The 55,161-nt window shown below is 31.1% G+C and overlaps 4 protein-coding genes across 6 annotated transcripts in view; 2 read left to right on the top strand and 2 right to left on the bottom strand.

Moving 5' to 3' along the window:
* Positions 1-7,767: 7,767 nt before the first annotated feature.
* Positions 7,768-15,469, bottom strand: LOC130821540 (patatin-like protein 2). Its single transcript, XM_057687330.1, has 7 exons — positions 15,262-15,469; positions 13,954-14,141; positions 12,617-12,803; positions 11,955-12,116; positions 10,451-10,753; positions 9,165-9,337; positions 7,768-8,183 (listed from the first exon to the last, which is right to left on the bottom strand). Exons 1-7 carry the CDS (start codon positions 15,391-15,393, stop codon positions 8,054-8,056), a joined length of 1,275 nt encoding a protein of 424 aa, XP_057543313.1. The 5' UTR covers positions 15,394-15,469; the 3' UTR covers positions 7,768-8,053.
* A 3,819-nt stretch (positions 15,470-19,288) lies between these two features.
* Positions 19,289-28,841, bottom strand: LOC130820757 (succinate dehydrogenase subunit 5, mitochondrial). Its single transcript, XM_057686264.1, has 5 exons — positions 28,684-28,841; positions 25,201-25,362; positions 20,441-20,748; positions 20,176-20,361; positions 19,289-19,670 (listed from the first exon to the last, which is right to left on the bottom strand). Exons 2-5 carry the CDS (start codon positions 25,328-25,330, stop codon positions 19,611-19,613), a joined length of 684 nt encoding a protein of 227 aa, XP_057542247.1. The 5' UTR covers positions 25,331-25,362; positions 28,684-28,841; the 3' UTR covers positions 19,289-19,610.
* Positions 28,842-35,047: 6,206 nt separating this feature from the next.
* On the top strand, positions 35,048-38,606 carry LOC130823582 (40S ribosomal protein S25). Its single transcript, XM_057688241.1, has 4 exons — positions 35,048-35,219; positions 35,302-35,373; positions 35,468-35,602; positions 38,260-38,606. The coding sequence occupies exons 1-4, from the start codon at positions 35,217-35,219 to the stop codon at positions 38,392-38,394; spliced, it is 345 nt and encodes a 114-aa protein (XP_057544224.1). The 5' UTR covers positions 35,048-35,216; the 3' UTR covers positions 38,395-38,606.
* A 9,833-nt stretch (positions 38,607-48,439) lies between these two features.
* LOC130800760 (glucose-1-phosphate adenylyltransferase large subunit 1-like) overlaps positions 48,440-55,161 on the top strand; it is a 7,586-nt gene continuing 864 nt past the window's right edge. The window contains exons 1-12 of one of the 3 annotated variants that reach the window (XM_057664400.1): positions 48,440-48,797; positions 49,429-49,726; positions 51,120-51,242; positions 51,459-51,629; positions 51,755-51,847; positions 51,931-52,070; positions 52,157-52,250; positions 53,479-53,664; positions 53,932-54,012; positions 54,096-54,182; positions 54,374-54,478; positions 54,576-54,682. In XM_057664400.1, the coding sequence (XP_057520383.1) occupies positions 49,502-49,726; positions 51,120-51,242; positions 51,459-51,629; positions 51,755-51,847; positions 51,931-52,070; positions 52,157-52,250; positions 53,479-53,664; positions 53,932-54,012; positions 54,096-54,182; positions 54,374-54,478; positions 54,576-54,682 (1,412 nt within the window). In that variant the 5' untranslated portion in view covers positions 48,440-48,797; positions 49,429-49,501. Of the gene's footprint in view, positions 49,223-49,428; positions 49,727-51,119; positions 51,243-51,458; positions 51,630-51,754; positions 51,848-51,930; positions 52,071-52,156; positions 52,251-53,478; positions 53,665-53,931; positions 54,013-54,095; positions 54,183-54,373; positions 54,479-54,575; positions 54,683-55,161 lie in introns of all 3 variants that reach the window. The other 2 variants (XM_057664389.1, XM_057664378.1) reach the window with 2 other exon arrangements.

Here is a 55,161-nt window from a genome sequence, read left to right as displayed (position 1 = left end):
GAGCTATAATGGTAAATAGAACACATACCTAAAACTAAATATTTTACGTAGAAATAGTGAAATTCAAACTCTAGAACTAAATTGATAACATAATATTAACATATCAGAAAATAAACTCAATTTTTAGTTAAACTCTCAATATATATTACAAAAATTTTATTGGGAAATTTTATGTAGTTATTCTAATTTTTTGATAAGTTATCATTTGGATTAAAAAATTATTTTTTTACCACATGAAAAAATTTCAGAGTTAACAAGTGGTTTTTTCAAACTTTATTATATATGTGTAACTGCTTTAGGTGCAAACAACCTAAGAAGTGCAATCTAGCTATTAGGAAATTTCATTACTATAAAATAAAGCTCATTGTTTAGTCCCTTATGAAGTTTCATGCACAAAAAATGGTAAATGCATTATTGATGTGCTTTTAAGCCCCTCCTTAGCTTAAAATATCAAAACAAATGTACTTGCTTAAATGATAATGCTATTGTCTCCAATAAGTTAAAAATCTAAGTACTAGTCTTTTTTCTTTTCAAAGAAAAAAACCCTCCACACTTTCACAACGCAAAATTAAATGAATGTCATTTGTAATTTGGATGAGAATTAAAATTCTAACAATATTAATTAAGGAGGCGATCAGGTTTAAAACCCTAAACAAACTCTATTTAGTGTATTTACTAAACAATGAAATGATGGTCATTTCAAAAAAAAAAAAAATGAAGGCTCTTATATTAGAAAAGAGTATTCAAACTTATATGATCATAGACTAATCAAAAAAATAATCAAATGAAGTGTTTTTAGCCTTCAAATCTTTTTCAAACTTTAAACTTACTACATAAATTAGTTTTTGAGTAAAAAAAGTAAGTTTAATTTGTTAGTTATAACATAGAAGTATATACATTTAGATGTTTTGGTAGTTTAACTATTAATTTATGATTATCATCATAGATAGATTAACTCATTAATATATCCAAGGTTAGGCATTTTCCCATTATTTTCCCATCAAGAGATGACATGTGGCGAAACAAAACATTATGATTGGCTAACCTTTTGTTCCTTCCTTACTAAGAAAGTGTCACGGAAATTAGCAGCCATAAATTTAAAAATGAATTTCCACTCTTCTTGACAAAATTCACTTTAATCAAACCAATTTCTTGTTAGCCCTACCATAAAAATAATTCAACAACTTTATTTTTTTAATTTTATACTTATGCAACATCACTTGGGGTCTTCTTTTATTATCTTTAATGATTTTATTTTTGTGTAGGTCCCTTCAAATATTACCGTTTTCTGTTTAACTTTCCGTTACTTTGGGATCATGATATATATGGAAATATAATTGTTACTTTGGTTCTACAATGTAAGATTGGGTGTTTCACATCACTTTAAAATCGGATTTTGTAACGCCTTTGAATGGACACATCAAAATGGTAGAGAATTGGATGTATGATGAGGAACACAATTCGTTAAAAGTAACCCTGTTTAGTATAAAAAAATAAATTTAATAATGTAGATTGTAATTATTTAATTTTAAATTTGTTAAAACATTAAGAATGATCTCATGGGCGAAGCAAAAATTAACAAATTTTTTGAAGGCCCTGCACATTTTCAAAAGTTATGGTTTGTTTTTTCTCAATTTTGTATCTTTTAACACTTAACATATACCATGTAATTTAATATTAAGGCTCCTAATTTTTCGAAAAACCTGTGCAGTCGAACATGTTAAACATGTTCAGAACCTCCCGTAATGATCTCTAATATATATATATATAGTTAACTTTTGGACAAAAGAACAAAAAACATGAAAGCAGAATATATATATATATATATATATATATATATATATATATATATATATATATATATATATATATATATATATAAATTAAAAAAAAAAAGAAAAACTTGAAAACTGAGTAGATTATCCAAATACCTACCCTAGCTGATATCAAATCAAATGGCTTCTTTATAATTTAGGAAATCATGAAAAGATAGGTAGATCCATCAGAGTATCAGACCATTACAATTCACAATAGTAAAAATATTGAAATTTATGAGGGTGGGCAGTGGCAGAGCCACAACAAAAGGGAATCGCCATTCGCCAATAGCAATTAGCACAAGCTTTGCTTTGCTTTCGAATTTTTTTAAAAAAATAGATTGTTGCTGATTTAAAATGATATAAAGAAGATACTCCATCTTAGAATGACAAGACATTTTCTTGTTTATATATAAAATTAGGTTATCATAATCATAAATACTAATAAAAATATTGATAAATAATAAATGTCATATTTAGAAATTTTTGACAAATATAATTATTTTAGTAGATGATAGTTGATTATATGACTATGTTTATCTAATTTAAAATCTGATTTTTTAAAATTTGAGCTAAATAAGATAAAATATTTATATAATTTATTATAGCAATTCTATATACCTAGCCCAGCATTTGATATATTTAATTGCAAGAAAAAGTAATATATTCGATAAATAATTTTAAAAAAATAGTAAATCATTTTTGTTTTAAAAAATCATATGTTCAATAAATTTAATCACAATAATATATACTTACAGTTGCATTATTCTTTAAAATTATATTTTTATATATTTCATACTAATAAATCTTGAATTGCATGAGTTTCTATACTAGTTATGTTATTAAAATAAATTAAATTTTATAAAAAAAATTTAACATAGTGGCTTTAATAATTTAAACTTACCAGATAATGTTTTTTGATTGTTAGATCTTATTAAAATTAAGAGTTATGAATGCTTTTTAATTATTGTATGGAAGTATTGGATAATTGCCTGTGTTATGCACGATATAGTCCGACTATATTTGTTAAAAATTGATTTAGGTTTTTTTTAAAAGGAACCTAATAATTCATTGATAAAAGTGTCATACGATATCTAAAATAGGGTATTATTTGATGGAAAAGGAAAGGGAAGGAGAGGGAAATCAAGAAAGGAAGAGGAGGGAATGATAAGAAAGTTTCCATCATTTAATAAATAAAGGAAGAAAGAAGAGAAACTCATTTTCCTCCTAAAACTTTTAACCTATGAAGAGATAATGTCATTATTAACAAAATTATGAATCTCTTCAAATCACGTCCTTCATTTTTCCTTCTATCCAACAAAATGTTTTAATTTATATTATTATAATCACAGAGGGTTATCAATCATATAACTAAATTCATCACTAGATCACTAAAATCTCAAAAACGAACCTGCTAGTTACAAAACATTCTAACAAAACTATAGTGTGCCATATAACACTAAATTGGAACATTAATTAATGCTTGATTAGCTAACCATTATTATTAAACTAAACCTCATTTTTATTAATAGATGAAGCTTTGTTCTCAAACATATGGATTGACTTTTGGATTTGGGAGACAAATTTTGTGAATGATTAAAGCTTTAGGAGACTAAATTTGTGCCTAAAGTAAAGCTAGGTACCATATTATTCCTAGTCTAATAGATAGTATAAATTAATACACTAATTGCACAATAATTTAGTTTATCTGTTTAAGATTATTTATGGCCAATCCACTTGCTTAAGGGAGAAAGAACAAGTATAGTATTATGCTTGATCCCACATCTTAAATTATGGAGGGTGAAATTATTTTGATTCTAGTTTGCATGTAGTTGATTCAAAAGAAACATCTTTTTGGCCAACACAAGTTCCCACAACTTTCCCCTTTTTTCCTTTTTTTTTTCTTTAATGAAATATAAAAGAGAGTATAAAGTAGTGGAAAGTGTGAGAATAATATTGTTGATGGATTTTTAAGTTTATTTTTTATGATAAATCTATTTATTTTTTTTTAAATAAGTAAGAATAGATGTGTATTTGTGTTTGCTAGGTAGAAGTATAAGATTACATAATTATACTACATTATTATCATATATATATTTATATGTTTTAAAATTGTAACAAATCTAAAGCAACAATTAATAATTCAAGTATTATAAAAAACATGAAATTGTGATTTAATTTATAATTTCTCATTATATAAGAACTACTCTATATATTCTGTCCCTTTAACTTTGCTATGTTTCTACTTTGGGTAATAGTTTTATTTTTTTAAGTTTGTATCTACACATTTTCTCTTTTTTTTTTTACTTTAAATTTTATTCGCTTAATTTTCTTAATCCCTATATTTTTCTTAATATTTGTGCAAAGATCAGATGAACTATTACAATCTCTTAATAACAGAACAATTATATTTTAGACTTAGTGTAGGATCCTACACAGCAAAAAAAACTTTATGTATGTTCGATGTATCAGACCTGATTAATATCATCATATTTAGTTAACATTATCTCCTAATTTATTACTAAGTGGTCTTAATATGCTTAGAAAAGTAGAAATTGTCACGTCGGATCACCATAATGCATGGGATTGAACGTACAATTCTCATGCAATTGGAGTCATATACAATAAAAACTCAAATCTATAACTATTATTAAAATAAAATACCGTTGACATTATTATTTTTAAAATTGGTTACGTGTAGCTTTTTCATTAAAAATTTTCCCTCTAAAATTTAATGATGATGTCATTGTTATTATAATTAACTTTGACTTACTACTTTATTATTTTGAGTATATATTATCATTCTTATTAATTGTTATTACTTTTTAGGTCAAATCGCATTTAATATATTAGAAAACTATATATTATATTTCATTTATTTCAATTATTTATAAGGAAAATGATATATACAGGCCTAAGGGCTGTATACAAGAAAAAATCTTGTATTTAATTTATGTAATTTAATATTATTTTTGCTTTGGAAACATAAACATTTAATTATGTTTAATTATTTTAACATTTATTTTTTCTTGAGAAGTTAAACTGATTATATAAAATATTTATTGTTTTTCAATTTCTAGATTAGATTCTCTTGAAAGTTTAAAATTATTAATGATAAAGAGAATTTGTTGATTTTTATGTACTGCCCTAAGGGCTATAAATGTTTTCAATTTTATTCATTAAATGAATGTTATTTAGTGTATTGGAAATTTTGAGATGGTTGAAACATAATATACTTTTATTAGGATTTGTTTTTGTTCTTTATACTCTTGGTTACTTGAATGCGATGCTTAATTTTAATATGATTTAGGTTGTGACTATTTTTATATAAGTCACTTATATTTTTTATGAAAAAAATTATCTTTGTCGTTTAAATAAAATAATTTCACATATTTATATTTATCTATATTTGATTTCAAAGTGTGTTATTAATAATAGGGCTAGCAAAAACTGACCCGATTTGCTAACCTGATCTGAAACCGATCCGAAATTACTAGGTTTGGGTTTAGATTTTTGACCCAATTAATTAAATGGGTCAACCCGACCTGATCTGTTTATTAAATGGGTTAAGTTCAGGTTGAATATTTAAACTCGAAAAAAACCTATTTAACCCATTTATTAAATGGGTCAGTCAGGTCAGGTCGACCCATATTATATGATATTAACCCATTAATATTTAACCTAAAACTTCATATAACTTTGACGTAAAAAATATATATAAAAAAGCTAAATACTTAAATAGGCCGCCACATACAAAATAATATTTTGAAAATATAAAAAAAGCTAAATTAAAAAACCCTAACTTCTTACTTCTTCAGTTCTTCTTCTCTCTGTGACTGCGGCTCTCCCTTCTTCTCTTTTCTTACTTCTTAGTTTTTAACTTCTTACTACCATCTTCCTCCTGAATTTATCACTATCTCAAGTCCTTGATGTCAAAAGCCAAGGTAAGAATTATTTCTTTTTCTCTTTCTTTTATTTTTGTAGTTCGATTTTTTTTGATTTTTTTTGTGTTCAATTTTTCCGATTTTTTTTTGTGTTCGATTTTACTGTTCATTGCTCTTACTACTATTTTCATTGTTCTTACTGTCATCTTTAATTCTTCATAATGATTTTTGTGTTCGACTTTTTTGTCTTTTTTCGATTTTTTTGTGTTCGATTTTTTGTGTTTGTCTTATAACCGTCTTTAATGATTTTTTTTTCTAATGATAGTTGAACTTTGAAGCATGTATATCGGTCAAATGACCTGAAATATATGGGTTCAACAACCTGAAAAAAATCGAATAAAATCAAACATAAAAAAAAGCAAGTTAAATGGATATTTAGCAGGTTGATCCGACCTGCTACAGATCAGGTCGGAGTTTTTATTTCTGACCCATTTAATTAAACAGGTCAGGTTCAGGTTAAGGGTCTATTGACCCATTTGTATATGACGCAAACCTGAAAATGACCCAACCCGATCTGTTTGACATCCCTAATTAATAGTAGTAATATTTAATACTTCTATAAATTAATGTAATAATTTTTTTGATAGAAAAAATTGATATGTTATTTTTATTAAAAAAAAAGCATAATTTGGTATTGCACTCGGGGTACGGTATAAACCATTTGTTCTTTTATTCAAAATAAAAAAATAAAAGTATAAAATAATTATATTGTGCACAATGCAAAATTTGATATAATGTACGTAATGTATACAACTGTTCAGAGTGAAACGAAATATAACTATAATGTACAGTTTATTTCTTAAAATTTTAATTTTTTAATTTATACAAATATGTCAGAAATTTGATAAAACTGTAACACGGACGCTATCTAGTAATCGTCTAAAATAAAATGATTTAAAATTTAAGAGATCAGATGAATAATATTAAAGTTCGTTTATTAATTTTAAGAGACCGGAAGGTGTATTAGTTAACTAGAAGATTGAGGTTATTGAGGATGGTGAGCCGTGAGCATGCCCATAATGAGCATGTTTTATTTGTTAGAAATGTTTAATAATCAAGTGAATATTTTATAAGTCACTAAACATAATTATGTAAGTATATAATGAGACATTAAATTAGTGGGCATTGAGTAATGTTTATGTTTTATTAGAGACCAATAAACGTCACTGAACTATTACTTGATAATGGAACGAGCTTAATGTCGCTAAACCTATTGGGTCACACTGTATCAACGTGTAAGATCAATTTGTGTGGTTGGACCTATATTAGTCTAGATTCATATGATTTGGACTAGATATTGTTCATAATCTCACTATTTAATATAATGGTTATATTAAGTAAATAAAATACATTTGTAACTCTTAGCATTAAACTTTAATGTTTTATGAGACTCTTCAAAACACCCAATTAAGCTAATAATTAATTAGCATTATTAGTATAAGAATTGAGAGCATAGCTTCATGGTGACATTATTCTTAATGCTTACTTACCGTATTCTTAATGCCTACTTTCAATATCTTAAATATCTACTTACATTATTCTTAATGTCTACTTACAATATTTTAAAAACCAATTAGAGATGATCTCTTAAAGAGACCATCTCTCACAAAAATTTGTAGATTATTGTTTAATGTGTCGATGTTATAGCTTCGGAGGAAATAAAAGTTGAAAGATACGTTTTTCAAATGGTTTTTAAATATTTTTTGGCTATTTAACCCAGATATGACACATGTCTCATGATGAGACCGTCTCATACAAGAATTTGTGTTAATAAATTTGTGCTTGTACTTAAGACCCACATAAGAGGAGAATTAACTACATACATATCCGTTGAGGTTTCATTCTATTAACCAATTGGTATTAGTATGAGTAGTAACCCATCAAGTATATATATTAGTCAATTTCTCTCTAATTCTTCAATGTAAAATCAAAACCTATCTATTAAAAATTTAAAGTATAAACTCTCATAATTAAAAAAATGTTAAAATTAATGAAAAAATATTAAGGTAGAGTTGAAATATGTTGATGAAATAAAAAAAAAAATAGTCTCATATTAAAACAGTAGCTCCCATATCCTATTAAACCTAATTTCCTCCCCTACTTTCCTTGCTTTATCCCACTTTTCTCATTCTCAACACAATTTCGACTCCCCTGCATTCCTTGCTTCATCCCACATTTCTCATTCTCTCTTTTATTCAGAAAATTAAGGTTAAAGAAAAATATATATAAAATTATCTCTATACACAAGAAGTTAAACAACAACTTAATTACTAACAAATAAATGCAAATTTTTTTTTAATTATTATCACAATTAGAAGTTTGAGGATGTTGAGAATGACGAGCTGGCCCATAATGAGCACGTCCTTGCCCTTTTGGCGATCTGAAGTAACGTAGTTGCCTCTCTTTTGATAATATTTCAGCCAACCTACATTATAAATTACAATGTTACATCTCAAAAAATATTAAATTTTATAAAATGTTGACTCTTTGATCGCATTTTCTTTTATAAATATGAGTTATTGTCTTCCTTCCCTCCTCAAACCCTAATCATAGTTTTTCTATGAGCGGGATACACTAAGTATGATAATAATGAAATGTCGACTTCAAAAGATAGAACCTTATAGTATAATTACAAGATCTTATTTATTTTTCTTCATCTTAAAATTATAATACTCAATCATAAGTAATAATGTTTGATGATTAATAGTAGCTAGCTACAAAAAAAATGAAAAATAAAATAAGCTAACTAAGTAAGTTATGTAAAGTTATGTTAAGCAATATAGCAAAATAATTTACTAAAAATTATTACAGTTTAGTTAAAAAAAAAAAAAGAAAAAGAAAGTAATGCATAATTGAGTCCTTTATTTAAATTTAAATTTATGAAAAATAAGGAAGCATAGTAGGGTCAATTATTTTGTATCTCAAACCGTTTGTTGAAATAAGAGTATTTTTTATCCATTTATTCCATTTTATTTTAGCTTTTATAAAAATTTACAAAATAATGTGAGAGTTTCACTTTAATTTTCTTGTTTAAGTAATATCGTTTGTTTGTAGGACTCAAAATAAACATCTACCAACAACACATGCAAATTAGGATCACAAATTCTCAAACTAATGAGACGGTCTTAAATAAAAGTACAAAACATTTTACTCGATCAAAACATGTTTATTTGGACAAAATTCAAAATAACAAAATTATAAAAAAATCAGTCAGGACTATAGCGAGCTTAAGAAAACTTGGGTCATATAAGCACATTTTGTTTTCAATAAAGCCCAGTCCAACACATTACATGTTAATTTGAATCTAACCTAATTCTTATCCAGCGCATTACACAGATCTCATAATAACTAATAACGCAAAAAAAGTAGAAATCATGAAATGTTATCGAAGATTTTGGTGACTAACCTTGTGAGTATTTGTTCATTAGTGCGTTGACTAACAGGCTCACTCAAACCAGTCGCCAAATTAACATTTGCAACACGTTGTTTGAGCAAGTTTTCTCCAATTTTAACAAGATTTTCTAAGTTTTTCACTGTTGCAATGTCAATAGATGAAGCATCTCCTGTTAGTTCATCAGCCTGCATGTAATTTTATGCATTTCAGAAATTAAATATATTTTATACACCTAATATATTTAGCTGAAAATTAATTTGAATTGATCAACATATATAAAAAAAAATTAAAACAATCAATTTAAAGATTAGACCAAACAAAAAATCCGTACATGTTGTTATCTACTGTGATTCATGAAGATAATAGACCAATATATATTTTTTATTTTTAGTTTGAATCTAATCATAATACTTAAGTTTAAAAATTCATAAAATTAAATGAGCACACGTAACTCGAAAAGGACGTTTGGGTCATGATCAGTTTAATGTGAGTCATGCACTTTTCAAATGTGTTAAATTTTGACTGAATTCTCATTAATCTATAAATTATAGTGAAAAATTTTCATATAAGATTTTAATAGATTAGTCTTAATAAATAGTATTTTTAAATTATTAACTTTTTAAGTTTTGGAAACTTACAATTAAAGTTATTTCATCTCGTCTAGTATGAGACCATCTTATCAAGAGACGTACATATATAATTAGTCAATTTCTCTAATTAATCACTTTAAGATTGTAAAGAATTATTTTAAGACAATAAGAGTATATATTGGGCCAGCATAATAAAGACGGTTTCATCATGAGACTGTTTTATCTAAGAATTTGTGAAATTATTTAGCTTAAAAGTTTGTAAGGGCCGAGTTGAAAATGAGTCGAGCCAAAAATGGACTCTACTATATTTAACATAGAGCGGGCTATAAAGAGCCAAATAAGGCCGAAAATGGGCCTTTATAAACAGAAAAAACGAGTTGTACTACAATTATTATAATTACAATGCCATGTGGATTATCAAATTTTCACAATTTAATTATTATAAATGATAATTTAATTATTATAAATTGACCAATGGAGATAATAATAATTTCTATGTACAAAAATGGGTTGGATCTGGCCGGGCTAGGCTTTTCAAACCCGATTCAAATAAGCCCATATAAAATTTTATGAACCTTATCCGACCTGACCTATATTGACTTAGGCTCAATCAGGGCCATTGAACACCCCTTATTGAGATATAAAGAAGGGAATGGAGAGAAAAAATAGATCCACACAGGGAGTAATATATATAATAGAAGTATATACCTGGATCCTAATGTAATTATTTTCACAATGAAGTGCCTTGAAGACAGTATGAAGATGAAAATCAACCATATCACCACTAGCTTGCATGAACACCTCCATCAAAGGGCAAGAACCAGCATTTGAAACCCAACCTAACATTCCCCACTTTGCTGCATTTTCTGCACAATACTTATCTCCACATTTGGATGCACCAGTTCCTAAAGATAACACTACATATTTATGATAATCTGATGGTTTTATTGGGTAGAAATCAGGGTTTCCACTATATATTTCATTTGATACTTCATTTATTGCTGTCAATGCCTATGAAACACACAAAAATTAGCTATTAGTTTCAACTTTCAACCCAAGAAAATCTAGCCATGATCCATGTTATTTAATGATTAAACATTTAATTAGTATTGAATTGCGTAACATGTAACACATAAGAATAAACGAGTGCATTTATGTAAAAGCTAAGTTATTAATATCTTGGATTAGCCCAGGGGCGGATGTACTTTGAATTAATGTTGTTAACGGACAACATTTTAGTTATGTATAAGATTATTTATGTAAAAGCTTTTCTCGTTTCCTTTATTATTAGTTTTTTTTTTCTTTTTTGTAGCTGTTTCTACGTATTTTTTATTTATAGGCTCTATATTTATCTTTCCCGTGCAGTTACTTCTCTTTATCTTTCTCGAGCCGGAGGACTCCTTTGGCCGCACTCTCCTTTATGGGTATGAGTTATCGCTGTCCTTCCCTCCCCAAACCCTGCCCATAATATTATTACGATTATAAGAACATATACTATACAATAGGTTGCATCAAACATAATGAATTTAAGTTTATTTTGCTTATCATAACTGTTGAGTATATAATATATCTTGAAATCTCAACCATGAACTTAACCTTTTGGTTGAGTTGGTTTCTTAACATGGTACAGAGTCAACATGATAAAAGGTCAAGAGTTCGAATCTCAACTACCCCTCAAATTCCAGTAGAATATTTCGCACCAAGTTTGAGGACATGTATTGTATCCATGCTTTTAGTCCAATGGGCTTTTGTGTAAGGGGACATGTTAGAGTATATAACATATCATGGGATCTCACAACTAGCTTAAGATTTCGGTTGAATTGGTTCCTTGACAGTAACTCCTAAGAATTGGCCTTGGTCATTGTAGCCGTTAATTAGCATTTGTAACACGCTCTTTAGTATAAGGCCTCATTATCAGAGGGGCTCTAAAAATTCATTTTTATTCTTCTTTTACTAAACTTATACATTAGCTAGTTGAATAGAAATTTAATTAATGAAGGTATTTTATCATATACTAGTATTATGATTATGTTTTAATTAAATTGTGAGGGACTATCAGAGAAAAATATTGAATTAGTACAAGAGTCTTAAAATTTACGAGACGATCTTATTAGTTGTAAATGGAATTATTAAGTATCTATTTATTATCTCGATGATAAATATGTTAAAATAAGAAGTGTAGCAACTAATATCAATCAGATAAAGTAATTACCGGATTGTTAGCAGCTACACCACCATCGATTAGATTGAATTCTCGCACTTCTCCGTTTGCGTCTTCAGTCGTGAAAAAATGGGCCGGTAGAAAAGTTGGTGCAGCAGAAGTTCCAATGCATATATCCGAGAGTAATGCATCCATGCTTGGAGTCCTTTTTACCTAAACACATTTTTTAATGTTTTTCTTGAAAACAATAAATGAGATTTTTCAAAAAAAAAAAAAATATATATATATATATATAGAAGTATAGAACCCACTAGGCTTTAAAGTAATGTTATATTTTCTCAGTTTTTTATAACTACACTTGATCAGAAACGCTTGTGGCTCAATGGATAGAGCATCTGCACATGGAGTAGAAAGCTTGGGGTCAATTAGGGGATTCTTGACTGCGCGCATTTCTCTTTACTCCCTCCTTAGAGAAACGGATATGATTTGTCTGCATCTTTTAGGAAGAATAAAACCCCCCACCTGAACCATAACTACACTTGAATTGTAAACACTATTCATCAATTCATCTTAATTTATAAAAAAATTTTAAAAATAGTCAATTGAAATTTTTTTTTATTCATCTTAATAGATATTTTAATCATGACTAATTAATAAAGAATATAGTCATTAAAAAAAAATAGAAATATAAAGAAGAGAGGATAGTAGATTACCTCATAGCTAGAGAAAATGGTTGGTTGCATATTTTTTATGTCAAATGTTGGCACCACAATGTTAGTCAATGTTTGATGCAATTTTGTGTTTCCTAACTTGTCTTTAATAAGTTCATGAAGATACTTGCCATCATGTTTAGGTCCTTCAATTAACTTCATCATGTTTCTTGCGTGATTTAAAAAAGACCTATATATAAATTATCAATACAAAAGAAAGATATATAATTAGATAAAAATGTTGTATTTACGTATTTTATTTTAGGTTACTAAAATTATATTGGTGAAATTCTCCTATTCACATGAAAAGTGGAAGCGGAGAAACCCTTTATAAAAAATGGGTTCCTCTATCCATGTTGATGCAAACTACGTTGATTGGTTCCTCTAAAATTGTTTGTACAGTTTATTTGAATTTATGAAAAGCTTTCATTTTCAAAAGAATAATATTGGTAAATTTATAAAACAAGAAAACTAGTAAGCAACTAAAATCCTATAATTTATTTCTTTCATAAGTGTTTTATTAGCCATTTGAAATATATTTAAAAAATATTAAGCAGATGTAACACGTTAGAAAAAGTCCACAAGTGGATATTTAAAGAATGAAGTAAAGGAAATATAGCTTTGAAAATTGAATAAAATTATGACATTTGATATTAATATTGATGATGAAGTTTCTACAAATATCAACAAATCTCAAAAACAAAATTTTAGTGGTAATTTTGATAAAAAGTGTTATTACATTTTCATGGTGGTGAATCTTTTATACCTAAGACACAATTTAGTTTGCAAAGCACTGGACATAGAGAAAGTGTTGAAAAGGAATTCCCAACTGCAAAGTGCTACCAATGAGGTTTGGTTTTGCACAAGTTTTCAAACACAAATTGTTATGAGAAATTTCTCCGACACAAAAATAGCTCAATTAATATAAATTAAAGAGAAAATAAAAATGTGAGCTTCTTGTCTTAAGGTCATCTCTTTGAGAAACGGTCTCTCATAAAAGTGGGTAAATCTCAAATGAGACGGTTTTATGGTGACACCATCTGTTCATTTTTATTGATTGATCCAATGTACATTTATTGTCTTAAAATGATCACCAATATTTTCAAAGTGAGTACTTTTATGTTCTTAAAAGAAAAGTGATCACTTATTAACATCTTAAATTAATCAATTAGAAAAATACTCTAATCATATAGATTCGTTTTATATTTAAAAAATCTCATACAATGATTGTCGTTGATTTTCTATATTTTTTAGTTTGGCCCATTTAATTCAAATTAAAAGAAATCCCACATAGATTTTTGAAGTATGTCAATTTTAAAAGGCAACGGAGATATACATACTTGTGGCCTTGAGGAAATATATAGGGACAATGATCAAGGTAGAATTGCTTTATTTCTTTAGCAGCATAAAGAGGGCGATTAGTAGAAATATCGGGTGCTGCCAGCATGGCAGTAATCAAACCTCCGGTACTTGTTCCTGCTATCACGTCAAAATAATCTGCTATCCGAGCATCCTCACCGTCCAATTTCTGCATCAATCATTTTTCATTTCCATTTACATAATTACTTATTTTCAAAAATATTCCCATATAATTTTTTTTAACGAAGATGACGTCAAGAAATCAATTCAACCGAAAATTTAAGCTAATGGTCAAGACCGCATGATATATTATACACTCTAAAAAGCCCCCTCACACAAAAGTCTTTTGTGCTAGAAGTGTGGATGCGACACATGTCCTCCTCATACCTGGCGCTGAATATCCACTTTAAATGAGAGGTGGTTGAAATTTAAACCCGTGATTTTTTATCACAGTGGCTTCTAATACCATGTCAAAGAACCAATTCAATCAAAAGCTTAAGCTAATGGTTAAGTCCCCAACATATGTTATACAATCTAAAAGATGATTCATCTATTAACAAGCTAAGAATAAACTATTCTTAGAAGGTAAGAATTACTCATTGATCAGGATTACTACTAATTAGTAATTTATAGCCTATTTGTTTTTGGGTGTGGCAAAATAGCATTTGGATATTTTAACTTAATATTTTGGTACAAATAAATGGTTGGGTAATTAAACAATATAATGCTAGTGTTTGGTAATTAGATGGTTAAATCAGGTTATAATTGTGAATTAGCCAAATTATAAGTCTCTTATACTAGTGAGTTCAATATTAGTTGGTCAATTCAGTTGATGAAATTAACTAGTTAAAGCAACTACTTTAATTAGCTATCAATCGTTTATCAAACACCCACTTATTAAATGTATGAAACTCAATCGGATTTATATACAAAATTCCAAAAATAAAGAGTTTTTCAAAAGCCATAAGATTTTTTTGAACTTAAGATCTAAAATAGATTCTTTGATTGACTTTTGTTATCTATAGACTCTAACAAGTCCCCTCTCTACAATAAAAATTTCTAAGATATACATCTCGCCTCTTTAACTCCACCCTAAGTAAAAGTTGCTTAATAGTGTTGAAATAATGAAATAGTATTGTATTTATACTAATTAATTCTTAAAAAAAAGAGAAAGTATAATTATTAATAATTGAAGTATTAGATACATCAAAAAACCTAATGGAATTAGTTGTAAAAAAAATAGAAAATGGAATAAATAGATTATAAAGCAAAAATATAAAAATGATGACCTGAAGTTGAGCTTCCAAGAAAGAAAGAATAGTAGCAGGAATAAGACCACGAATTCCACCACCATCAATACTAAGAACAGTAATTAGATTACCATAAGTTGGAGCTTGTAGTAGTGTGTTTCTTCTTTCCATTACAAACAAGAGCAAGATTATTTTCTCTATCTATTTTCTCTATTTTTGGTTGATAATAATATGTTAGAAATTAATTAGTGAGGTCGACTTAATTAGCTAAGATTTATAAATAATTATTGATTTCCAAGCAAGGGTAATACTAAAATTAGAGATTTTGACCTAGTAAACCTAAATGCACCAGCACTATATTAAAAAATGTTTGAAAATCACTCTATCCAATGCACTTATTTAATCTTTAATATATCTAATTATATATAATTAAAAATTATAAAAAGTTGATATTAATAAACTTTACATAAACACGAATCAAATAAGATCTTATATGAATATGTTTAACTTATAAATTAATAATAAAATACAATTTAAGAGTAATAGATGGATAGTATCTCAAAAGTTAATGAAATATCTAAGGTAAATAGGAGAGTACTTTTCTTTTTAGCTCTTTTTTTTATTTTCTATAATTGAAAATGTTTTTACTTATTTTTTATTTTTATTTATATATTTTAACTCTCCTTTAATATTATCCATACAATTTAAATAATAAATTTATTTTTTAATTTTTGTGCAATATAAAACTGTGATAATTATTGTGTAGGGAAAAAGTAGTTGGTTTAGTATGTGGAAATTTCAATGGAGTGCAAATGCAATCTTAATTTATATAGGTCATTACTTATTATTGGTTGAGTTTATCATGTCCAACTACAATCATAACTTATAGTAATAGGTTTTTATATTTCTTGTTAGGTATATTTTTTTTATGAGTGGTTAAGGAAGAAATGGATTTAAATTAAGTGGGTGAAAGAAATGAATAAATATAATAGAGATAAATATTTAGTTTATGAATGAGTTAATGACGTAAGAGAGATTGAGCGTGCATTCAGCCTTATGTCTAGATATATAATTAGCAAATTGTTTAGAATAAAATACAATTATAATGTAACAAATTTATTGACGAATATACAATGCTATATTAACACTCTCGTTGTTCCTCACAATTTATCTAAATTTGTACAAGTAACTAACTATTAATCACAGTATCCCAATCTAAGTGATAAATTTGGATACATACTAGATTGATTGTTGGAAGAGAAAAGTATAAATGAAAGATAAATAAGTTTTAAATGGAATTATTTTATGGATCACAGAGTAAGCTGAGGAAAAAGGATAATTGAGTGACATTTAATATGAAAATCATGCTTGAAAAAGATAAAACTTATTCTAATTGAAATAAAATTCGATTATTAAGTCATGAATCGAATTAATAGAATTAAATAGCAAGAAAATGCTTTAGAATGGAATAAATGCTGGAAAAACCTTCTTATATTGGGGGAATAAAAGTGAAAGTGTTGTATATTAATTGTCATGTGAATGAATGACACCTTGTATCAAATGTTGTTTATTATTGAAGAAAATGAAAATTAAGATTATGATGGAACTAATCATCTACTTTTATTTTTTTATAATAGTGGATAGTGTTTTATATCCTACTCAGAAAGATGGGGAGAATAAAAGCAATTGGGCCAGACAACATTTTGATTGAGGTGTGGAGGGGTTTAGGAGAAGAGGGCATTCTTTGGCCGACTAACCTCTTTAATATTTTTCTGAGGACACATAAGATGCCAGAAGAATGGAGAAATAGCACACTAATACCTCTGTTTAAAAACAAAAGCGATGCACAAGTATGTGGGAACTATAGAGGTATCAAACTTCTAAGCCACATAATGAAATTGTGGGAAAGAGTGATAGAGAGTATAATTAGACAGGAAACGGTAATTAGAGAGAACTAATTCGGCTTTATGCCAGGAAGTTCAACCACTGAGGCAATTCATGTTTTTATGAGACTGATGGAGAAATATAGAGAGCGAAAGAAAGATCTGCATATGTTGTTCATTGATTTGGAGAAAGCGTATAATAGCATACCACGACGTGTCATGTGGGATAGCCTCAAGGCTAGAGGTATTTCTTCGGTGTACATTGAGGCTATACGAGATATGTATGACAGAGTATCGACTAACATTCAAACACCGGTGGGGATAACAGAGCCTTTTCCGGTTAAAGTTGGACTACATCAGGGATCAACTCTAAGCCCTTTCATTTTTACTGTCATTATGGAAGAGATTTCTAAATCTATTTGAAAGACGGTACCGTGGTACATGCTATTCGCTGACGACATAGTGCTGGTAGTAGAAACTAGAGAGGAGGTTAGTATTAAATTGGAAAAGTGGAGGGAAGCTTTAGAAGGTAAAGGGTTGCACATTAGTCGTACGAAGACCGAGTATTTGCACTGTGACTTTAGTAGGACACCACCGGTAGGTGAACCAGAGGTGTCCATTGATGAAGCAATTGTCAAAAGTACGACCAAGTACAAGTATTTGGGATCGATTATTCAAAGGGATGGGGAGATTGACGGAGATGTAAATCATCGTATACAAGCGGGTTGCCTCAAGTGGCGAGCAACCACCGTGGTGCTATGTGATAGGAAATTCCCAAGCAAGTTAAAAGGAAAATTTTACCGGGCGGCAGTCAGACCTACTCTGCTATATGGGACCGAATGTTGGCCTATAAAGAAGATTTTTGAACATAAGATGGAAGTACAGAAAATGCGTATGTTGAAGTGGATATGTGGGCACATATTGATGGATTGAATTAGGAACCAAGAGTTTAGGAATAAACTAGGAGTAGCCCCTATTTCTGGAAAAATGCGCAAAAATAGATTGAGGTGGTTTGTACATGTGCAGAGAAAGACTCTCGCCGCCTCTGTGAGAATGTTAGAAAGCATTATAGTAGAGGGTAAGAGGAGTCGAGGAAAACCTAGGAGAACTTGGGATGAGCAAATAAAAGTTGACTTACATTAGTTAGACCTCTCTGAGGGCCTGACTAGGAATAGGGGTAGTTGGAGGCATTATATCAATTTTTTAGACTACTAATGTCCTCTTAGATTACCTTTTGGTGTTCTTGCCAGCTTGCTTTTCTCGTTTATTTTATTATTAGTTTTTTTGTTTTCTTTTACTTTGTAGGTTGTCCTACTTATTTATTTGATTTATATGCATTTAATGCATCTTTCCCGTGTAGCTTCGTCACCTTATTTTTTTCTCGAGCCGGGGGACTCCTTTGGTCGCGCTCTCGTCTATGAATATGAGTTGTCGCCGTCCTTCTCTCCCCAGACCTTATCCATAGTTTTTCTGTGAGCGGGATATAGTGGGTAGGATGATGATAAAGTGTTTTATATCCTGCTACAATATACTAAGATAATATTTATTTATAATTCTATAAATATAAATTTATGATTGCTGGTCGGCGGGTCAGCTAATGTCATCTCCTTGGCAAATGAACTTACCAAGTCTTCTAATCCCTCTCATCCAAAGAATCAACACATTATCCTTTTTAAAATATCCCGTTAAATTAGCCATATTTCTATATTTTATATTTTCATCCATATTTAACTTATCTATCATTTCATCTAAACAATAAACAAATTCTTGTATTAAATGGCCTTATTATGAGATATTGCCCATAATTAATCAATACAAATTTTAGTATATGAGTTTCTTGTTTTAAAGTTGTCTCAACGAAAAAGTCTCTCTCAAGAGTAGCTCTATCTATCCTAACAATTTGTTAGAACTACAAACTATAATGCATATGATAGAACGATTGTTTTAGATGTTTTAAATGGACAAAATCAAAAGGACGGAGAAATATGTTGTTTAAACGAACTCCATCATCAAAATTCAAACAGCAAAGGGAGTGTTCACTATTATCAACATTCATCAAAACCTACTGCTGACGGCAAAACTTTCTCAATTTTCCAGCATGACGTTGAAAGCCCAAAAAAGAGGTTCTAACGACATGCATGATAAGGAAGGGCATTTTATACAATGAGTCAAAAAAAGATGAATTTATGAGCTAACATAATGACCATTAACAAATTAAAACTGTGAAACTTACCTTCGTTAGTCGATAAAAACGACAAGTTATTGCAGATTACATTCTAACAATCGAAACAGAATCTTCAAGATTGTAATCACTAACTTGAAACGTTATTGATTATTATAACAATTAACAACACTCCAAGATGCCCTATTTTCCAGCTAAACCTTGAACAACAGCATCAAGAAAATTTACCAAGTCTTTTATTCAAAATGCTATGCAGCTTCGAATGAGATTCTATATCTAGGATGAATACAATCCATTCAATTGCAAGATCAGATGATTCGCAACTATGGTCCTCTTTGCTCAACGTATGAACCAGATATTCCAGAAGTTCCAAGAACAGTCACCTACAATTGAGAAAGATAATAAAGATGAATAATGGGGCATTAATAATTTATCAAGAGAACGAGTTCTAGTTAACTGATCACAACAATCAATTTTCTTGTATACATTTATTAAAAGTGGAACATTTTGAAGAGGCTGCTCAAGTAATCATTCGAATAATAAAACTCCATTTTCACTATTGCGGCCAACAGCCATCTACGCAGCAATTTCCTGGAGTTTCAGATATAGGGGTATAAATTCCATGTACTTCTATGATTATGAACTTAAAAACATGTGTCATAACACCTCAAAGGACTGGATTCTCTTTTATTATTTATTTTAGCACCACATTTCCACAAAAGTATCTTAGAGGACATTTCCTAAGGTACCTGATAGATGCACTGAGACTGCAATAAAACACTTCGCGAATACTTTCATTTTTTCGGTCAGGGCATACATACAACAAATAACTCATCCTACGTAGCCCTTCAAAAATTTAGTAACAGTAAGATTAGAAGCTTTTTGTACCTTTCCCCATTCAGAATTGAGGCCACCGCACCTCATCTTTAGATGAATCATCCTCCTACCCAACTCTGACTCTACTTTCTTCTTCAGATAGAACTCATGAGGACCAAAAGAATCCAAATACTTGCTATAGCGATCGTAAGCTGTCTTCAATGCCTGGGCATAATGCTCCGGTAACGGCTTCACGTTCTGCAAAATAAAAGGGGAATTATAAGGCAGGAACTTTCTCATAAACAAAACTGTATCAAAACTCACACAGAGCATATACCTCGCCACTCAATCCAACAAGATCATCAATTGCCATTTTCAAGGTCTCAAGAGTCCCAATGAACTCTTCTGATGCTTCAGCCGCACGGAATACATTTTTCAAAGCCTCCTTCCCTACATCATCAGAATCCTTGGACAAGGCCTTAGACGCATCATGAATGAGAGAGTTTGGAAGTTCCCCCCAATCTGCAGCTATGAAGTTCTTGAATGCAGCTTTAATATCAGAGTCTTTTATGTCAGGCATAGGAGCCACATCTTGACTGAAAGCACGGAGGCCTCCAAATGCCGTTCCAAAGGGAGACCTGAGATCTGTCCACAAGCATAATAAAATTAAGCAGAAAACCACAGCTTCAAATGAATTACTCAAACATTTGGTTTGTCATAGTATGGACTATGGGTAAACAATAAAACCAAGGGTAAAAGAAATCCCAAGGATAAGGGAGATGAGGAGAAAATGAGGGAAAAAATTTGTTAGCAGAATTTTATGTAGAAAACATGCTATAGCTTCAAATCTTACATCTAATCCTGAGAAACCACCCACATAATTTGACATTATTCCCAACCCCCCCCCCCCCCCCCCCCCAGAACCCACCCAACACGCAAACACATATACAAATATGGATCCACGCATTAGGGCCACTTCATTTTTGAACAGAGGCATGATAAGAAAAAAAAATAGTGATCAGACAGGCATCAAAAACCCCCACCATCCTGTGTGACAACTATCAGCTTTGCTGCCCCTACAATATTCCAAAAAGATACAAAACAGATTTATGGTTCCGGAAAAAAAAATGAAAAGCAAGACATGAGGCTGGATAGTGATGAAAAATTCTTAAACAAGACAATATAAGCATCTCATGGCAGTTAAAATTGCGCATCGGTAAATACGAAAACCATTTCCAATTAGCACATTGAAATAAAGCTAAAGTGACAAATGCGCAATCAGAAAAAATGCCAGAAAATATCCCAAAGCCCTTTTATACTGTAGTTGGCCTTCAGCAAAACAATTAAAGACCAAAAAATAGAATGGTTTAATAGCACAGGAGTACTATGTAATAAAGGCAAACACAGAACATTTTATTAATGAATCCAAAGCAGAAATGAAATTACTACATTTTACTGTGGATCTATCTACGCAGATTAGATAAGCCATAAGACACAGTGGAAAACTGCCCATGCAATATATTGTCAGCGATACAAATTGATGAACGGTTTATACTTCTAGCTGGTTAGTATTCAAACTAGAAATCTTCAGGTTTTTAAAGTGATCGTTGAGCTTAGATATTGTGCACTCATTATGGGACTTATAGAACCTTTCAAGATGTATGGCTTATCATAGTTTAGATTTAGACTCAAAATTAGTGTGGAGAATAAGTGCCTTAGCTATCAATGTCCACCTTTACTGAAGCCTTACTTATTTCAGCCATTTTCTATGCTTTGCTTTTATACAGAGAGTTGTTAAACAGGATAAGTGTCTTTTATCTAGGTTTATAAGGAGTGCAAATGAAACAGTTTAGTGCGTATGCTTAGACATTTAGATGTACACACTACACACTTGATTAAAAGCAAGTTTAAAATTACTCTTAATACATAAGTGATGTTTTGTCAAAATATAAAAGAATTCACCATCTTTCATTGCCTTTGCTATCCTAAAAATTAGTGAGGATTCTTAAAGATCATTGCCTTCAAATTATCCTTCTTAATAAAGCTTTGGTTCCATTTGTAATTATACTATCATTCAAGTGTACTTGTTTCAATCCAACAAAAGCCAAGAAAAACTTTCTAACATTGGGGCTTTGAAAAAAGCTTCACTAAAGGACAAATTGAAAAACACATTACAGTGAGTAAATACAAGGCATGTCAAGACTCAAGTGATGGTATAGGCTTTGGACGTGGCACCGCAAAGGAATACTATTTATCTGCTCAAACAAAAGCTTATATGTAGAAGTTAGAACATCTTGTAGCTTGAATTCACAAAAGGCCAGCTTGAAGCCATACTTGGTTGTCTGTAATCAGATTCAAAACATTGAAACACTCACTACTAGAGAAGCCCAAACTTAGGTCAAAGGGATTTAAGGTGACTGTTTATGACAAAGACTCATCCAAACAAGTTGCCAACAAGTTCAACTACACAATTGGTTCCTGGTTAGGATAGACAAAATGATGAAGAACGACAGCCTGTAATATCTAAATTTTGGGTCGTACACCTTGCTATCCTAAGCTTTTCAAATTTGAGGACATTCAAAGCAGAAGTTAGAACTTTAGTCAGGTCTAGCAATACCCTTATAATCCAATTGCAATCAAATTATATGCCATCTTAAAAATATAAACTATTTTTTTGTATATCTTTTCAGTTATTGCATGATTATTCAATAAACCCTTTAACTCATCAGGTATAAATTATGCTAGAGCACAAACAACTTTGGCTATTGTAGATGTGGTAAAGATTGCATGTACACATCATATCCTCCTATAACGCCGCAAAGGCAGTTGAATGATCAAATCAGTTTATGATGTATTGTATTTTATAATATAGTGTCATCTTCATTCTCCTCTTCATTTTCTAGTCTGGCAATTCCATCAACATACTTAATTTCCTCCTATTTGTCCCTTTCTGTGGCAATAGTTCCCTTAAGGAACATTATAAAATAGTGGAAAGCTTTCTCTTTTTGGTAAATATTTAGAGGTCAACTACCTAAAATTGTTGAGTCTCGTTATTCAACTAAAAATATTAAAATCCCCACCAAGCAATATCAATATACATTATCTCAATGCCAATAAGTAGCTCCATAGACGAGGTTAAGAGGGGTTCGGATGTACAAAACATAACCCTTGCAATGACAAAATGGTTGCTTCCAATCTTTAATTTCATGACAAAAAGGTTGCTTCTAATTAAGCATTAACTAGTAAACATCATCCACGATTTTGAACAAGCGCACATTAAATCAACCATAAAGTAATATCAATAACTTACCAAATATCCCTAGTCTATAACCCATCAGACCCCCTCAGATCATTTTCACCTCTATATATATGACACTCTACTTTAAGCCCATCTAGCTAATATTTTAAAATATCGTGTTAGTCCTCTAATATTAGACATTATTAGTCATATCCTATACTCCATGAAAATTATGAATTATGATAATAATATATTCTTGCAACCCAAAAACCACCAATTTTCTCTTCGCAACCCATCATAATTTTAAATCTCCACTTACCTTTCAACAAAATCACCTTCTCCACCAATCACATTCAGCACTGCCCACAATAACCACCACCAAACTCCGAAAACGCCACAAAAAAAAAAAAAAAAATGGCAGCACCTTGTCAACAAACTATTTCACTTGACTCTTCTAAATTTCCTCTTATCCCGGCTTTGGGACAATTAGTACCATTAGCCACTTTCCTACTCCCCCTAGCACTCTCAAGTCTCAATCTATATCCCTTTCATAGTGTATTTTCTCTTTCCTATTACTCTACAATTTCAATGTTCACCTTTGTGCCTTTACATAAGCAAATTATTGATGTTTATTTGCAAAAGGTCTTAAGGTTAGCAAAGGTTGATGATTAGAAAGACAGTTATCAATTTGCCCTCGGTCAAGATGGCAAGAAAGACAGACTTCAAGGAATGGCTTAAGGTACGGTGAGAAGGTGTTTACCAAAAGTGCTTAATGGGTATTTCTTCTTGTTGGGCTGTGATGAGGCAGAGGAAAAGTAGGGGTGTGAATGATTGCTAGAAGTCCAATGGGCCAATGAGGCGATATGCAGTTGGCAGCGAGTCTATTAATCAGGTTGAGTGGTTGACCCAACTTTTTCTCAAGCTTGGACTCAATTTTCATGTGTAATTTTGGATAAACCTACCAGATAACCCATATTTCTAAATACCATTTATCCCCCTTTAGTTGCATATAGGGGCAGTATAATGCGTTGTGCCCTTAATGTATCGAAGTATAACTAGTTTGTTGAGTCTTGAAATGTAAAGGGACTTCAAACTCCTACATGCTCCACATCTTTCAAAAATTCAATTCTTCAACTTTGCCATTGTGAATTTCTATAAATATAATAACAGATCAAGAGCCCACTAAGAAAAATAATGGAGGCAAAATTTAAACTGGAAGTCAAGTACAGAATTAGCAGTTAGTATCAAACTGGGAGGTTAAGGAACTAGGTGTTTAAGACACTAGTGGAAATTTCTACACCATCTCACATCAACAAAACTTATTCCAACAATCTTTGTGGAATGATTCCATTGACAGAAAAAAATCCAGCAGATTCCAAGCTAATTTTAATACCTATTACCTAAAAGTCAGAATTTGGAAATCATCAAAGCAAAAATTCACATTTGGTCAAGCTACAAAAAAATAATACCACAATCCAAAATCAAATATCAAAATAAAACTAAGTCTTCCTTCGGACGCACTTGCACATTTCTATATATCAAAAACCAAAACCTAAATAACATCAACGGCCTTTTCAAAGTTTAAGTCATAAAAATAGAAAACTCTAGGTGAACCAAATTCGCCCATATTCCAACAAATCTAAAATCAAAATCTAAAACTTATTGTGCCAAGTAGGTTCTCACAAAAACAAACCTAAACCAACAAAATTAAGAAAATGGATACCTCTTCGGTATCTTAATACTTAAACCAACTTTCCTTGAATGTGCTAGCTTATTGAAAGAAGTGGTTTAAGAATTAAGAAACAGAAACGTATACAATTAACAAAAGAAGTAAACAAGAGTAAAGAGTGAATAGAAACCTGAAGAGACAGAATTCAAAGAGGTAGATGAAGAGCAAGGCGAAAGACCGAAGAAGGAACGAGAAGTTTGATGATAAAAAAGATATCTGATACTTGTAGAAGAACGATACAGGGATCTAACCAGCGACATCACTGTTTCAGAGAAAGTTGCCTCAGTGGTTCCTGGTTTGAATTTGATTTGAGTCAGATTACTTCAGATGATATCAATAAGCACACATTAAATTAATAAGTGAATTGCAGCGAGAAAAAAACAAATAAATAAAAGAAAAAAAAGAGCAAGGAAAAATACTGCACTGTAATGATAACTATGCATAGAATGCTCATATTTATCGGTAAAAATATATCCATAAAAATAAAAAGCAGCAAAAAGAAGACAACAAACAGAAATTTTCTATGAACACCTTCACAACTATAGAAACAGGTAACATCATTGAATAGCTAAGTTTCCCACATTAGAATATAGTAAAACACAATCCTTGGAATTCAATGCAATAGAACATAAATTTGCTAGATTTTGAGCGCATGATTTCAAGATTATAAAACTTTGATGATCAAAAAACAAATCAGTATTTTATTCATACTTTTTCATTTGGTCCTCACAGATAAAAGAAAGCAGGAATGAAATAGCTCTGGATCTCTAATTTGAGCCATTAAAATCCAATCAGACCCATAAAGACCTAATGTCAGTACCAAAGTTACTGACAAGGATACAAATAATATCCTTCAATGGAGTTCAGAAATTAAATGATGAGTTTCCAAAATGATTGGTTTCACGTATCTAAAGCACAGAAAAGGACTCTGATGCTCTTACTAATTGCATTGAAATTAAATCTAGAGAAAAAAACACGGCACAAATTCTTCATTATTGTGAGGACAGTTGAGATACAACGTGACATACATAAAATCACATAGAAAAAGCAACAATATCAGAAGTTCTTAGAAACCCTAAAATTCAATTCTTCATCTTTAAGCAAAATGAAAACAACAAAGAGAAGAACAATAAAATTTTCATGAAGATAGAAAAAGAGAGTTGAAAAGAGAGGTGAGATGAAGAAATGGCAAACCTGAGATGAAGAAATGGCAGAGCTGAGATGAGGAAATGCAAATGGAGAGGAAAGATGGGAGAGGAGAGATGAAGATAAAGAAAGGGAATCTATTACTAGTGATAAATGGCTAGTAACAAAATAAGGATATCCATTGCCCTTAAGAAAGGAAATAGGTTAATTTGATATTATACCAAACATAAAATGTAGGGTAATGGTAATTGAATTCCTTACTTGATATTAAAAAATCATACCAAATACACTTTAAAGTGACTAACTATAACCTTAAAGTGATCATTTATAGTTTTATAGTGCTCACTTTTTATAATCTTAAAATAATCACATATAAATTTAAAATGATCACTTACAATCTTAAAGTAATTACAGTTTTAAAGTAATTACTTTGTAAAAGTCTTAATAAAGTGATCACTTATAAATTTAGGGAGTGTTTGGTATGGAAACATAAAATGCAATGGAAAGGAAAACGATAAAAAGGAATAAGTGTAAGAGTAATGGTTGTAGTTATATGTTTTTTGGTATAACTTTATAAGGAAAACATTTGTTTATGTTTCCCTTGTGGTTTGGTTTAATATAATTTTTATATGCATTCATTACAAAAAAGTTACATCTACCTACACTTAATTAACTACGCTTGATTAAGTGTGACCACTAAATTGCATTTAGGCATGCATAATAAGCGTGAGAATAATAGCCACACTTATAAGTCTGATTTCATGATAGCCACACTTGTAACCGTTACTAAAATCAAACTAAAAATAAACAAATTGAATAGTACAGCCACGCTCTCAAGCAACACAAAATTTGGGAATCTCAAATTTCTTCTAACTACTTTGTCATGCCGCATTATGACTCTTCCATCTCCCTTTTCCAACTCTTTCATCTCCCTTCTACCTTCAATTCTTCACTTCTTCACCCTCACTGATTGCACGCGACAATCTCTTCATCTCATCTTTGATCTTTAGTCCTTCTACTCTTCAAGGTGAGTCCTTCGATTTTCATTTGTTCTTTTGTTTGTTTTTTCGACTAAAATTAATCTTTGTTGGTTCGTTTTAAATTGTCGGTTAGATTAATTTTTTTCAATTTTCATTTTTTGTTTTTGTTCTTAATTTTGTTTTTTTATTATAGATTTTCGATTTTATCTTTATTGTTTTGTTCTAATTTTTTTTCTCATCTTCATTGTTTCATTTGTTCTTTCTTTATTTTTGTTTGTTGTTTCAAAATTTCAGATCTACAGTTCAGTAAGTGTTTTTTATTTGTTCAAAAAATTTTATCTTTATTCTTTATTTGTTCAAAAAATTAGATCTTCATTTGTACTTTCTACTGTATCAATTTTATTTGTGTTTGTTCTTTCATTCTTTTTGTTCGATTGTTGGTTCGAAAAATCAGACGTCGAGTACAGTATGTGTTTTATCTTGGTACTGGTTTTCAGTTGGTTCAAAAAATTAGATCAAGTGAAATGGTTTTCAGATGGTAGTCTCCTTGAACTACTATTTTATATTAAGATTACTCGTTTGTAATATATAAGTAATTATTTAATAAACTGCTTAAGTAGTGAACTAACAATTACAAGGTTGCATACACCCTCAAAACTCCATCTATGGGAACCACTTAATTGCATTAAAATTCCAGTAAACAGTGGAAGAGAACTAATTTCAAACTATCAACTAGCTGAATATCGCCAATATAGAGATAATCCATCATTTGGAGTTATGTGTTGAAATCAAGTTTCCTTTTTCAATTGAAAATATGACAAAAATGTTTCAAATCTTGTACAAAGTAAACCTAGAAGAATAAAAAAGGTTACTCAAATGACAAATCTTCCTCTCGAAATTTCAAATTCCATTTATTTGTTCAAGCTACAACATGATTTTTTAATAAACAATTGATCTATTGATCTAACAAACATAATTTCTTTACTTCACATATCAATAAACAAATTACGAATAGAATAGACATCAAGAAACCAATCATCAACGCACTGCAAACAGACACTTAATACCACACAGAAACATATTGAACAAATTTTATTCTTGAAAACACATATTAGGACAACAATTATTTTCAAAGGATCCGAAACCAGATTCACCACGAAGGGGAGGAGACATTGGCCGAAAAAACCTAACATTTCATCATAATAGTAAAATGAAGAGATGCTAAGTTAGGATGTAATGAGTCAATTTTAACAAAACTTAGCCAAAAATAACATCAAATTAGGGTATCTACGGGAAACTTTCCTTTTCTCTCATGATTCAATGACATCAAGCGGAACAAATCAACGAATCAACGCATCTAAAATCAATTACATCAGTTAAATCAGAACAAAATCAAAATATCAAAAATCAGAAGATAACAAAACTTGATTTAAACAAAAAGAGAAATCAAATACACTGGTTTTAATGGAAATAAAGAAATGAAATACCTGGAAATCTAGCAGGAGTGAAATGTCCAAGGAAAGAGGCTTGAAACAAAGCAAATAGAAGAGTCAAGAGTCCGGGCTCAAGTTTGAGGAGATACAATTAACCGGGCCACATACCCGATTTGATACTATTTGGGATCTAAAATGTTTCACAAAATACTTGTAGGAGACGGTATGACACATGTCTCATGCTTAGGTTAAGTATGAGACATATCTCACGGTGAAACCATCTCATACAAGAATTTGTGTAAAAACTTTTAGAATATTGGACCTTTTGTATAAACTCATTTTATGGTAAGACGGTCTCACGGGCAAGAAATGTTTAATTGAGTTGGGATTTTGGATCAATTGTGGGCTCATTATTTATTTCCTTGAGTTTAGACCCATTTAAGCATGATTACTACTCGACCCCAGGGAATCTCCTATGCAATGGCTGTACTACAATTTCTATTAGCTCAGCCTAATAAGTTTTTTTAATACCAAATTATAAAATATTCATTTTAAAACTTAAAATGTCAATTTTAATACTTAAATTACCAACTGGTCTTTTAAGCCTTAGATTTGATTTTTTAAGTCTTGAAATTAATCTATAAGTCTTAAATTTGGCCTTTTAAGTCTTGATTTTAATCGCTTAAGTATTAGATTTGATATAAACGTATTTAAAAATTTTTAAAAAAAAATGAATCACGAATTATTTGGCCCATTTATGGGCTATTGCAAACATGCAATTGTTGCATACAATATTTTGAATAATAGTATTTCCAAAAGCTTTTCGAAGATTATTCCTTAAACTCCTATAGCCTATCAATAGTTGGGTGATGAAACATATTGTTAATGTCAAAGATTTCTTAATCTTAATGGCCTCCATTCTTGGATGAGTAGCTACGGTTTATCATAACTTTCTACCTCATGAGGATTCCTAAGCACAAATTCACTAATTTGTCAGCTTGGTTTGGTCGGCTTCAAATTCGCGACATATATATTCGTAAAATTTGGAGTTGATACTCGAGTTGTTTGTCCTTTGTGTGGTCAATTTCAAGAATCTCATGATCATAGTAATAAGTGTCTCGAGCTTCGTCAAGATTGGCTCAAAATTAGAAGTTCTTTATCTGATCTTTTTAAGTTTTCTTCCAGGAAGTCACACAGATCGTCTACCATAATATAATTCCATTTCCCTGAGCCGATTTTAATGTTTGTTAGAAATGTAATTAAGATTATAATTGGCTCAAAATCTCATGATCGTTTTTTTTCTTTTAAAACTTGTTTGCCATGTTTATTTTTCATAGGTTTTTTTCCTTAAGATTAATCTTTTTTAAGGAAAAATTGTTAAGAATAATTCATACTTTTACGTTTTCCCGTAAATAATCTTATTTTTGATTATTTATGAACAATCTGAACTTTTCAGCGAATTTGCTCACAGCACTCCCTTCGTAAAATTGACCGACTACAGCAGGTTGATTCATTTCACCCCAAAATAACCTTCTTCTGCCATTCAAATACACTTGCAAAAAAAACCTCAATTCATTTCACCCAAAAATTCTAGGGTTCATCCTATTTTTTTTAGATATTAAGCATTTGATAGCTAATCATAGTGGCTGAATTGGCCAACTCATCATGATCATCATATAGAAAACTATGGTAAGGGTCTGGGGAGGGAAAAGAGACGGCAACTCATACCCATAGAGGAAAGTGCGGTCAAAAAATCCCTTGGCTCAAGAAGGGTCTTCAAAGAGAAAGAAACCTGCAACTTACAACCCATATTGACCAATGGATTTTATTAATTGGTTTGACCAACTGATTTCAAACCTGTTGTTATAAGCAATTTGTTCAAAAAATTTTATTCATAATAATAAGTTATTTCAACTAGCTAATTTACTAAACATTAGCATTGAATAGTTTGTCCACCCAACCCTTTATTTGTATCAAAATAAGCTAAAATTGTCCGATAAATTATTTTGCCAAACGCCCCTTATATATAAATTGACATCTACTCTAATACACAAATTATTATGAGAGACGTATTAGATATATGGGCTAAAAAGCCTAATTAATACAAATTAAAGAGAAAATAAGAATATGGGTTTCTTATTTTGAGGTCGTCTCTTTGAAAGACGGTCTCTCACAATAGTAGCTGACTCTGATAATATGTTCTCATGGGCGGTTATGGGGCCATGCGAGGTGGCCAAACCTAAAGGGTCTCATATTTAAAAATTATATTAGAATAACATACTATTGTAGTGTCGTAGAGTAGTTGGTAAGAATTTTATTTAATATATCAATGGTCATATGTTCAAAACCTATTAATTACATTTTTTTTTCTTTCCTTTTTTTTTCTCTTCAAATATTTTTTCTTACCTCATTTGATGTTTACACATTCATCAAATATCAACTATCACTAGCTTAATTTATAAAAATAATCAACAATTTATTTTAAATTTTCAACCCTTCAAACTTTTACGCTTTTTATTATTGGTCATCAATCTATTTCTATTTTTTCTCTTCCATTTTAACATTAAAGAAGAAAGTTCAATTTTTAACAACTTAATTTAAATTTATAAAAATCTTTTTTTTATTTTTAAATATGAAAGTCCAATTGAAAAAATTTATAAAAAATAAACAGAATCTCAAAATTATTTGCTCCGCCCCTCTTAATTTTATTATCATGTCCTCATAGGTAAAGTTGTGAAACAAATACAGGAGCTTCAGCAATGTGCCTACAGCATTGGTAAGACGATCGAAGATCATTGCAATGATGATGCAAGTTGCATAGAACCATGCAGGAAAAAAACTAAGGAATATAATGCCAATTGTGTGCTTATAGATATTAAGCCTCCATGCATCCTTACTGATAATAATATGACTGCTTTTGAAAATTGCATAAAAGAACAGGAAAAGCCTCTTCCTCCTGAGAAGAAGAGGTGCTACTGTTTTACTAAATATTGTTGATCTTCATTGTTGCCCCACTTATCGTGAATGACCTGTATTATTATTGATGTTATTCGTTTTGGGTTGAGCCTATACAGAGTTATTTTTTAGCACCTTCTTAATAAAAAGTACTATATTAATTTGAAATTAGATCACTTATTATCAACCCTTTTTTATTTTTTCTATGTGCGACTTGGGATAATGTACACTTACTCATTTGAGTTTCAATTCAACATATATAATATGGATACTTTTATGTGTTACGTTTACTTTTTTTCCTTTAATTAATATTTACTCATCATCTACCCATTTGAATTTACTATTGAAAATAACATGTCGTGATGAGAAAAATATCATTTTCAGTAGCAAATTACATATCAGAAACAGGATATTATGTTTGTGTTAATTGCCAAAGCACACTTAGTTACTAGACATGGTTGATGGTACAAAAATGATGAGCGTATGGTTATGTATGTATGGTTTTAAATTTTTTCCTCCAAGTGTTATTTCTTTGACAAAGATTTATTTGAAATAATTGAATATTTATTTTATTGTTACTTCTCTAAAAAATTTCTGGTATTTTGATATTAAATTTTTTTTCAAAGGCAATTGATATATGAGGAGAAGACCTTTCATGAGTCGAGGGACTCTTTGACCGCACTCTTCTCTATGGGTATGAACTGCCATCGTTCTTCCCTCCCCAGACCTTAATCATAATTTTCTATGAGCGGAATACACTGGGTATGATGATGATGATAGAAATGATATATAAAGAGGTATAAGAAGTTAAGAATATGTGTTAATAAAATATTTATATAACACAATTAATTAATTTTTTTTATCATAATTTCATGAATTTTACTATTCTACAATGTCTTTAATAATTTCCTATATAATTTATTATTAACCATCCAATTTTTATTTCTAATATTGCCCGCTTGACAATTTAGCTGGTTTAATGTATAAGTGATATGAATTGGTGAAATAAAACTGTTAGAGTAAACGAATGCGGAAGCGTGGGCTTAAAGGTAACACAAAAGGTTAATAAGCATGGCTTGAAATTGCATTAATGAACCATAGTTAAGTATTAAGGTGATTTAAGAAATAAAAGTAAATAAAACATTAACACTAAGATTTAAGGTGTTTCACCATTAATGAGGCTACATCTACCATCCTAAGCTAGTGTATCATTATGTGTTTAAAGGATAAAGGAGTTTGAAAGCTCATTACAATGTTGAAGGAAATACATTAATGGAGAGTAGTGTGAACTATACATTTGAGTAGAGAATTAAGAGTAATATGGTAAGGATTAATGGGAGGCTCAAGCTCTTGGCTTGGCTCTGCCCACTACATACAACACTACAACAATATATAGACGAAGGGGGAAAATGGGACAACAAGCGTCACGAGGCAGCAGCTAGGATTAGAAGGTTTAGACGCATAGCTCGACCTCTGCTCGACCTGTGGCTCGTCCGAGTCTGGGGAGCAGCAGCTCACTGTTTTCGAGCTTCCTCTTTCCTTTTTCATGCAAGCCACGGTCTCCAATGTTCTTGCACCTTGAACTTAGTACTGAAAGCTTCCTTTTCCATCCTTCACATGTCAAGATACTCTTCTAATAGTACACTGTTCTATGATTCCCATACAAACCAATCACAAAGTGTAATGTGTTCTTCAACATCTTCAAACATGCTTAAAATTTAGTAATCACCTTGTTACTCCTAACTTTTAAGCTAAATTTCTTCTACACTTTAATTGTCATTTAACACATGACTAATTAATGCAAGACTTAAGCCACACATCTTTCTAAAACATTAACAAAACTATATTATCAAAAAAATTTCAAATATTAAAATTAAGTTGTTGATAAAAGAATCTCATAAAAAGTAATTACCAAGCAAATACATAACAATTGAAATCTAATAATAATCTCAATTGATTTATCTACAACTGTTTTAGATAATGTATAACATTTTTGCATATTTTTTTTACATTATTGTTTGGTACAACTTTCACGATAAAGTCTTTAAATCTTATATATTCTTATATAATTGAGTTTGATACATTTTATTGTCGAGGTGAGATAAGTATCTTTCATGATATTGCAAAGATCTCAATTAACAAATCTAACATTCATCAAAATTTAAAATGATCATAACTCTAAATTTTAAGGAACGACATGAAAAACAATAAATTAAAATCGATAAAAATAACCCAATAGTAAGGTATAATAACTCTTTTATAAAGATGGTAAAGTTTTTATTCCAAACATACAAGAAAAAGACTTCAATACTGACAAGGGAAATTATTATTTTAAAAATAATTATTATGGAAGACTTTTCAAAATTTTGAATAATATAATTACAATTATTTATTTGTTATGAAATGAGAAAACAACAATTTTTTGTTTCATGTTGGATTTGTATTGAAATGAGTGGATAAAAGTTATTTTTACAGTTTGAAGTCAAGATTTGAACTCTCAATCTTTTGTTAAATAAATGGTTTTCATCCATTGATCATTAAGTGTTTGCTTTGACTTAACATGCAATGGTTGCTAGTAAAGCTGGCTAATGGTGCGGGTCGACCCATTGGGTTGCGAGCTTGCCTATATTTAACCGGTCACTAGCGGGCAGGTCTAACAAAATGATTATATTAAAAAGTTTTTTTTTTTGACAAAAAAACTTTTATTTGTTAGTTTTTCCAAAAACTTCCTTATAGTTTGCATGAAAAAATTTGTATAAGAACTTTTTTTTTTAAATCAAAGTATTACGTAATTTAAATCGTTAAAATGTTCAACTATTTCTGTGAGAGATTAGTCATAGATTAAATAGTCTCAAAACAAAGAGTTAATATACTAGTTATTAGGGGCGGAGCAAAGATTTTGAAGGCCCTATTTATTTTTGCGATGTCTTTTTAATGGAGTCCTTTATTATATCAAAAGATAAAAATTTTCCACTTAGAAAAAATTAATTCTCGACAAAATAAATTATAACATTATATTCTGAATTACTTCAAATATAAAAAAATTACAAACAAATCTTTTAAAAAGTATTGCTCAGAACCGGGTTTGAATAGCACCATTTAATATTTGAGGCCCATTATTTCTGTGGGCCCTAGACAGTCGGCTACCTTACTTATGCTTAGAACCGACATTGCTAGTTATGTCATTTAACTCATGTATGTAACGTGTTTCACAGTGAGACCGCCTAATAAATAATTTTCAGCTACTCTTGTGAGAGACCGTCTCTCAAAGAAACAACCTTAAAACATAAAGTTTATATTATTATTTTCTCTTTAAATTGTATTAATTGGGCTACTTAACCCTCATATCTCATGCATCTCTTGCAGAGACCGTCTCTCACAATAATTTCTAAATAAATGTTATGGAATACTTAGTCCATGTTAATAAGGCCCTTTAAAACTATACTCTTGAAGTGCTCGGCCCGCAAAATTGATCTTTTCACGTTATTGGGCCATATCAAACCCATTCAGAAAATAATTCACGATATATAAATTCCTGAAAACCCTAACCATCTCTTACCTCATATATTCTCAAACCCTATCTCTTTCTTCTCCGGCAGCAGTTCAACTCTTTGTTCTCTCCTTCATCTCCAATGGTATTCAATCATTTCTCTTTTCTTGTTTTTCTGCACGATCTAGATTTTTGTTTTTTTTTTGATGTATTTGATTGTTTTTTAGGCTCCAAAGAAAGATAAGGCTCCACCACCATCTTCAAAGCCCGCTAAATCTGGTGGAAAACAGAAGAAGAAGGTTTGTTTTGTTAATCTCAAGTCGATTATGTTGAATTTTTTGACTATAATTTGTTTAAAAAGTAGATTTTTTTTGGTTGGGGAAAAATTTGCAGAAGTGGAGCAAGGGAAAGCAAAAGGAAAAGGTGAACAATTTGGTGTTGTTCGACAATGCTACTTTTGATAAGCTTCTTTCTGAAGCTGGTAAACAAAAGGTCGTTACTGCTGCTACTCTTTCTGAGCGTTTCAGGGTATGATTTTTTCATCCGATCTAATTTTCTTTTTCGTTTTTAAGTTATTTGAGTGTCAATTTATTATTTAGGGTAAAATATCGGACGTGTTATTATGTTTATTAATATTAATTATTTTATTTATTATTGTGTAAGTGTGATTTCTTATTTGTTGAGATGTTGATTAGGTCAATTGGGATTTGATGTTTTGGTTTTGGGAAGTTCTTTTATTCGATCTGAATGCATTTTCATCATAAAATAATTTTACTTTTTAGTGTTATTTTAGTTTATTGTGCATCTGTGTTTTGTATTTGTGGAAATTTTGTTAGGTCGATTGAGGTCTGAGCTTTATGTGAGTTAAAGCGAAAAGCTTGCAACTTCCGTTGTTGTATATTGATTTAAGTGATATGAGATTTTGGAGAAATTTAGTGCTATTGGGTTTCTGATTCTAGATTTTGATTTCTGAGTTCAAGTAATTGTTTTCTTTGATCGTGTTCTAAAACACAAATTGGCTCAGAATGAAAATTAATTAGTGTTGTATAATGAACTAAATTTGTTTTGAGATGTTGTGGCTTATGAATCTGAGATAGTTATTTCTTAAGAGTGGAGTGAGCTTCCTAATATTATCAAAATAATTTTACTTGGTATTTATTGTTGATTGTGGGCCTTTATTGAGGTTTGTATTTGATTACTTGGCTAATGTTGATGGAAGTGAGGACATTGTGTAGTTGAAATGTTAGTGGCATAAATGCTTGCCATCCCTGTTACTCAACATTGGACCCTAACTGGATGAGTAAATAATATCCTTTTAGGGTGTGTTATATTTGAAGGTCACAATTTAACTGGGTTTAGGTATTTAAGCACAAACAGATTTGAAGTATTGATCTTCCAGTTTTTAATAAATAGATTTTAATGTAGTGCATGAAAGCTGTTTTATATGCTGTTTGTGTGTTTAATATTTTTTGTTAACTAGATAGTGAGCAAGTTTGTTTTGGCACATTTCACTCTTGTCAATGGTTATTTAAGTTAATTTGTGTTTTAGAATATTACAGGGTATTTGCTGTTGATGGTTAATTGTTAGTCTAGTTGGTTGATGATAATGTAGAAAGATTTTGTGGAATACAAATGTTGGACATATTTGGTTCTTATGATTTTGAGGTTTTTCTTTAGATTTTTAGAATAATGTAGATTTTTTTGTTGGTGGATATTTGTTTTTTGGTCAAATCTTTTTGTTCCATGGATTACCAATGTATATACTCTTTGTTTTTGACAAAGGACAAGTTTGTAGCTATTCAATTTGGAAGCTTTGGGGTTATAGTTGAAGGTAGTGTAAATATGGATGTATGTTCCATTAAACTTGGTGGCAACAATTCTTGAATGTGCATATAAACTATTGATAAGTTAGTTCTTGTGGTTTCTCTTTTCTTACTCTCATGATAACACAACACCTTGAACTTCCTTAAGTTGTCTATCAATCATTTTAATAAAGAATATAATGCAAGTTCTGCTCATCTGGCGGCATTGCAAATGAATTCTGTTTTTCAACTTGGTAGTTCAGAGTAGATGTCTCGGTTCAGATTGCTAATTTTTAGTGAATCTGGGTTTGTTAGTATTAAAGGTGACTCCAATGTGAAGGTTGGTTGATGAGTTAATGGTAGGAGTCTGGGGTTAGATGTGTTATAGAAGAACTCAACTTCATTAGACATGTTAAATATATAAAACTTGTGGTAATAATAGCTTTATTTTGGATTGTAACATGAAGCTGTAGACCCACACACATCTTAGATGTAGGGTTTGGTTGTCATGACTCGGGAGAATAGCTTCAGTGAAATCTCTACATTTATGCTGATTTGGTTTCATTACTTGACAGGGAATATTCATTACTTGATTACATTAATTATATATGTAGTCAGAAATATAAGCGGAGAAAAATATATAGGATATTTGTTCTTTTCTTTTGTCTGTTAACAAATTATGGATTCTGAAGATTTTGTTGGCTTTTAATTTTGTATTACTTTTTCTAGGAACTGAATCTATTTATTTTTTAACTTAAATGATTCATGGCTGCTTAAATGATGTCAAGGGATGTTACTGGGTTAGTTCTCGTGTCAAAATAATCTGTCGTGATAGTGAACAAAGCTTGTTGATCCTGGATGGTTGTCGATGATGTTACCCCAGTTTTCATCCGTTTTTTTCTTTTGCCTGTCCCCAAATGTTCATGCGAGTTTTTATGATACAATGGGCGGATGTGCTTTCTGCTAGAGCTTTGATGCTTGACTAAATACAATTGTTGTGCTTTATCTTTAAAACTTTTCTCGGCTTCATAGTGATTGTGTAATAGTGCCTAATGATGATTTTATTGTTGATGCTTGACTAAATACAATTGTTGTGCTTTATCTTTAAAACTTTTCTCGGCTTCATAGTGATTGTGTAATAGTGCCTATTGATGATTTTATTGTTGATGCTATCCCAGTTTCACATCCACGTTTTTCTTTTGCCTTTTTACAAATGTTCATGCGAGTTTCTGTGGTACAATAGTGACTGTGCTTTCTGCTAGAGCTTTGATGTGCTATTAAACTCAATTTTTGTCGGACTTTTTATCTTAAAAACTTTTTCTCAGCTTCATAGTGATTGTGTAATTACGATTAACGACATTGCTCGGGTTTTGTTTGAATCAGATCAATGGATCTCTCGCAAGGAGGGCCATTAGAGAGCTTGTTGCCAGGGGCGCTATCAAGATGGTATGCCATCATTCTAGCTTGCAGATTTACACCAGATCAACCAATGAGAAAGTCAACCCTTCTGCTGCCTAAAAATCTTTGATCTTTCCCTATGTTTGTCAGTAGAACTCCGTGCAAGTTTTGAATGTCACTTAGGTTTTAAATTTATGTTTATTCTCTGATACTTGAGTTGCATTTACTCTAATAGAACTCCCTAGAGTTAGAGAAATGGTTTCCCTGAAATGTTGAACTCTATATTATTACTTTTCAAGATTGCAAATTTTGATAGGGCGTCGACTTTTTCATTTAATAGCCAGTCCTCCATGGATGCTGTTGTGTACGTCAACCGTTGACCCTAAATGTTGACCCTAAATATTTCTTTTAAAACGACTTCTGATCCAAGTTTAGTTGGACTCGTATTCAAACCACGCTCACATTGTCAACAATGAGATGCTCTAGGAGTCTTGGTAGAAGTAATCAAGTCATGTCATATTCCAGCTCCTTGATAGAATTTGGTAGTCAGCTTGTCAGTCACTGAAATCACTTTTGTACTAGGATGGGGTTTGAGAGCCTCAACTAAGTAGAAGATGAAAGCGAACCCTTTTAAGATGGTTTTGACTGGAGGTGTTCTAGGCCTGGGTTGTGATGGGTCATGTCAAATTTAAATGGGCTGGGTTGTGTCAATGTCTGTTTAAATTCAATTTCCTTTGACCTGTTTTTTTAAATCATATAATAGTTTTTTATTCTACTTTATGGCTCGTTGAATTGACCACCTATGTATATAATAATATTATAAAAATTTTAAAAAAAGTGGTAAATTTTTTTTCACAACTAATTTCTATAATTATCCGATCTGGCATGGCTTTGAACTTTAGGATGTAAAAGGGCAAGGGAGATTGAGGATTTTTTGTAGAATCTAAGGTTGAAAAAGATGCAAAGGTTTTTAATACAAGTGGCCAAAAATTAAATAGCGGATGAGGAGAATTATCTGTTGGTTTTCGCAGGTGATTTTAATTTTTTTGAATTTGAATTATGGCTTTATTATTATTAACTCTTATAATCACTTTCTATATATAACCACCTATGTATATAATAATATGGCTTCATTATTATTAACTTGACTAATCTCTTACTATTGACATTTTATTTTTGCATTTTTTGTAACAATACAAAACTTTATGTAGCATTTGAGCCTTACATAGTTATATTCTAAGGATCATCTTTAATAGAAGAACCTTAGATTTAATCATTTTTCCCCTCATTGGTAATGGTAAGGTAAATTACATGACTTGTTTTAGTCAAGTTATTTTCATATATATCAATTTTGTACTATGTACATATTAAAAAAAAAGATGTCAAGATTAATTTGTGCAATTTTTTTATAAGCTGGTATATCAAAACACAGTATTTTCAAATGTAAGTTTATAGAAAATGATGCACTTTTTTCCTTCTGAAAAGTATTAATTGCCCATTTGGTAACCGATATTAAATTGAGAAAATGGTGGTGAAGAGTTAGTGTAATTTTTGTATGAATATCTCTTAATAAGTTTTATGTTTATGTTTATTCTTCTTCAATAATTTCATTTTCTTTGCAAAATTTATTCAATTACATTATCATTAGAAAATGTGGTATTAGCTGGTAATGGAATTGTGCAAACAATTTTTTTTTTGATCAAATTATCATTATCATGGAATGAAATGAGACACAATAAATTATTACAATGTTTCCTATGGGTGTCATAACTACAACAATCATCATTTTATCATATTATAGTGTATTTGATCACAACTAATATATTTGTTGAGTGTTATTTTTGATATAGAATTTGAATGTCCCTTCAATCAAAAAGTAGATTTGGCATATATGTAGTGCAATATTCTTAAGGCACCATTGTATTAAAAGAAATGGAGGTTGAGGCACATGAATTATAACTGTAATACAATATGAGGTGATAACCTTTGCATAAGATACTCCTCCATCATTTATTTCAAAATATCATATATACTTCAAATAAAAATAACAATAAACCGTTAAAATACTCCTAATTTCAAGAACATATATGATAAAATAATTTACTCTATAAAACCATGGACTTCATTTTCACAAAATCATCTTCTTGATTTTATATTTAAATAAACTTACTTATAGCCCTTTTTTACAAAAAGGATAACAATAACAGAATCTTAATTCCAATAGATTGGGATCAATGACATGAACCAAGATATCAAGTTCTAACGATCATTCTCATGAATTGTTCTTCTTCATTTATTCTGATGTGACATAGTCATTGGTGCATCAAAATAAATAGGAAAAAGTTACTTAGAATAATCTAACATTTTATGATTTTCTTACAATAATCCCACCTATTGATTAACTATGAATAATTCCAACTTTAAGGGAGATTTTCCTAGAGTAAGCTTGTGTAACCTGATGACCAGCTATTGCAGGTAATTCACCAAAAATTAAATTGAAAATTAATGTAAAATTAGATAAAGTTTTTAAAAATTTCCATAAAACATTTTGAATAATAAAAAAAAATCAGAAATTTTTTTAACATTTTTTAAACATTTCTTGACATTAATTTTAATTTATCCTTTTTTTAAAAAATAAAACTTGCTATAGCAAGTCATTGGTTATCAAATTTATAAAATACCATTAAAAGTTGAGATTATTCATGGTTAATCAATAGGTGGGACTATTTTAAGAAAATCATGAAAAAAGTTGGAATTTTCTAGATAATTTTTCCAATTAGATAATACCATTACTTGCAAATTTTAATTCACAAATTCTTAAATAGACGATCTGATGGTGAGATTATCTCTATCAGACTGACTTATATAAACTTAGCTTATTAGAGCAATCATTTACAATTTTAAAGTGATGACTTAGTGATATAAACTAATTATATAAGCCTGTCTAATAATGAAACGATTTTATACAATACGAGCCGATTTTAATTAGTTTAATACAAGAGATTTATTGCATGATCTAAAGAAATAACGGGAGACCTAACACGTGAGGTAATATGGCATTATTTTGTTACGACTTGCTTTGTCCCTTTCTTCTAATAAGTTTGTTTACGTATTTTAGGATGTTGGACTTCCATCAAATGTGGACAGATGTGGGCCACCCGTACTTGATATTCCACGGTCCTGACCGATGGGCTCCAATATTAATTGGGCCCACATTGGGGATATGCTCTTCTCGGCCCCAAACGCAAAATTCTATTTTTATGAACCGTTAACATATTACCACGTGTGCGGCCAGTAGAAAATTTGCAGAAATTATCTGTCATGGCTGTCAAAAGTTCCAAAATTCGTAATTAACCTGAATTTCGTAGTTCTGCAAATGTTATCATAAAAATATATGCTGTCAATTTAGCTTGCATGGATCTTAATCAAATGCATAAATAATTGATAAATTCTTTTACGACCTCTGATGTGAGATTGTATCATCATGAAATAGATCCATATAAATAGTTTAATTAATGTGTTTTTTAAATAAATAAAGTAAATGAAAAATTATTTTATTTTTTAAAACTAATTAGATTAGTTCATATTAAACCGTCTCACAATAAGAAGATCATAATAGACAATTTTTCATTCTTTTGACTCAATAATCAAATGGAGGAGTCATTTTCTAAGCAATCAATACATACTTCCATGTTTACAATTCTATCACCTAAGGAAAATTTGACATTTTTAAGGGCCAGATTTTAAAGATCAAATATACTAAATATTATTCTTATTGGTGATAACTGATAATTAATGATAAAAATATTGTTTTCTTATATAATAAAATGAAAGAGGAAAGTAAAATATCTAACACAATGCAACTTCATAAGTGATCATATGATTGAAGATCAAAGTATAACCAAGTGTAAAAATTCATTATTCTAATAGGTGAACTTTTTTATTTGGGTATTGGAAAAGTTCTAATTCCTTTAAGAGCATTGCTTCTTTTAAAGGTTCTAGATACTACTCCATCCTAGCGTCATTGCTATATTATTCATATCGTGAGAGTTTTTAAGATAAAATGTAACAATGTCAGTATATTAAAGAATTATAAATTTCTAAGAATATGTATATTAATCATTAAAATTTCTTTTTTTCATTGAATTAATACTCCTTCAACCGCATTATAAATGGTGAATAAAACAAATAACAAGTGAGATGAAGAAATGAGTGGATGATGAGATCAAAAGATAAAATGAATTTGTAGATGAGATTAAAGAGAATTATAAAAGAACAAATGGTGCACGTAGGTGGAATAACCCTAAATCGAATTTAATAGCAAATTAAATGAGACAGATATTGTGAATGGACTATGGCAATGTGAAGAAACAAGCAACAAACTAGTGCAAAGAAAACAACCAAAAAATAGAGTATCAACAACAATGGACAACAACACAAGAAATATGAGGTGTCTATGGATACCTCTCCCTCAAAATAAGTATCTTGTCATTAATGTAATCAACAATTCATTAATGACTCACCTTACGAGCTTCAAGAACAATCTTCCAAAGCAAAGACCTCACCTTTAATGGTGGTCTCTCAAAAAATCACTAATATAATGAAAAACTCTCTTGGATAAACCCTAGTTGCTTCTAGTGTATTAGCTTCACTCACATAACCCTAATGATGCTTTAAGACTCCTTATATAGTGATAAAACACTTAGACAAACCTAGGACAAAAGGCTTAAAAGTTCAAATAAAGACGTGACTTAAACAGAAAGCCACTGATTTCTCGCGCTGCATACCACTCGATCAAACGTGTCCAACTTGACTGGTCGAGCGCCTGTCCAGTGCTTACTGGATCTTTACTACTGCTTTTCGGCTGGTGGAGCAGCCCTCAAGGCTTCCTAAACTTCGTGCCTTCCCATCATTAAGGTACACCAACTCATCATCATTCATCACTTGATCAAGTGACCTAAAACATATATGTCCATACCCATTAACACTCTCATCTTCACTCTCAAAAGTGCAAGATAAAGCATGCATGATCAAGTTATCGAACCCATCACTAACCTCATGGGAATTGGGTCTTGACTCAACAATCTCCCCCTCAAGACCAATTCCCTTACCATCATCAAATGTCACCTTCTTGGGTGACTTGCAACCATCATTAATGTGGCCTAGGCTACCACCTTTAACTTGTAATACATACAAGTTTCTCTCAGTCCTTCTACCTCTTATAAGTACCATACTCCCCTTAATGACCTTCAACAATCCACCACTAGCTTTGAAGGTGCATCCCTTTGACTCCAACCTTCCATGTGATATGAGGTTCCTCTCAAGCTTAGGAACGTATCTCACACCACCTAACCTTCTCTTGACACCATCATGTGTCATAACAACCACTTCACCAATACCTTTCACCTTCACCCTCTCATCATTAGGTAAGGTGACAAAGCCTCCATTACAATAGCTAAGCTTAGCAAACTTTTTCTTCTCACAACATATATGGAATGAGCAACCGGAGTCAATCACCCATTCCTTACTACGAGTCACTCCCCCATCAACAAGAAGCGCACCATCATAGTCATCATCCTCCACAAATCCTAGAGCGGCACTCCTGTTACTCTCACCATCTCTTCTTCCAACCTTCAAGTCTTTCATCTTCTTGAGGTCTTCCTTCATCTCCTTGCACGTTATTTGAATGTGCCCTTTCTTCTTACAATAGTAACACTCCTTGTTACTACAGTCACTTCTCCCTTGAGACTTCCCCCTTTCTTGATACCCTTTCTATTTTGCTCTCCCTCTTGAGCCCTCACTAAATAGTGCCTCACTACTCCCCTTCTTCTCTTCCCCATCATGTCTCTCCATAAATCTATCATTCTCCCTCAACGCCGCCAAAGCTTGATCGAGTGTGGTAGATTCCCTCTCAAGGAGCAACGTTTGAACTATATTCTTATAGCTCTTAGGGAGTGAAGCCAAGAGTAGTAGGGCTTTTGCTTCATTGGAAAGCTTCTCATCGGCATTCAATAATTGGCACTCCAATTGATTGAATGTGTTGATGTGATCTTGCATACTAGTATCATCCTCCTACATGAGTTGATACAACTCTCATCTAATGCATAACTTGTTGGCAAGAGACTTCGAAGCATACACCTTTTGAACTTTCTCCAACAACACACCGGGGTCGGTCTCCATCAAGTAGTTGCACTTGATTTCGGGTGCAATGGCAAGCCTAATGGTGCTCACCGCCTTCTTCTTCATGGCCACCCACTTCCCTTCATCCATTGTTGTGGGCTTGCTCTTCTCAAGAGAATCATCAATCCCTTGTTGCATCACAAGTCCTTTACGGGGCTCCTCCACACCGAAAAATTCACTTTTCTATCAAATAGTGGAATATGAAACTTAGCACCATCACCCATATTGTTTCTACACCAAAGACTATAACTTTTACCCACAAAACAACCCACAAACCTAACCTAAAGATCTGATATCAATTGTTGTGAATGGGCTATAATAATGGTGAAGAAACAAGCAATAAGCAACAAGCAACAAACAAATGCAAAGAAAACAACCAAAAATAGAGTACCAACAACAATGGACAACAACACAAGAAATATGAGGTGTCTATGGATACCTCCCCTTCAAAATAAATATCTTATCATTAATATAATCAACAATACATAAATGACTCACCTTACAAGCTTCAAGAGCAATCTTTCAAAGCAAAGACCTCACCTTTAATGGTGGTCTCTCACAAAATTACTAATACAATGAACTCTCTTGGATAAACCCTAGTTGCTTCTAGTGTATTAGCTTCACTCACATAACCCTAATGATGCTCTAAGACTCCTTATATAGTCATAAAACACATTAGACAAACCTAGGATAAAAGGCTTAAAAGCTCAAACAAAAACGTGACTTAAACAGAACGCCACTGATTTCTCGCGCTGCATACCGCTCGATCGAGCGTGCCCAGCTCGACTGGTCGAGCACCTGTCCAGTGCTCACTGGATCTTCATTGCTGCTTTGCTCGAGCCATTGCTCGACTTGTTCCTCTCAGCTCGGCTGGTCGAGCAACCCTCAAGTCTTCCCCAAACTTCGTGCCTTCCATCATTAAGGCACACCAACTCATCGTCATTCATCACTTGATCAAGTGACCCAAAACATGTGTCCATATCCATTAACACTCTCATCTTCACTCTCAAAAGTGCAAAATAGAACATGCATGATCAAGTGATCGAACCCATCATTAACCTCATGAGAATTTGGTGTTGACTCAACAACAGATAAAGTATTGGCTGTTAATGAAGATGAGTTGCTAGCCCGAACTAATAATACAGCTAATAGCCTAATTATATGTATATTCCTTTGAAATGGCTACACGGTTTTTCAGTTTGTTTCCTTTGTGTTGTTACATTTTCTATTATGGAAATATTCTTATATTTTCTTTAGTTTTCAGTCATTTTAATTTTGTCCCTTTTAATACTATTCACACAATTTTAGTATCCTCACGACTCCTTAAATTATCGTGTCAAGTTCGCTTGTCAATACTATGTCTCATTGAAATTATGACAATTAATTAACTTTTTTATATAAAAACTTATAGTGTAAATTTTCATAATATGTATTATGGCAATCCCATGGTAATGAAAGTTTGATCATAACAAAGTTTTTTTATTCACAATTTTCCATTACAACTAATACCACAGGTTCAAATGATAATGCATTGGAATGAATTTTGTGAAGAAAATGAGACTGTAATGACCATTACATTTGTCAAGAGATATTCTTACCAAAATTATATTAACTTTACATTTATATTTCCGCTATTTAATATCTATTATCAAACGGACCGTGAAATCAATTGTAATAATCTCAATAAAATAGATGGATACAATTTTAACGGACAGGATTATGATCCCTCTCAAAAGCAATAGAAAAAAAAAAAAAAGCAAACTGATATATCCTAATCCTATCAACTGTCAAGTATATCAACCAATAGAATTATAGAATGACAATCCTATCAACTGTGTATTATGGTGCAAACTTGAATCCTATCCTAATTAAATGGCAGATTTGATTTTACACACTTATTTGATATAGTAATTTAATCTTAAATATCATTATTTATATTTATTTAAAAATAAGTTAATATTAATAAAATTTACATTAATACGAATTAAATAATATTTCATTTGAGTATGTTTGACTATAATTTAAAAATAATATACGAACTAAAATTAATTATTGAATAATTAAAATAAAAGGAGGGAGTGTGATCATAATAGAACGATAGTGCCATGTCTCATCTTCATAAAGAAAATAATCACTTTTAATGCATTAATGATCACAAATTAATGAGACCAATAAGAGTAAGCAAAATGACTTGATTAATCATCGGACTGAATTTAGAATAATTATATGAATAAAATAGAGTCAATATATATATATATATATATATATATATATATATATATATATATATATATATATATATATATATATATATATATATATATATATATATATATATACTGAACGTATCAAAGTAATTCAGCTGCAAGTTTGCAATTCTACAAGCTCAGTATTAATAGTATTTTTTTTTATATGACTCAGACTATTACTTAGGTAAATTTTATATTTATTAGAGATTGTGTGAAAAATTATTTCATTGTCCACCAATACAAATTCTCTAAGAAAACTCCTCTAAAAAAATATTAATGAAAAATAGGATGTATCTATCAATCAAAATTTACAAGCATAAAACCAAACAACAAACATACAAATAAGATGGATTATAATAAATATGTTTTAGATATAATAAATACTCTTTGTCTCATTCAATTCACAACAATATTCGTTTTGCATTGTTCCACTCAATTTCGTATTATTTCTTAGGAGTATTTAGAAATGAACCTCATAACTTACCTGTTAATCTCATCTACATATTTAAACTTTCTTTTAATATCATTCATACAATTAATTTATTTTTGTTTATATCATATTTAATACATTAAATGACAAAATATCACAATTAAACATAATTTCAAAATGTTGAATGTTGATTAAAAAATATGAAAATGACCATTTGAATTTCTCTTCCAAAATACAAAATGTTGAAGTTCAAAGTTCAAACCTAACTTACAAATGGTAATAATAAGTAAACCATTAAATTGAGATATTTTTCTTTTTTTATTCAACTTATTTGTTTGTTTATCTCTAAAATGGACAGGTGTTAGGTTAGTAGTGATTAATGAGTGGGATTTGGAGCAACCTTGAATGCACGGAAAACAATCAAAAAAAGTAATTACAATTTGCAAAGCAAAAAATTACTTATCATTTTTGTGGAACAAATAGCCAAATGTGCAGGATTTCATCACTTTGTTGTGAGTGTATAACCATGTATAAGTTATTTGGTAATTGACTGTTGGTTGTTGGTGGTTATTTTTTTTAATTGGTTTGTTTGACCAATTAAAAATATTGGTTGTTTTGTTAGCTTCTAAGTTAGCTGAAAAAGCCAACCATTTAAGAAAATGTTTAGTAAATTTGAATATTGATTGTTAGCTGTTTATTAGAGAAAAAGTAGGCTAACAAGCCAAAAGCCAACCAAAAAAGCTAGCTTGAGCAACTTTTTCATTTTGGCTTAAAAACCAACTTTTCAACTGCTTTAAAAGCTATTTACTAAACACTTTTTTGCTATTTGACCAACCAATAAGCCAAAAGCCAAAAGCCAAAAGCCAACCAAAAGCCTAAATCAAAAGCCATATACCAAACGCCCTGTTAACTTCTCACCGTCACTAGTATACTCGAGTCTGTCTAAATCATAATCTATTAATATTGAATTATGTGATATATAATAATGACTGAATGATAGCAAAATTGCTTCAATATAATAGATATAATTATGTACAAGTTTTTCGAATTCGCCTTCATTGTAGGAGATTAGAAAAATAAATAAAATTATGTTTTCTCTGTCTCATAATTTTAACTTCATTTTTCATTTTAAGTTGTTTTAATTTTTAACTATATTTTCTTTTTGGATGTAGATTATAAACCCGCCTTTTACCTACCATTAAAACGCATTTTATTCACTTATTTTACTCTTTCTTTCTCTTTGTTAATCTAAATCATTCATTATATTATCGATTAAAAAAATAATATTCTATAAAAAACAACAAAACACGAAAATGACGGAGGGAGTAGAAGACTTCACTATCAAAAATTTTAGTATTTCAATGCAAAAATAGAAAAAATTAAAAATCTAAGTTATCAATTATCATAATTCATAAGAGGGATTTCTCGTGAAAAGAAAGGGGCTCACAGGCCAATAAAGCCCATAATTTCCCCTCACCATTACACCATTATTCAAGCTTGTTTGCCTCATTATTTAGTCTTCCACTTTCTTCTTCTTCTTCCACTTCCATTAATTCTTAAAGTCTTCATCTTTTTTAATTCCTTCTACATTCTCATATTAAATTTCTGGGCTTTCTTCTCTTGTTTTTAAGGTTCAACCTTTTCGATCAATATTTCTATTTTTAGTAAGTGTCGAGATCAATGAATTATGCTAATTACTTTGTCTTTTTTATTCACAATTCGCTCAAAATGATTGACATAAATTTATGTCTAGATTATTAGTTTAGATGACTAACAATCATTTTTTATGTGTTGAATCATCTCGTCTATCATTTATACATCATTATTATATATTACACAATTTGAAATGAACATATTTTTTTATCAAATTATCATGACCCGTTAGGCAGACTCGTGCTTAGATTTCCTTCTTACTCCATAGACTACATTACATGAATTAAAATGGTTCCTTTTTCTCATAAATTTTCCCAAGGTCCTAATGGTTTTACCTAAGATCCTGAATTATCCTCCTATAATATGAGTCTTTTTCTACTGATTTAAAGTGGGCAAACCTAGTTTTTGTTTTTTGAAATGCTAGTTTGTGTTAGAGGTATACTTAGTTAATAAAGCATTTTTATGATTCTGGTAGTACAACTATAGCAATTAAGTATTAAAATCCTTAATTAACATTATTTATTTATTATAATTCCATGATCTAATACTTAACTTGGTTGCTTAGATTGGAATTGTAACTTTATTGGATCCTGTAATTCCTGAAGATTTTTCAAATTTCAACATCATCCCATCTTTTTTCAGGTGTTCTGCTTTGTGGGTCTGAATTAAAACAAAATCCCAGAAAAAAAAAAGAAGGAAATTTAGGATTTTTGAGATGGATTCCTATTGTGCTACATTTGGAACAAGTACTCATATGTCAAGAAATGGGCTGCAAGAGAAAGAAAGTGGATTTTTGGGGGACAGAATTAGAGGAGGATTGAAAAGCAATGTTTTATTTAATAAGTTGCCTAAAAGCTTGAAAAATGATCAAAGATGTAGGAAGATTAAGTCTGGGGTTGCTGTTTCTGTCTTGACATCAAACAATTCCACTGAGACCCTTGTAAGTTTATTTACATTGGCTATGTTTTTGTTTACATTACCAATTTTTGATTCATGTCCTTGCAAAAAATTATGTTAAAATTGTTCAAAATCATGGGTGAATTCATGATTTAATATAGGGTAGGCCGAGCACTTACCTCTTTATGTGTAACTAACTTGAACGAATTCGACTATTATTTTTCCGTGTTATATATTACACAAATTATTATTAATATAATTTTTAGTCAAATGATCTAGATAATGGCCTAGTCAGGCTGGAGACTAGATTCCCTAGTTTAAAGTATTCATTATAGTGTGTTAATATGAAACTTCTAAATCACATGTAGGATTAGGAGTTTCTTATCTGTAGGTAGAGTTACAAAGCAAATAGAATTTCATATAGTTGTTTTTCTTCCTTCTTTACTTGATTATGTGAAATTTAGTTTAAATTATGTCCTTATAATTTCCTATAGTTGATAAAGTTTGCAAGTTAATCTGTTACACTATGTTTAGATAAAGAGAAATTGAGGGAAAGGAAGGAAAAATATCTAAAAGGACGGAGGATCCTTTTTTGGAATCAAAAAGGGTGGAAAAGGATTTGAAGGGGAGCGGTTTAGAGGGAGAACATAGACAAATTTTGTTAAGAATACAACTTCTTCTCAAGTGGAAAGATTGGAAGTTTCCTTTTGATGCAGTTTCCTTCGTTACCCCTCCTCTTCCTTTCTCTTACTTTCCTTCCTCTTCTCTTCCCCTTTCCTTCCTTTCTTTTTTCTCCTAATTTCTATCACATAGTATTAATGTGAAACTTTTTAAGTTTCAATGAAGGAGATAGCAATATCCGGCCACCAAGTAAACTATTCACTACCAAAAAGAGCTTGTGGCTCAATAGATAGAGCATCTACATGTGGAGCAGAAGGTTTGGGGTTCGATCCCTACTGGGTGCAGGTATCAGTTGGGGGGTTTTGACTGCGCGCATCTCTCTTTACTCCCTCCTTGGGGGAACGGGTATGATTTATCCGCATCTTTCAGGAAAAAGAAAAACCCCCACCCGGATGACCCTTCCTTGTGCGGGATACTGGGAATGTCCTTTACCTTTTTTTATTGTTTGTTGGGTCTTAGTATTTATGAAACAATCTTTTTACAAGAGTAAAATTACGTATATTTGACTTTCCAAACCCATCTACAAGGAGCTTTGAAGGCAGTATAAAATGATATTGGGGCTAATCAAATAGAAGTATTGTATTAGGGGCAATGTACTTTACTGAGTACAGAAATTTTTTTAGCAGGAATAGCTTTTGGTGATAGTGATATATATGTTCTTTTATTAGGTGGGGGTAAAATTAATGGTGGGTGCAAATCACAAAGGTAAAACAACTTATTTATTTTTCCACTTCATTTGTTTGATGATACTGCAGATTAGAGAGACACCCATTTTCGAAAGGCGAAGAGCTGATCCAAAAAATGTCGCATCGATCATATTGGGAGGAGGTGCAGGAACTCAGTTATTTCCTCTTACCAGCAGAACTGCAACACCTGCTGTAAGTGAGCTTTGAATTCCCTTTTTGCTTTCAAAATGATCAGAACCGGTGTCACATAATTTGCTAATCGCCTCGCGAATCGCGAATCATGGTCGATTTTAGGCTATTTTTGAACCAGTTTGAGAGAATCCCGAATTTAAAAGGCAAACTAACTAGCAAATTATGTTTCACTGATTGGTATGAAGTGCGTATTTAATAGAGTGCTTAACGATACAGGTTCCTGTGGGAGGATGCTACAGGCTTATCGATATTCCGATGAGTAACTGTATCAATAGTGGTATAAACAAGATATTCATATTAACTCAGTTCAATTCTGCTTCTCTTAATCGCCACATTTACCGTACTTATCATGGGAATGGTATCAACTTCGGAGATGGATTTGTCGAGGTAAACTTCTTGCAGTATACGGGATGAGGCTTTGAATTATCTTATCATATGTAAACATAAATTTATACTCCATAATATGTCGATTTCCTTATTGGGTATTAAATTCTATGATCTTTGGTTGATAGGTTTTGGCAGCTACACAAACACAAGGTGAAACCGGAAAGAACTGGTTCCAAGGAACGGCTGATGCTGTCAGGCAATTTATATGGTTGTTTGAGGTAGGATTGTCGTCTTCAGATTCTTTAACACGTATGCTAGATTATGTAGAAGGGAAAGTGTTTATTGTTTCGGCCATATGTAGGACGCAAGGAATAAGGAAATCGAAAATATTCTGATATTGTCGGGCGATCAGCTGTATAGAATGGACTATATGGATCTTGTGCAGAATCACATTGATAGAAACTCTGATATCACAATTTCTTGTGTTCCTGTGGGTGAGAGGTATGCTAGCGATTTCATCTTTGATACTCGATGTCCATTTCTGAATTCGCGCTTGTCTTTTCGAATGAGAATATTTGTATTTGCAGCCGCGCATCAGATTATGGGTTGATGAAGATAGATAGCAGAGGCCGGGTTGTCCATTTCTCGGAGAAACCTAAGGGACAAGACTTACAAGCAATGGTAATAGAATTTTCTACTGGTGTTTTGATATTCTTTTTGGTTTATGTTTTCGTATGAACATTGTCAGACCGAGAAAATTGAAATGATGAAAGGGTTACTTGCCAAAATATATATATTTCCTTACATGATGTATCCTACTTTGAATTTCAAGTCCTAGGATTGCACACTGTAGTGCCAGAGTAGTCTCCAAAGGGTTCTTGGTCAGATTTTTGCCTTTTAACTTTGAGGTCTCTGGTATGATTCCCATTCACGCATAGGAGTTGTTGGCTGGTCAAATCAGTTGAAATTATTGGCGGACTTAATAGCAGTTAAGCCAGTTGTTTAATTCAATTATTATGTAGATGTTTGGAAAAGTTATTTGTTGGTTGTTAGCTAGCTTAAAAGCCATTTTAACAAACATTTTTATGCTCAAGTGAATACTAGTGTTGTATCAGCATATACTCTCTGTCCGTCTCATTTTGCACTACTTTCCATTTTAATTTGTCTCGCTGATTTTTGCACCCTTTCCTGTTTTGGCAATGGTTTTACTCTCTTTCTTTAAATCTCTCCTACAAATTTATTATTTCTCTCCATCTTAACCACTTATTACTATCATCTACTTGTTTTTTGTCTCATTCTCCAATCTAATTTTAGGTTCCGCTAAATATTACCCATTTACTACTGGTGCAAAAGGAGAGGGTTAGAGGTAGTATCTTTTAACAGTCGATCAAAAAGAACATGTAAGCTTGGCCTAGACGTATAGCTCTAGAAAGATGTTGAAATCTACCTACATTATATTGCCCTTTAAGAACCTCAATCAATCAAACAAAAATGTCATGTTTATCTTCCTTTCCTTTACTAATGAAACAAATGAAAACATGTTAGACTATATAACATATTTTGGGGCCTCAACCACCAGCTTAAACTTTTGGTTGAATTGGTTTCTTGACCTGGTATCAGAAGCCAACGTGACAAGAGGTCACGAGTTCAAATCTCAACGTTTCCATCCCTCATTTAAAGTGGAACATTCAGTGCCAGGTATGAGAAGAGCCTTTACTACATCCACACTTCTAGCGCAAAGGCTCTATTGTAAAGGGCGTGTTAGAGTATTTAACATATCCTAGGGCCTTAACCATCAGCTTAAACTTTTAGTTGAGTTGATTCCTTGACAGTTGACTAGATTTTATTTATAATTTGTTCACCTGATTATTACTCATTCGTACATATGTTGATGTCTGGTGTGGTGCAGAGAGTGGACACACAAATCCTAGGCTTATCTAAAGAAGATGCAATGAAGAATCCTCACATTGCATCCATGGGAGTTTATGTGTTTAAGACAGAAGTTCTACTCAAGCTTCTGACACAGACATACCCAAGAGCCAATGACTTTGGGTCTGAAATTCTTCCTGCTGCTGTTAAAAACCAAAATATTCAGGTATAAACTTCTTAACATGATTTCTATCTGGTTTTCCTTTCTTTTGGATGTCTTATACTTCCTCAGTCCCATGAAATTTGCTGCAATTTCTCTAGTTTTCCCCATAAAATTTGTTTCAATTCTATTTTTGGTTATGACCCCACGATCTCTGTAATTCTCATCTGCACGTTTAACTTATCTCTGATCATCTCATCCACAGATTTCCCCCAATTCCCTGTAAAGTACACCTTAAAAAACACTTAATTGTACTTTTGATGTCTTAAACAGGCATATCTGTTCAGAGACTACTGGGAGGATATTGGAACCCTCAACTCATTCTTCGAAGCTAATTTGGCCCTCACTAAAGAGGTGAGCGTCTTCACCTACATTGCTGCTTCAATTTGATACAAATTCGATGAATAACACAAGTGATCTTTATTATTTTTATACAGTCGCCAAGGTTTGAATTTTACGACCCAAAGACACCCTTTTTCACGTCCCCTCGGTTCCTTCCACCAACCAAAATGGACAATTGCAAGGTATGCTAGCAAGTGGCAACTAATCATGTTCATTGTACATGCAACAATTAGTGAATTGATTCAGGGAAAGTTCTGAGCATGTTCGACCACACAGTACCCCATTAAATCAGGAGTTTCAATATTAAATTACGTAGTATATGTTAAGTGTTTAAAGATACGAAGTTGTTAATGGGTTTACTTGGGTTATACAGATCAAGGATGCCATTATTTCGCATGGATGTTTCCTGCGAGAATGTATAGTTGAGCACTCGATTGTGGGAGAGAGGTCTCGTTTGGACTCTGGCGTAGAGCTTAAGGTATAATTCTTTTCGTCTCAAAATATCGGAGTATATTGGTAATCCTTTTGATTTCTGCACACATCATCAATCTCTGAATGTCTAATTTTCTGTGCAGGATACCTTGATGATGGGTGCAGACTACTATCAAACCGAACCTGAGATTGCATCGCTTCTGGCGGAGGGTAAGGTGCCAATTGGGATTGGGCGGAACACAAAAATCAGGTAGTTATTCTCACCCACTGTTCAAATGAGCACAATTAAATGTATTTAAGATTACTGGCGCCGTGTGCGCTTTTAGTATTTGAGGCCTCCTAATTTTTATGCGCTACAGTCGGACATATTGCACATGCACAAAACTTTCCATTCCCCGTATTAACATAATTAACTAACTAAAACATATGGGGCACTAAGATTAAGGATAAAGAACGTAAAGAGAAAAAAGTAGGTGGTTGATTGATTTTTGGAGAACAACAACAATGTCAAAGACTTAATCTCCAAAGGTTGAGGTAGGCTACATGAACCAATAGATTAGTTTTAATGGTCGTCTACATAAATTCAAAGATAGGAAGTAATTTTCCTGAAAGTAGAATGTTTACGTTTACCTGGAGCAACCTGTTTCGGTAATGTTAACTTTGAAATGGTAGGAGATAGTACAATTTTATTCAGGAGCTACTCTTGTGAGAGGCCGTTTTTCAATGAGA

The sequence above is a fragment of the Amaranthus tricolor genome, chromosome 1 (assembly GCF_026212465.1).
Source record: "Amaranthus tricolor cultivar Red isolate AtriRed21 chromosome 1, ASM2621246v1, whole genome shotgun sequence".
Lineage (NCBI taxonomy): Eukaryota > Viridiplantae > Streptophyta > Magnoliopsida > Caryophyllales > Amaranthaceae > Amaranthus > Amaranthus tricolor.
Note: the sequence above shows the minus strand (reverse complement) of the source record. Positions and strands in the feature narration are given on the sequence as shown.

What these genes read in the sequence shown, in the direction of transcription:
- LOC130821540 (XM_057687330.1), bottom strand. Translation starts at nt 15,393, where the DNA reads ATGGAAAGAAGAAACACACTACTACAAGCTCCAACTTATGGTAATCTA. An exon ending in ATATTTCCTCAAGGCCACAA is followed by an intron (nt 12,804 to 13,953) that starts GTATGTATATCT and finishes ATTTATATATAG; the next exon opens with GTCTTTTTTAAATCACGCAA. An exon ending in GTGTAGCTGCTAACAATCCG is followed by an intron (nt 10,754 to 11,954) that starts GTAATTACTTTA and finishes TGTGTTTCATAG; the next exon opens with GCATTGACAGCAATAAATGA.
- LOC130820757 (XM_057686264.1), bottom strand. Translation starts at nt 25,330, where the DNA reads ATGTCGCTGGTTAGATCCCTGTATCGTTCTTCTACAAGTATCAGATAT. An exon ending in TTTGAATTCTGTCTCTTCAG is followed by an intron (nt 20,749 to 25,200) that starts GTTTCTATTCAC and finishes GCTTGTGGACAG; the next exon opens with ATCTCAGGTCTCCCTTTGGA. An exon ending in TTGTTGGATTGAGTGGCGAG is followed by an intron (nt 20,362 to 20,440) that starts GTATATGCTCTG and finishes TTTATTTTGCAG; the next exon opens with AACGTGAAGCCGTTACCGGA.
- LOC130823582 (XM_057688241.1), top strand. An exon ending in GTGGAAAACAGAAGAAGAAG is followed by an intron (nt 35,374 to 35,467) that starts GTTTGTTTTGTT and finishes AAAAATTTGCAG; the next exon opens with AAGTGGAGCAAGGGAAAGCA. An exon ending in CTCTTTCTGAGCGTTTCAGG is followed by an intron (nt 35,603 to 38,259) that starts GTATGATTTTTT and finishes TGTTTGAATCAG; the next exon opens with ATCAATGGATCTCTCGCAAG.